The 72,089-nt window shown below is 40.8% G+C and overlaps 2 protein-coding genes and 1 long non-coding RNA gene across 6 annotated transcripts in view; 1 reads left to right on the top strand and 2 right to left on the bottom strand.

The window, feature by feature from the left end:
* Positions 1–16,650: 16,650 nt before the first annotated feature.
* On the bottom strand, positions 16,651–48,802 carry GXYLT1 (glucoside xylosyltransferase 1). 4 transcript variants are annotated; one of them, XM_081022378.1, is made up of 8 exons: positions 48,345–48,802; positions 38,730–38,822; positions 32,455–32,629; positions 30,238–30,363; positions 26,889–27,140; positions 23,558–23,681; positions 20,585–20,757; positions 16,651–17,627 (listed from the first exon to the last, which is right to left on the bottom strand). In XM_081022378.1, the coding sequence occupies exons 1-8, from the start codon at positions 48,569–48,571 to the stop codon at positions 17,466–17,468; spliced, it is 1,332 nt and encodes a 443-aa protein (XP_080878504.1). In that variant the 5' UTR covers positions 48,572–48,802; the 3' UTR covers positions 16,651–17,465. The 4 variants fall into 4 exon arrangements, with proteins under 4 accessions (XP_080878504.1, XP_080878505.1, XP_080878506.1 ...); XM_081022379.1 differs by lacking the exon at positions 48,345–48,802 and adding an exon at positions 42,975–43,291; XM_081022380.1 differs by lacking the exon at positions 48,345–48,802 and adding an exon at positions 41,930–42,084.
* On the top strand, positions 20,765–23,544 carry LOC308486100. The gene is made up of 2 exons (XR_013990952.1): positions 20,765–21,703; positions 23,177–23,544. It is a non-coding gene; the product is annotated as an uncharacterized lncRNA (long non-coding RNA).
* A 6,812-nt stretch (positions 48,803–55,614) lies between the features above and the next one.
* YAF2 (YY1 associated factor 2) overlaps positions 55,615–72,089 on the bottom strand; it is a 24,536-nt gene continuing 8,061 nt past the window's right edge. The window contains exons 3-4 of the mRNA XM_081022424.1: positions 59,002–59,154; positions 55,615–57,384 (exon numbers count right to left, since the gene is read on the bottom strand). Coding sequence (XP_080878550.1) covers positions 57,147–57,384; positions 59,002–59,154 — 391 coding nt within the window. The 3' untranslated portion in view covers positions 55,615–57,146. The remainder of the gene's footprint in view (positions 57,385–59,001; positions 59,155–72,089) is intronic.

The raw sequence follows: 72,089 nt of genomic DNA, 5'->3' as shown, positions 1-72,089 counted from the left end.
CTACAGATCCAAAGTTGTAGGTGGCTCTTGAGTAAGCAATACCTGAAAGTCCTTTACTAGCAGTGGCTGTAATTAGAGTGTGTTCCAAGGGGTGCAGTGTATATAAGGACCTCCCACTTGTACCTTCCAAGTTGCTGGAAACAATACAGGTCTCCTTGTAGCTTCACACCCGAGTCTATGTCCTGCTCCTTGCTGTACCTTGCCTGAACTTCCCATGATATTGGCCTTGGACTGTTGCCAGCCTGGGCCTCTGGATCATGCTTTAGGCCTAGACTTGTTCTCCCTGCTCTCCTTGGTGACTGTTTGCTTAAGAAACTTGGAGGAAAGGCAGGATACAGTGGTACCTCGGGTTAAGAACTTAATTCGTTCTGGGGGTCCGTTCTTAACTTGAAACTGTTCTTAACCTGAGGTACCACTTTAGCTAATGGGGCCTCCCGCTGCCGCCACGCCGCCGCCACACGATTTCTGTTCTCATCCTGAAGCAAAGTTCTTAACCTGAGGTACTATTTCTGGGTGAGCAACCTGAAGCGTCTGTAACCCGAGGTACCACTGTATTGTTAAAATGGGAAAGAAGGCAAAAGTGCTGGTGCCATTTTAGAAACTTTGTGAGCTCCCAAGAATGTGAAGCAGCTGTCATCTCCATTTCATTTTGGCAATTGTTTTGATATGTTAGCCCACAGAGGCTACCCTCTAAATCTTTTAAAGGATCCTTGTTAAACAAAAATGTGTGATCCTGGGTCATTTTCTTTCCTCCCCAAACAGGTTTCTACCCTTAGGAAAATGACATGTTGAAGTTACTGTGTTTAATTTAACGTTGTGTCTATGCATTGCTCAGTAAACCTTGCTCCGTGTGGCTTTTTCCTTACCACTCTTGGGGAAAAACAAATGAATAGAGAGAGGGACTTTCCTTTGACTCAAAAGAGCTTAATTTCTTTGGCGTACTTAGTAAGCATTTCTTACCTGGGCTATGAATTCCTACTCTGAAAGCTTGCTTGTTTGATAGCAACTGTAGTATTTCTAGCTTTAAAAAAGAAAAAGAAAACAGGATGACACAGAAGCTTAAAGACAAAAGGGATTTGCTTGGCAGTTGTTTAGTGCAACTGCCTTCTCTGAAATTGGTAGATATAAATCCATGCTACGTAAGAGCCACACAACTGCATTCAAATCTGCATCATTTGATATGAATATATAAGCCACAATTTATCACATCTACAGTCCAATAATATGCATGTTGACACTGCTTTCTGTACCAGGGCTTACTCCCAATTCCTCACAGCACGACCTGGGACCATGTTTTGAAGCCCTATTACCCAATGTTTTCCAAAGCCCAAGGCCAGCCCAACCAGGAGGTTGACTGAAGCAGTTTTGAGGAAAGGAAGGAATCAGTGGAAAGGGTTGGCTGCTGCTGGGGGAAGAATGGGGAAAGAGCCAGTATAACACTACTAAAGTACCCTTCCTTCCTTACACTACTAATGGAATCATCAGGAGAACAACAGGGTCAATTAAAATTTCAGCTTGAATTGCCAGCAGATGCCTTCTAGATGTACCCAATTTAAATGTATCCCATCCAGAATCACAGAGGTGATCTACACAGAGTCAACCGGTTTTCAGAAACAACACATTTTCAGGAGTGTTCTTCTGAGGAGCAACCTCACATTGGGGCTAGCCATTGAAACTGTTTTTTAAAAAGGTCTCTACCAACATATTGTTACAAAAGTTGGGTGCCACCCACACACTTTGCCATGTGATAGCAAGATATCAGGGGGTTCCAGGTACTCGCCCAAGGTCTGTGTTCCTTTGGAGACTTGAGACACAGCTGAGGCTATTGTAGGTTTAAGAAAATGACTTATTCACCTATTTACACCTTCAGTCTGCAGGGAGGGAGTCCAGAACTCATTTCAAGAGAGGCTTGTCCCCCACAACAGTGCAGCCAGCTTTCAGCCATTCTGCCTAAAATGGATCTATCTTCTTACTTCTTCTTCCCATAATGCCTTGCTAAAAAGCCTCTGTATTGTTTCTTGATGGGCCTAGCTTGACCAAGTCATTTTGCATAGGCTTCATCAGGAATTCCTCTGCAGCTTGTCTTTCTCCCTTCACATCCCAAATAATCAAAATCCTACCATTTATTAAATTTCTGGGGTTTAGGGAGTCCCCTCCAAATCTATAACACCATGTAGATAGGACAGGCTAGGAAACTAAGCACTGTTTGGTTTGGACGCACAAAAAGTAAAAAAAAAAGCACAACCCATATATTTGATTTAACTAGTTCCATCATTAATAAGGAAATATTTCCAGCTCTTCAAAACATTCTACCTTGCAATATCTCTAGCTAATGATATATATCCTTGTGAAAAAGCTCTCATGCCCCAAGCTGTGATGTAATTTTTAAAGTCATTCCCCATGTTAGTATGTTGAGAGCCGATATGCATTCTACAGTACTTTTTCCCAGCTAAATGCATTATTCATCGACGAAGAAACTTTGCTTAATGCATGCTAAGGTTGAAAGTATTCACAGACTCTTTTATCAGACAGCAACAAGAATAAATTATCCAGTTAGAGGCTATCCTAAGCTACCTGTCCAGCAGTCACAGATTTATGTCTGCTTTCACAAACAGCGTAACTATGCAGCATAAATCTTATCATCAAAGCCACAAATACATACATGAGCAAATGCTAGCCTAAAGCCTGGAAGTTGTCAAGCAGATCATGTACCCTACAGATCATGCACCATTTCCTGGAGGGGGGGGGGAATCTCTCAATTTCTATTCTCCAAGTTTCTGATTTCCCTAATCTTAAATGCAGTTTTCCACATTTACGCAACAATTTGCAATTTTGAAAAAAGATCCTCATGAAAATTCATCAGGATATTTGTGCAAATTTATCCCAATTTTTTTTTTTCCCTTTTGACTAATGCACATATTATTGCAAGCAGTTTCTCCTAGTATAATGCATTGTTGTATGTTATTTTCACTAATATGTGCATTTGTTTGTTTGTTATTTTGCAAACTTTACCTCAGTATGCATTTTTGCACATACTGCTTGCTGGAGAACTGAACTACAAAATTCAGAGAAGTGTGAATTTCAAAGGTTGGGTGTTCCTTAGATTGTGAATTGTTTCAGAAAGTGCAGATTTTGTGTGTTCACATTTAAATGCAAACTGAATCACATTTCTTCCCCCCTCCCTATTCCCTCCTGGTGCCTGGTGCCCTTTCCACACTGTCTTTCTTATGACTGGGTGCACATTTTGTTTCCTTAGGATTATAGAAAGTGTACCCAAGACTTTTCTTCAAACTATACATATTTAAAAATAGGTTTCTCTGGCATTTGCAAAGCTGAGTGACTAAAGCAAACTAATGTATTAAATGCATTAAAAAAACACCTTTAGTAATGCTTGTGGGATACCTAGTTCAGTAACTTTTAACTGTATAGTGACACATTGTCTGAAAAAGAATAATGCGGGCACGTGTATCAAGTTGTATCCTTCTATGTTATAGTCAGAGTTTACCCAAAATACTTTTAGATACTTCTAGTAAATCATTTGGCCTGCTAGTAATGGTCTTAAGCTTGTTCAATGATTGTTTCAGCTGAGCGCCCCTGTGTCATAATAGATGTTACGGTTTTCTATAACTCTACCACGTTCAGAAATGTTCACAAACCTAGACAGCATCCTAAAAAGCAGAGAAATCACCTTGCCAACAAAGGTCCGTATAGTTAAAGCTATGGTTTTCCCAGTAGTGATGTATGGAAGTGAGAGCTGGACCATAAAGAAGGCTGATTGCTGAAGAATTGATGCTTTTGAATTATGGTGCTGGAGGAGACTCTTGAGAGTCCCATGGACTGCAAGAAGATCAAACCTATCCATTCTTAAGGAAATCAGCCCTGAGTGCTCACTGGAAGGACAGATCGTGAAGCTGAGGTTCCAATACTTTGGCCACCTCATGAGAAGAGAAGACTCCCTGGAAAAGACCCTGATGTTGGGAAAGATGGAGGGCACAAGGAGAAGGGGACGACAGAGGACAAGATGGTTGGACAGTGTTCTCGAAGCTACCAGCATGAGTTTGACCAAACTGCGGGAGGCAGTGGAAGACAGGAGTGCCTGGCGTGCTCTGGTCTATGGGGTCATGAAGAGTGGACACAACTAAACGACCAAACAACAACACCACATTCAGAAATGTGCTGCATAAGCACAATGCATCTTCAGTGTATTCAGTGCTGCATAAGCACAATGCATCTTCAGTGTATTGTGGGGACAGTATGATGGGCCTCCCACAAATTCTCTATAAAGGGCACCAACAGTTAAGAAAGGAATCTCCTGCCAATGTGCATTTACTGAAAATCGTGCCAGATGAATCAGTAGTACCCAGGTTTGGATTTTATTCCATTTCAGTTTTTCATAATGCACATAAAGATCAGGATAATAAAGAAGAGACACGGCAAAATCATTTTCCCCTACGCGTCCTCTAGCCATTTGCACCATTCCTGTCAGTTGCAATAAAAGAACATGGAACAGAATGTCAATGTTAAGGGGAATACTTAGTCCCACTTTGTTTCTTGTAGTGTTCCTGTTGAGAAACCTCAAGAGAGTGAATCACTGTTGTCCAGTAGATGTTTGCAAAAAAGGAAAAAAAAAGCCAGAAATAAAAGGAAGAGGAGAGCTATTTTCCAACGTACAGTGGTACCTCGGGTTAAGAACTTGATTCGTTCTGGAGGTCTGTTCTTAACCTGAAGCAGTTCTTAACCTGAAGCACCACTTTAGCTAATGGGGCCTCCTGCTGCAGCTGTGCCGCCGCCGCGCGATTTCTGTTCTCATCCTGAAGCAAAGTTCTTAACCTGAGGTACTATTTCTGGGTTAGCGGAGTCTGTAACCTGAAGCGTATGTAACCTGAAGCGTATGTAACCCAAGGTACCACTGTATTAGCAGGGTGGCCTGTCCCATTTTGCCATACAGTGAAACGGGAATTACCACCTCCTGTCTCCCTCCCGCTGCCGTGCTCCAGACCCCACCACTTCCACACCCCAGCTCTTGCCAAGCTCAGTGAGAGCTAGGCATTAACAAAGCCACTCGCCTTCTCTGTCTGAGGTGGGGAAGCTGAGCAGCAACATGGCACACACAAACTCCCTGGTTCTCACTGGTTGGATGGAGGCAATCTGGTGTTGGCAGAAGCGGCAGGGGGTGGAGCACCACCTCTTGCGCTTCTGCTGCCTGAGGTGGGTGCTTCACCCTACCTCATGAGTGGGCTGGCTCAGCTAATATTATCATTTATGTGTAGCTGATTCTTTCATTGAAATATTCATCAGTCATTGATTATCTCATCAAATGATATCTTCAATGTGTGAGTCAACTATAGCAGAATAAGCAGGACTTTTACTGATTAGACAAGACTTCCTCAAACTCAGCCTCCAGATGTTTTTGGCCTACAACTCCCATGATCCCTAGCTAGGACCAGTGGTCAGGGATGATGGGTATTGTAGTCTCAAAACATCTGGAGGGCCGAGTTTGAGGAAACCTGGATTAGACTGTGTCCTTAAATTTAAGAAATAAAAGTAGAAACTGGTTTATTGATTTGTTTATATTGTGTCCTTAGATCAGTGTTTCCCAAACTTGTATCTCCAGCTGTTTTTAGACTACAGTTCCTATAATTCCTGCTAGCTATGGATGATGGGAGTTGTAGTCCAAAAAAAGCTGGAGATACAAGTTTAGTGAACACTGCATTAGACCATCACAAAACAAAAGTTTAGCACTATGAAAGCAACACAAGGTAACACCAACAGATGTTCACTCAGACTACAACATAAACAAACTGAAAAGTCTGAACCATCCTGACAAGAAACAACATTGTCTCTTCAGAATGTTATTCCTTTATCTGCTTTCATTTAGTTCTCTGCTCATCAGTCAATGTTTGTCCATCACGCCCAGTCTGAAAGGCAGCATCTCTCCAGAGACTTGGGTAGATATTTCGCACCAACTGCTACGTGATCCTTCCATCTGGAGGTGTCAGGGGTTGAAACTGTAACTTCTGCATGAAACTGCTTCTGCTGTTACAAAGTTCCGGCCCCTCTTTTTTTCCTAGAAAAATAGCACTGCAAATAATAAATGTGATTCTTCTAAAGCCACAGAAACTGTATTTTCTAATTTCAGAATTATTGCCTTCCTTGGAAATGCCTAATTAAAATTTTGACACATTCCTTACCATACCTAGAAGCTGACTGAACTCTTTATGCAAGAATACCACCAAGTTCTGCTTTCTGCTCTATGCGCAATCTGCTCTCATTCAACATACCGCTAACCTTGGCGGAGGGGGGTGGGGGGACTCAGATGGGAAATATTTTAAATATGCAAAAGAAATGTGAAGACAAGGGACCAGCTCTGCTGTCTTTTACACAGTAGTTCTAAAGTTTTTCAAGATTACAACATTCAAGCAGCATGGGTCTCTAGACACAGCAGCTCAGTGAAGCATAGTAGGATAGCAATATAAAGATAAAACATCCAGCTTAATTAATTTTTAATTTCCTACATTCCCAAATTAGGAGTAAAAACTGATTAAATATCTTCCATTTTCTTGAAAGCTTTTTTTAAAAAGTGCTCTGAAGACCTATGAATTCAACCGCGGTTTTTGTAATTTAGGGGAACTTCTACATCCACGTTCTTTTTTCTCAAAAAAAAAATTAACAGGAGTAAAATAAATGGATTTAACATGAATTGCTCTGTTAAGATGTGTACACGAATGGCTGACTGAACATTAAGATTCATAAGAGATGAACGTAAAAGAAAAATGAATCCTTTGTATCCAAGTCTGTAATTATGTGAATGGGGATGATGTTAATGAAGCAAAGGGAAAAATGAGACACAAATTGACCTTTCCAGAACATAAGGGAGGGAAAATGCAATAGGTCTCCCTCATAAACTGCACATTTCTGCTGGTTTTATAATTTCACTAATATGAATAAAAGTGCTCTCTCTCTCTCTCTCTCTCTATATATATATCTGAACACTATATGGGGGTGGAAGTAGTTGATCTTTTTATTCTCTACTGTAGGGTTGCCATATTTTAAAAAGTAAAAACCAGGACACCCCAAAAATGCCCAAAAACTGTGATTTATTTTTTTTACTGACTTGTCTAAGATCCAGGACAAAATGCCACATTTCAGAAATTCTCCCTGGACATCAAGTCTGCCTTTGAAATCTCATTAATGTCTGGGATTCTCTAGATGTATGGCAGCCCTACACTACTGTAATGGCAGAATGACCTGGTAGTAATCCTTGGCTGGCAAAGGAAAGCTGAACTACAATTATGGAAAAGATAAGACTATTGATCCAAGCTATAACTAAGTTTTAATCATTGTGGACCAGATGTTCCCTATTTCTCACCCAGAAATTAATCTAGTATACATAGCACCTGGACAAACTGTGTATATACACACATGAACGCACACACTGGCTGCCATAATTACAACATCCTTCCCAAACCTGGTCCCCTCCAGTTGTTTTGAACTACACTCCCATTTGTCCCAGACAGCATGGCCAACGGACAGGGATGATGTGAGCTCCAACCCAAAACCTCCAGTGGACATCAGGTTGAGAAAATCTGCATTACAATACTTTCTTCCACATTGGGCCCCAAGTGCCCACCCCCTCTTTAACTGTAATTGGCCATAATGGGCAAGGATCAAGCTCGCTTGTGCTTTGTAACCCCTTTCTAGTCATCCTGTCCACATTTTGCATCTTTCCTTGCCTTAATTAGGGACACAGGTGGCGCTGTGGGTTAAACCAGAGCCTAGGATTTGCTGATCAGAAGGTCCGCAGTTCAAATCCCCGTGACGTTGCTCGGTCCCTGCTCCAGCCAACCTAGCAGTTCAAAAGCACGTCAAAGTGCAAGTAGATAAATAGGTACCGCTCTGGCAGGAAGGTAAACGGCGTTTCCGTGTGCTGCTCTGGTTCGCCAGTCATGCTGGCCACATGACCCGGAAGCTGTCTGCGGACAAACCCTCGGCCAATAAAGCGAGATGAGCGCCGCAACCCCAGAGTCGGCCGCGACTGGACCTAATGGTCAGGGGTCCCTTTACCTTTACCTTGCCTTAATTGCTTATGGGGGTTCCATTTGGAAGGGGGTTTCCATTGCCCAAACAGAAATCCTTGCGCTAATGGAACTATTTTGCGGGATACTGTCTCTGGCCCCCATTTTGGCATCAAAATAAAACTAGAAAGCTATCCCAATTGTCAGGATTCAGCTTTCCTTGCCGGGAAAGTTAAGGTTGGCGTCTCTCATTAGCTTCATACTCAACAGAGAGCATGAGGCAAATGACCTAATGGAAGTAGCAGAAACTGAATGATGGCAACATGTATTACATCTGTGGTTGTCTAACATACAGAACTAGTGGGAATATTTTGGCATGAGGGTGAGGCCTGGTTAGACATTTAAACCCAGAGGAATGCAAGATACCCACCTCATTTGACACCATAATGTTATAGTTTGAGTGTCAAGATTTCCACCCACTGGCAACTTCCTAAAAGAACAAACAAGAAGCAGAGTAATACAAAACACAGTTTATGTAAAAATAATTGTAACAATGCTTCGCATAGGAGCCAACTGGCCTCCAGTTCTGTCCATTTTCTAAGAGAACATGTACACTATTAAAGTAAACTTACAGCATGACTTCATAGAACTTAATTCCTATCTATACCCATGTTTCAATATTAAAATGAGCTTTTTCATCACTTAGAAATCTGAACAATTGAGCAGTATATAAATGTACATAAATAAATTTAGCAAGACATCACGACACTTACTACTCGAGCTATAGTTAAGAACTGTGAGACACGAAAAGAATAAGGTAATTCCTTTCAATGAGCCAAATGACAGTTTCCAAAATATGAAGGTATGTTTTGCTCTTAGTGTAGCCTTCACTGGGACAAGCATGCGAACAGCATTCCAAAAGATGGAAAGATGCGACTTCCGGGGGCGGCGCGAACGGCAATGGCGGTCCTCTTCTGAACGGGAGAGGAGGCTCCGCAGGCAACGGGTCGTCCGCTACGGCGAAGCGGAGACCCACTTCGGAAAACCCCAGGCGGCAAGAGCCTGGGGTCTTGAGGCTCGGTGGGCGCCTAGAGCGACCCTCCAAGTGCAGAAGGAACCCCGTAAGGGGCTCCGGAGCACGGAGGGGGGTTGCGGCGCTGTGAGCTGTTTCACAGCCTGAGGAGCGAAGCCGCGCTGCTACTGTCGGTGAGCGCTGATCCCTTTTCCTGCTAAATTACGGATCCGGACGAAAAAGCAACTAATTTGTGAGTAAAAGACTGAATCACTTGAAATTTGAGATTTTAAAAGGGAAACTTGAATTGGCTTGAACTTGGCTGTGAGCGGAGAGACGTGGAAGCAGGAAGTCCGTCTTCCGCAGCCATTGAACTTGAAAAAAAAGCAATCAGCTGGAGGAGTGGAGGCTGAAAGAAAGAGACTCTAAGTTTTACAGATCTAAGCATCTATTTGAACTTGCATTTTAAAGTGAAGACTTTAAGTTAAAGATTTGGGATTTCTATTTGCACTTGACTTTCCTACTCTTATTGGATTACAAATTAAAAGGTGAAACCCAGAGTCAGGAGCTGCCTGAGTACTAAGGGAGCTGTCAGTACTGCAGATTTGGATACTGTATATTGGAACTTGAAACAATCTGAGGGTATTGAGACCTTTTAAATTTGAAACATTCTTTTTGGAGATAAATAAGCACTGTCTGCAACAAGGTGACCATTTATAAACTCTGCTAAACATTTGTATTTGAAGGTTCTTGGACATTAAATTAGACTCTGAAAGACAGATTAAGCTCCCTCTAGAGGATTGGATTATAACAGTGATTTTACATACACTTTTTACTTTCGATTCCTTTGCTGTTTGCTTGCTCTGGACCTTTCCATTCCCATGGGAACAACTCAGTGTGACCTTGACTGATAGATAACGTTGGAATGAGTGGCACAAGAAAAAGAGGGAGAGCTAAACAAACAACTCTAACAACTCTAACCTCAGCTTCACAGACACGCAGATCATCTGTGCCTACTTTGCCCTCAGAAGTGGAGGGTGAGGGCGAAGCAGAGCAGTTACAACTGGAAGATATGGCCTCAGGAGCATCTGCTTCTGTACTAGACAAAATCTTTGAAAAATTGGAAGCTTTGGACAAGAAAGCAGATGCGCAATCAGCAAAGATTGATAAAAACACAGAATGTCTAAATAAATTAACCACACAAGTGGCACAGAATGCACAAGCAATTGGACAGCTAACGGAGGCCTCAGCAGAAAATCGGAAATTGACTGAGGACACCAGACAAAGATTTGAAAATTTAGAGCAAGAGGTAAGACCACTCACTAAACAAGTTGGGGAACACCAGATTTATCTCTCGATGATAGAACTGCGAAACCGTGAGAACAACTTAAGGATTAGATCACTACAAGAGGCAGAAGAAGGAAATCTAACTGAGTTTTTGACCAAAGAATTCTCCAAGTTCTGGAACTTGGAAGAAAAGGACTTTAAAATTGTGTCAGCTTTCAGACTTGGAAGATTCATAAAGAAGGAGAGGCCCAGAGACTGTTTGATAACATTGAGATCAAAGGAGGAAAGGGATAAGATTTTGGGACTACACTTTGTAAAATCACTGGAGGTGTTGGATAGAAGAATTGAAATTTATAAAGATATCCCAAGATTACTGCTTGACCTTAGAACCGCCTATTCTGAACTTGTTAAACTACTAAGGAGCAACGCAATTCCATTCAGGTGGGAATTTCCTCAAGGATTATCTTTTACCTTTAGAGGGAGAAAGGTCAAAGTGAGAACACTGGAAGAGAGAGACAAATTCCTGTCTACACACGGAGAGGACCTTCAAAAAAGAATTGAACTACCTCCTGGGCCTGAGGCAACGCCAATACCAACATCAGCATCTGTGGAACCTGAAGACCCTGAGAAGATACCACCCCTTGAAAAATAACCAGATAGTTCAGGATGTCTCTGCAACTGTTGAGCTGGAATATTAATGGTTGTAACATTCCGGAAAAAAGGAAGAAAATATTTCATATATTAAAAAAAGAACAATTGGACATTATTTGTTTACAAGAAACACATGTGACGAGGCTCCACAGAAAAGTGTTAATAAATAAAAGATTGGGCCAGGAATTTGTATCTTCGGACAAAGTTAAGAAGAGAGGCGTAGTGATATATGCAAAAGAGAGCCTGTCACCTAAATTCCTATTTAAAGATGATCATGGAAGAATTTTGGCTATTGAGATACAATATCAAGGAGAGAAACTGCTGATATTAGGAATTTATGCACCTAATGAAGGGAAATCGGAATTTTACAAGAAGTTGCAGGAGACAATGCTGGACTATCTAGACTACAACAACATCATAATGATGGGAGATATGAATGGGGTCGTATCAACTAACATGGACAAGTCACAAAGTCAAAATGTTACAAAAGACGGCAGACTACCTAAAACTTTTTTTGAAATGATTGACAATATGGACTTGATTGACATTTGGAGGACAAAGAACCCACTAGGAAGAGAGGGAACATTCTTTTCTGAAGCCCAACTGACCTGGACAAGAATCGACCAAATATGGATTTCTAGAGGCCTGGCACCTAAGGTCAGAAAAGTGGAAATCTGCCCAAAGACCTGCTCCGACCACAATGCAGTAAAGATGGATATGACACTATTACCAACTGGATCCTTTAGATGGAAGATGAATGACAATTTGTTTAGAGATCAGGAAATTACCAAGAAGGCCCAAAAAGTTTTGAAGGACTATTTTGAGATAAACATGAATAATATGGTGGAAAAAAGAATAATCTGGGACGCAAGCAAAGCTGTAATGAGGGGATTCTTGATACAACAGAATGCAGTGAAGAAAAGAACACAAAATGAGAAAAAAGATAAGATCTTGGATAAAATAAAAGAATTAGAGAAGAAACTAAGAGTGAATCCGAAGTCACAGCCAACTCTGAGAGAAATTAAACTCTATCAAACACAATATTCTAAATTGATAAATCAGGAAATTGAATGGAAGGTTAAATTAATGAAACAAAAAACGTTTGAGTCGGCGAATAAATGTGGAAAACTGCTAGCTTGGCAGTTGAAGAGAAGACAAAGATTAAATACTGTTACAAACTTAGAGGTTGATGGAAAAAACATCCAGAATCCAGTGGACATTAGAAAGTGTTTCCAGAGATACTTCAAAAAACTATACACCCAAGGGCCGCAAGATGATGTTGAGATTAAACAATTTTTGGCAAAAAATGGATTATCTAAATTGTCACAAGAAAATAGGACAATCCTGAATTCTAAAATAACACGACAGGAGATCGAACAAGCTATCCAGAACATGCAACTTGGCAAATCTCCAGGACCAGATGGGCTGACCTCCAAGTACTATAAGACATTGAAAGACTACTTGATACAACCTTTGATGGAGGTCAGCAATGAAATTATGGAGGGGAGGAGGGCACCGGAGTCGTGGAAGGAAGCGTTTATCACATTAATACCAAAGTCGGAAGCTGAAAAGACACAACTTAAGAACTACCGTCCCATCTCTCTCTTAAATGTGGATTACAAAATATTTGCAGACATTTTGGCAAATAGATTTAAAAAAGTTTTAAATGAAGTAATTCATAAGGACCAGGCTGGCTTTCTCCCAGGAAGACATCTGTTTGCTAATACAAGGAACATTATTGACATTTTGGAACTTTTGCAAACAGATATAAATACAAAAGCAGTTTTAATTTTTATAGATGCGGAGAAGGCCTTTGACAATATCTCCTGGAAATTTATGATGGGAAATTTAAAAGAGATGGGAGTGGGACGGGGTTTTGAGAATGGGATTGAGGCGATATATTCAGAACAGAAAGCTAAACTGATAGTTAATAATGTGGTTACGGAAGAGTTTAAAATTGAAAAAGGGACACGACAAGGTTGCCCTATTTCCCCTTTGTTATTTATTTCGGTTCTGGAAGTGCTATTGAACATGATTAGAAGGGATCAGTTGGTGGAAGGAATTCAGGTTGGTCAGAAACAATATAAATTAAAAGCTTTTGCAGATGACCTGGTTTTGACCTTGCAGAAGCCAGAGCCCAGTACGAAAAGAGTATTACAACTGATTAATGACTTTGGTCGGGTGGCTGGATTTAAATTAAATAAACAGAAAACTAAGGTTTTGGGGAAAAACTTGACTAATACAGAGTCAGAACGGTTTCAGAATGAGATGGAACTTAATGTGGTGAAAAAAGTAAAATACCTAGGGGTAAACATAACAGCAAAAAATCTAAGTCTATTTAAGGATAATTATGAAAAATGTTGGACAGAAATCAAGAGAGACTTAGATAGTTGGTCAAAATTGAAACTTTCTTTGTTAGGCCGAATTGCTGCTATCAAGATGAATGTATTGCCAAGGATGTTGTTCTTATTTCAAACACTTCAGGTTTTGGACAAAACGGAGCGCTTTCAGAAGTGGCAGAGAGACATTTCCAAGTTTGTCTGGCAGGGCAAAAAGCCCAGAATTAAGTTTAAGATATTAACCGATGTAAAACAAAGAGGGGGCTTTGCCCTGCCAGACTTAAAGTTGTATTACGAAGCCGCAGCGTTCTGCTGGCTAAAAGACTGGCTACTTCTTGAAGACACTGATGTGTTAGATTTGGAAGGGTTTAACAATACCTTTGGATGGCATGCATATTTATGGTATGACAAGGTTAAAGCAAACAAGGCCTTTAAGAACCATATTGTCAGAAAATCATTGTTTAATGTCTGGTCAAAATATAAAGACTTGCTGGAAAATAAAACACCAAGGTGGCTTTCACCTTTGGAAGCCAAGGCCCGAAAAAGACCCAATATGGAGGCTAAATGGCCAAAATATTGGGAAATACTAGAAAAGGATGGAGACAAATGGAAATTGCAGAGTCTAGAGAAAATGAAAGACAAAGTGCGAGATTGGTTACATTACGCTCAGATCAAAGAAGTTTTTAAAAATGATAAGAAATTAGGGTTCCAGGTGGAGAAATCGAAACTAGAAACAGAATTGTTAGAACCAAAGATTAAGGTACTTTCAAGGATGTATAACTTGCTGTTGAAATGGAATACACAAGACGAAACGGTTAAATCGGCTATGATAAGGTGGGCACAGGACATTGGGCATAATATCATGTTTGAGGACTGGGAGAGGTTGTGGAGTAATGGATTGAAATTTACTGCATGTAACGCCCTGAAAGAAAATGTAATGAAAATGATTTATAGATGGTATATGACCCCAGTCAAACTTGCTAAAATTTACCACCTGTCTGATAATAAGTGTTGGAAATGCAAAGAGTGCGAGGGAACGTTCTTCCACCTCTGGTGGACTTGCCCTAAAGTGAAGGCGTTCTGGGAAATGATTTATAATGAACTGAAAAAGGTATTTAAATATACCTTCACTAAGAAACCAGAGGCTTTCCTTTTGGGTATTGTCGGCCAAGGGGTGGCAAAGAAGGACCAGACATTTTTTATGTATGCAACAACAGCAGCAAGGATACTTCTCGCAAAACACTGGAAAACTCAAGATCTACCCACACTGGAAGAATGGCAGATACAACTGATAGACTACATGGAACTGGCTGAAATGACTGGCAGAATCCGTGACCTGGGAGAAGAGAGGATTGAGGAGGACTGGAAGAAATTTAAGAACTATTTACAAAAGCATTGTAATTTGAGTGAATGCTAAATAAGATGCTAGACTAAAACAACTGAGCACCACTAAATTTAGAAGTTTTTTAAGAAAATAAGTAAGACTGTGAAAACTTAGCTCCTTTTGAGAATTATATGATTATGAAATATAGAAGGGATATAAGATTTTAAATAAGATGATAAATTGCTGACAAAATGTTTCAACGATGAAAATGGGAGCGGGAGATGTGAGGAAGTCCAAAGAAAATGTGAAAATATGTCAAGATCGATGTTACATTGTTTATCATGTCTATTTTTATTGTAAAATTTAATAAATTGCTTTAAAAAAAAAAAAGAGAAAGGTGACCCATTGCCAAATTATTTTCTGGAATAATTCTCCCTTGCTTTTTTAACATCTGCAAACTGAAGTAAACTTGGGGCACACCAGCTTTTGTCAGCTAAAATTAACAACTAAAAATGAGACGTAGCATTAATTTTCACCAGTCAATTATCATCCCTCTAACAGTGAACTCCGCTGGTGAGTGCTAACAGGTTTGAAGCTGAAACAGAGCCACTGGGAAACAAAAAGAGGCATCAACATGCTCAGGAAGGTGGGGAAAATCCAAAGATTTGCAGAGGTAAAAAAAATTGTTTTTAAACCTAAGGGTCAAATCCCTACCCCACCACAAAAAGAAGATGAATCAGTAGATAGATGACGTAGCATGCCCAGTAGCCATGGAATATTCTGTGTCAATTTGAAAGGGAAACTGGTAAACAGGAGAGTCAAATAATCATGGCTGGCTGGCACCCAGAACTGTTCGAGCAGATAGACTGCAAGATTTTGCTGCAGGTCCCACCTGTCATTCAATAACAGCAGAGGTTTCACATCTTAGCATGCACTGCATATGCCCTTTTCTAAATGTTCTCTGTGCTATATAGTAGGAGCTGCAGTGAGGAGAGTAAAGGATGCATTACATTTTTAGAGTTCGCTCTTTTAGCAGCTGGGGATGCTAAGTTCTGAGATGTCAGCCTATGCCAAAACAGAAGATGAGGGATGAGGAAACTGGCGCCCTCCAGATGTTACTGAACTCCAGCTCTGATCTGCTCCAGAGATCAGGGTTTTTAGGTACTGTACTCCAGTAAAATCTGGATGATCCCAGGGGTCTCACACCTGCAAGAAAGCTAGATCCAGTTAGACAAGGAGGGATAACTTCCATGTTCCGATATGACCAACTTCATTCTCACTATATGTATAATATTATAATAATTAAGTACTGTAATGAAAATAGCATTTTATGCAGTAAAATATTTTGCAGTCATTAATTACTATTACTATAGCAAACATATTAATTCCAAACCAACATTATAACGAAAGCGCCATATTATGAAATCAGACATTTGTAACAGCACAGATTCTGGCCAATCGTTTTAAAGCTTTGTTGCAAAATATACAATAACTATTTGGTAAGCAAACAACTGTCAAATCAGGATGAGTAACAGCCCATCCACACATCATTATTTTATGACTAAGCCTACTGTACGTGGAGCTGAGTGAATAAAATATTTTCATAATAAACTATAGTATATTTCACAACATGTTTTTTTCCTTCTTCCAGAAGGGCCAGTAAGAATATATAAAAATCTTATTCAAATTTAATAAAAACTATATAAAATCTATATCATATTTTGCCTTAGTAAATCTAGCCATATTATTTTGGCGTTTAGTTCAACCATGTTAATATGTTAGTTGGGACCCAAAGAATCACACTAGTAGGGGACTTGTAAAGGGGCTCTGGAAAAGGACTTCTCAAACCACAGCCTTCATGCCATGTTGCAAACTGCGTCTGATGCTGTTAAGGCTTCCAAAACTGGTTTGGGATATGGAAACGAGGTCCACTGTTCAAGGGGTTGAGGACAAAGAAGTCTAACTAGGCCAAGCTCTTTAGCATGCCTATGTAGATCTTTGGATCCCAGCTTTGTTTATAGCAGGAGTGGGGAACCTGTTGCCTTCCAGATGTTGTTGGATCCCAGTTGTTATCAGCCCCATCCAGCATGGCCAACGCTCATATGGACAGCAGCCAGATTCCCCAATCCTGGTTTACGCCAATATATTATTAACTACATATGACACTAGCTTTGCTTCCACTAGGAATTTATTTCTAGAGTGGAAGTCCTGTAATTAGGTGCAGCTTACATCTAAAAAAAGTAAAACATGATTGTCAAAATATTGTAAAATACAAGAGATGAAGACAAAGGCACATATAGATTGTCATCAGTCATAACACATTCCTCTGAAAACGGAATAACTTCTGAGATTTGTAAACAATTGGTTCTCACGCTTTTAAAGTGAGGTTAGTGCTGACTCCGTTACGGCAATGTTCACAGTTTTATCAGAATTTGAGATTAGGAATGACAAAGTGTACAGTCATTTATACAGTATAAAGACCTTCATTTGTATCTGACGCATTTGAGGTTATAAAGAAACTGAATTATATTATACAGAGGGAAAAACCTGAATACAAAACTCTGCAACACTTGACTCAGTTACAATTCACCGTTGTGAAAATGTGTACTAACTGAACTTCAAACAGTTCTCTGCAGTGTGCTTTTCTTCCTGCAGAGAATTCTTCAAGAAGAACGGCATCTTCATTTTGTCCACACTGGGAGATAGTTCTCAGCATACTTCTCGACATAACAACTGATTAGAGCAATGTGCTGTTTCTTTCATGAATATCCTTCAGGCATCATATATTCTCTCACATCTGTGTTGTTTAATTCAAAAGTTTGGGGAGCCTATGATGATCACCTTCCTTTAGATCTTCTATCGCAAATGTCCCTTATGCTTTTGGTTAGCTGCTTTGTGAATACTTTGTATATTCTTCCACAGTAAGTGTGCTGTGTCTTTTGTAGCTCCAGTTCAAGGGGTAGCAACAAGGCATGTACCAAGTCATCACCAAATGAATACTGGGGGGAGAGGAAATTATAAATGCTGTATTAACAAGTCACAGTTAGCAACCCAACCCAAACAGTACTACTTTGGCCAAAACAATTCTAAAACGGCTTTCCATTGTTGCACTAAATATTCAGTTTTACAAAAGTCTCCCTAAATACGAGTCGTACTTAAGACAAGAACTAGTGAAAAGGTGGCAATATTCTTAACACAGTGTAATACGTAAAGACCTCTGGCAAGTTTGCAATATATTTTGATTACTCAAAACATCCAATTACTGTCAGCTTAAATGAATGCAAAATGGTTTTTGCACAGGAAACAAGCCTCAAAAAAAAATCAACGTAACTGTTCAGGCAAACAAATCTGAAAATGAATGTCAGGCACCTAAATTAATGGGTTAATTTACATGATCACATGCCTGCCACGTTGTAGCTTTGGCCTGAAATGTGTATAATTATCTCAGTATGACATTCTTTAAAATAATATATGGCTCTTATTGAGTTGAAACAGTAGAAAAAGAGTAATCTATAGTACCATTAAAGATGGGGCAGCTTCATTAAACTGAATTATGTACAAGCATACACAGTATTTAATGGAAACCTGAAGTAAAAACAGTCATTAATCCAGAGTTACAGGTTATTTTACTACATTAGAAACCAAGTAATATGCTAACTTAACATTTCAAAATAAAATAATTTTGCTAATCTTGCTGGCATCAGGTCAGTATTGATCTACATCTTTTCTATGTGTTATGCATAAACAAAAACTGATCATAAATAAAGCTGAGAGATTTTCTTTTCTTAATATTTTTCTGGCAATACTCAAAGGAACAAAGAAATTGTATTTTTATGAGACCACATTTTCTTTCGGTGTAGTGCATTCTAAGGCCCCCAATAGTACTTTTCTTCATTTTTATACCTATATGACAACATGCAACAAAGCACCATTAAAATATACTATTGATCTTTGAAGGTTATATACAAGATAGGATGAACATTAAAATAAGCAACATTGCTACGTTTTACAGCTCTTCAGTGAGTATGCTGATATACTGATAAATAGTTTATTAGAAACCTTATTTGCAGAACAAGAAAGCCGAACAGTTATGCCAAGCATGAAAGACTTGCACGTGCATTTATATATTACAAACTGCACAAATTAAAGTAACTAAATTATACAGATATGAGACAGGAATAAGAGTTTGGAGAGAGAATAAAATGGAGCTTTCCAGTATCGAAGCACTGCTTACTAATTTCAACAATAAAATGGGAACAGAAGAATTGTCTAAGGCACTTCTGGTAACGCCTCCATTGTGGTTTGTTAGTGAACTTCTGGAAGCTACCAGCATTTACTAAAGCAATATGTAATGAATATGAGTTACTCGTGCGTAAACTGGTGCCTCTCTAGGCTAATTTGCCTTGTTAAACCTTTCTGACTGCACAGCCCTTTCTCATCGTGGCTGCCTCAGTCGCTGGCAGAATCCGTCAGTGGGCGTTTCTTGAACCTCTTCCAACATAAAAGTTGTTTGACACCCAGTCTCCTCCTCCTCTCACTGTGCGGGAGTCTTCTGCGCAGGGAGGGCGTGGGTAGCGGAGGACCTGTCCCCTCCTCACTGAGGTCCAGTGAAGAGTCCTGGAGCCCTCTCTCCGATTCCCCCATCTGCCCCCCTTTATCCCTGGTGTTGCGCTGATTTGCTTCCCCCTCTACTGAGCTGTTTCTCCCCCTGCTGCTGGGTCCTTCGCCAGCATCATCTAGGAGCCTCCCCTTCGCCTCTCGCTCCGATGTCAGTTCCCTGACACAATATACCAAACTGAACTTCTGTTTATTTTTTAATGCAGTTAACAACATTTATATATCACTTGACTGAGGTAAAACCTCTAAGCAGTTTACAAGAAATATTAAAATTATCAATAAAGAACAGTTGAGAACAAATAGAAATTTTTTTTTTTTTTAAATTAACAGTAAAAGAGATAAAAACACAATGACATCTATATGTCTGGATAGGCTTGCTTTAGCAAAAATGTTTTAACCAGGCACCAAACAGAGTACAGTAGTACCTTGGAAGTCGAACAGAATCCATTCCGGAAGTCCATTAGACTTCCAAAACATTCGGAAACCAAAGTGCAGCTTCTGATTGGCTGCAGGAAAATCCTGCAGCCAATTGGAAGCCGCAGAAGCCCCGTCGGACATTCCAAAAATAGTTCGCAAACCGGAACAGTCACTTCCGGGTTTGCGGCTTTCGGGAGCCAAAACATTCGAGAACTAAACTGTTCGAAAACCAAGGTACGACTGTACAGCAAAGAGGCCTGTGTGTGATGTCAGTAGACAGAGACTTCCAAGTCATAGGTGACACCACACTAAAAGACTGATTTCTTATAACTGCAGAATGAGAATTATGAGCCACCTGAAACAGTTCAAGTTCCTTAGATCAAAGTGGTCAAGCAGGCATATATGGGGAAAGGAGATGCTGCCATGTTTTAGAGCCCAATGTTGTGCTTCATCATGCTGAAGTTTAAATTCAAGCTTAGCACCATTCAGGATTGCAGCCAAAGGTTGCAACCCTTAAGACCAGAGGGGGTCTCTCTCCTCTTTTGCAGATACTGGAAGCCAATACGTTCAAAACCTAAATCGATAGACCCCGAACTTCAAGAAGTCCACAATATCTCTTTCTTTCAAAACTTAGATCTAACTTTATGTACTTATGCTACTCTTAGATATTAAGATCTTTTATAGAAAGCGTTCCTGAAACTTCAGTATAAAGTTCTCAAAATGTGCACTTTGCAGGTTAATTAATAATTATTGGTCAAATGAAGTTTGAGGACCTGGTTGCGTTCATATTAACTGGAAAGTTAAAAAGGGAGATGCATAAAAAAAGGACAGAGTAAGATTTCAAACATTTGTTCTTAATTCTAGAAGTTAACAATAGTAGAGATGTCAATTCATATACCAGATTGGAGATTAAAAAGCTTACATTTCTTATTGCATCGTACACAGCTCGAAAAGCTGGCTGTTTATCATCATGGTAAACCCCTCTGTTTCCGTGGAGGATGAATATTCCTTCTTGATCGACCTGCTGACAGTTGCTTCCATAAATACAGTGGTCAGGCCGATAGTTCCATTGGCAAGGAAAAACGAAAAGGCTTTCTGTGCAAAAACAACAACATTGCAGTGATTACAGGCAAACCATTAATTAGTTTCAAGTTCCTTTTTAACTTTTGGTGGCTTATACAACAGAAGACAATAGTAATCATACAATGATATCTACCTGCTTGCACAAGGGAAATCTGTTTGTGAAATGAAACATCTGGTTTCTTTTCTCCCCTCCCTCCAACCCTCAACTCTCCAGAAATTGGGGTATATGGGGGCCTGTGAGGGTGGAAGAGAGGAGAAGCCCACTCATACTATGATGGATCTCTCCCAATGTTTTAATTAAATATATGGTATAAACCACTAACAAGCCAGCCATGCATACAGTCACTTTACCCTTATTAATCTGACTTCTACTAGCCAATTGTAATTTCACTAAACGTATTCAGTCCTATTCAAAAGATGGAAGATCTTACTTTAGAGATCAAGCTATCCCAACTATTCATTTGTATGCCACCTTTCTGCCAAGACACCAAATTTCAATACACTGGTATAAAATACTCTCGGACCTACTTCAGAAGCTGATGCCAGGGTCCACAGCTCTTACACAACCCCAGGGAAAGTGGGGCTGCCCCAACAGTCACCTCAGGCTGTTGACGTTCCTTTTCAGAAGGTGTTGGTTATGTGTTCCTTTGGCCTGGATTTCTTGGCTTCTGACTTCCCTTGGGGCACATAGGTCTTAAGGAGCCCCAAGGGAAATGTGATTTTAACACAACTCTAGGTAGTGGGCAAGTCAACAAAAAATGGCACAGAATACTACATCCATGTCACTGGAGCCCCAAAATGAACTTGTCTGTACAATGTTTCAAGAACTACCATATTAACCAAAGCCTAACCCATGTTGAAAGCTCTTTGGAGCTCAACAAACGCTCTCTATTTATCAAATAGTTTCCCAGGCCTTGTTTTCACTCAGTCACATGAAAGAAAGTAAATTAGAAATACCGTATTTTTCGCTCTATAACACGCAGTTTTTTCCTCCTGGAAAGTGAGGGGAAATGTCTGTGCGTGTTATGGAGCGAATGCCTACAGATGGCAGGGGAATCCACTGCAGTTGTGAGCAGTCCGTGGCTCTCTTTCAAACTGCAAAGCGGGTGTAAGCGGCTCCTGTCAGCGAGCGGAGCCGGGGAGGAGGGAGAGAAGCAGATCGGGGTTGGTTGCTTTAAAACAGCCCCGTGCTCTATGTCCCTCTCTCTTCTCCAGTGAGCTGCTAAGTAGCAGCAAAGCTTTTCAGCCAGCCTAGCCGGGAGGAGGGAGAGAAGCAGATCGGGGTTGGTTGCTTTAAAACAGCCCCGTGCTCTATGTCCCTCTCTCTTCTCCAGTGAGCTGCTAAGTAGCAGCAAAGCTTTTCAGCCAGCCTAGCCGGGAGGAGGGAGAGAAGCAGATCGGGGTTGGTTGCTTTAAAACAGCCCCGTGCTCTATGTCCCTCTCTCTTCTCCTGTGAGCTGCTAAGTAGCAGCAAAGCTTTTCAGCCAGCCTAGCCGGGAGGAGGGAGGAGGGAGAGAAGCAGATGGGGTTGGTTGCTTTAAAACAGCCCCGTGCTCTATGTCCCTCTCTCTTCTCCTGTGAGCTGCTAAGTAGCAGCAAAGCTTTTCAGCCAGCCTAGCTGGGAGGAGGGAGAGAAGCAGATCGGGGTTGGTTGCTTTAAAACAAACCCGTGCTCTATGTCCCTGCCTGCAGTTTTTTGCTGTCCGATTTTGGATCAGCCACTGTAGGGGCTGTGTGTTTGTGTGTGTGTGTGTGTGTGTGTGCTTGAGCTATCGTTCTCCTCCTCCTCCTTCCTGTTCACTCTCACAGCGCCCCAGCGCTCTCCTGCGACTTTAGGAGTGATACTCTGTGTGTCTCTGTGTGTGTGAGGCATCGTTCTCCTCTTGCTTCCCCTTCACTCTCCCAGCGCCCCTGCTACTTCCAGCGCCCCTGCAACTTTAGGATTGATACTCTGTGTGTGTGTGTGAGGCATCGTTCTCCTCTTGCTTCCCGTTCACTCTCCCAGCGCCCCTGCGCTCTCCTGCGACTTTAGGATTGATACTGTGTGTGTGTGAGAGAGAGGGGGGGGGATCGTTCTCCTTCTCTTGCTTCCCACTCCCAGTGCCCCTGCCTCTCCTGCGACTTTAGGATTGATACTCTGTGTGTCTGTGTGTGAGAGAGGGATTGTTCTCCTCCTGCTGCTTCCTGTTCACTCCCCCAGCGCCCCTGCGACTTTAGGGCGACTTTAGCATGGATCCACATGGATCTTCAGGATTTTTGCATTGGGCTACCCCAAACTCACCGTCAGATCACATGTCTGTGGCCACAGCATGAACCACAAAAATCATACATCCACTGTTTTGTTTAGAATATTTTTTTCTTGTTTTCCTCCTCTAAAAACTACGTGCGTGTTATGGTCTGGTGCGTGTTATAGAGCGAAAAATACGGTAAGTGAAATTCTGTGGGGAAATCCTGGTTTATTATCGTGAACCAGAAACGACCGAGATTCCTATTAGTCCCACTCCAATTCAAATGAGATCTCAACCACACAAGCAAAACCACACCAAATCAGTTTCTTGGGTAGAATTTGATAGCAGCCATTCTACAGCAGCTGTAGTACAAACTGAAACTTGGTTAGTATGGAAGTGCTCTTACAGAAAAAGCTCATAGGAGATTAATTTCAAATAAAGATGTTCTGTGATAGAGATGAGAAGGCATAGGGAAAATAACCAGACACATTTTGAGGTGGGAACCATACCCATCTCTATTGCGTGATAGCAGTAGCATATGGATAGGCAAGATTCGAACGGCATTCTAAAACGAAGCAGCTTACCTGGATTATGAAAAAACATAATGTTCAGAAGATCCTGATCGCCCCATGTTATGTTCAACTTATATTTTTTCAGCAACGGCATCAGAATTTCTTCCCACCGTAACCGTGCTGTGGTCATATCATTCTTCAATATCAAACACAAATGACCAATATTAGAGCCAAGATAGGAATATAATAGGTTTTGACATCTATCTTTTGGAACTCTGTTTTAATTAAGAGCCACTTTACACAATCTCTCCAGTCCCTTTTAGGATTCAGCTTATGGTCTGAAGGCAAAGTAGGCTGCCACCTTGCTAAAGCTAAGCAGATCTGGGTCTGGTCAGTGCCTGGATGAGTGACAGCCTGGGAACCATGTATATAGTGCCTTGGGTTCCGGGATGAAATTAAGTTAAAGGCGTTCACATTTAGGCAGACTTTGAGGCTTGGTTGACCACTCACCTGCCTTTGTGTGTTTCATTTCACTATACATGACGATAACAATGATAATAAAAAGATTCAGCTTTACAACGTGCCCCTGAAAATTTACTTAATGGACTATTGTAATGCACTTTATATGTTCTGTCCCAGAAGAAGCTGTAACCGGTGCAGAATGTGTCAGCCACAGTACTGACAGGTGCCACAGACCAGATGCCCATTACATCAGTCTAAAAGGGTAGATACACTGCTTGCCAATTTGCTTTTGGGTCCAATTCAAGGTGCTCTTATTAATGTATAAAAATCTTAGATGGCTTTGGCCCCAAATATCTGAAGGAATGTCTCCACCAATATTGGCTTGATAGTTTTGGTAGGCTTGGAAAGCCCTGCTTTCAGCACCAGCACCAATTGTGGTTGAAGGGGTAGTGGCCCATGGAAGGGCCTTTTCAGCAGTAGCCCCTAGATAACAGAATGCTCTTGCCTCCAAGGTGCATCCTGCCCTGGCTTATAGCTTTAATCAGTAGGTCAAGATGCACCTTTTGGTCCAGGTTTTTGGAAGTGTGGGACGAGGTGGCATTTTAGTTTCCTCCATGCCTACTATTATGCGCAGCTGCTGATTTTACTGTGATTTTGAGGTTCTGGTTTTTTTAATAATAAGAAGAAAATCACATAAATCGCCCTAGGACCTTTAGTTCAAGGGCAGGTAATAAGAACACTAAATACATGGGTAAATGAATAAATGTAACATATATACCATGACTAGCTAAATTCAGTTTTAAAACTGTGATTATTATTTTTTAAAGTCAACAAGCCTCAGCTACTACAGTACATATCTGTGGCTAATCATACAAAACAAGGAAAAAATTCATTCAGCTGCTGCAAGAAGCCCAAAGATACTAGGACTAATGAACAGAAATACAAGAAGGGTAAGGAATATAAATAGTGAAATAGCAAGAAATAAGAATGCAGTACTCTCTTTTGTGGCATTCAAATTTTTTTTTAGTAAAGACTATTTTTCAAATAATAGCGAATACCATTTGTGGTTGTAAGTCACTGATACTAACACAGCCCTTTGCTTTGGGTATGATGTGTAAACAAAATAGTGCTTAGTTTGTATTCCGATAAAATAAAATAGTTTTAGGTAAAATATTCAGAATTAATGTCTCCTTTCCGTTCTCACAGGTGTTCCCTGTGCTCCTTAATCAGGCAGGTGTAAAGGAGCAGATGACAGGACATGGTTGGAAAGCATATTTTCCTCCCCTCCAGGAAACCTTCTCTGGCAACATATGAAATGTGTCTGAACAGGCTGAGCTGTGTTTTTCATGTTTAAAAATCAAGGAATTCTTGTTTGGGGTTTCCTTTTTCCAACTAGCCAACTCTAAGCCTAGCAGGAAAACACAGCCTCTCCCTGGAAGGAAGAATGAAGCTAAATGGAGTACAGCACCTTTCATGCAATTACATGAGTGGGTTTTTAAGAAGTAAATGCCTAGTGTAGAAGGCCTGATCCAGATCAGACCTTGGCTTGTGGGGTAAGAAGGTCTTAGCTCTTTGTACCCGCAATACAGATTGGGGCCTCACACTTGCTGTTTGCATTGGAAGAAAAGTTTCAAATGGTGTGAATGGGAGTTCTGCCCCGATCTGCATTGGGGTGCGATGGGAGCAAATTAGGCGTCTTCTTACCCCATCCACCAGGGTCATGATCCACAATGGGTCACCTGTGCCTGCTATTTCCTTTTTTAAATGGTTCCACATCCAGTTCAACCCTGATATTTGGTTCTCCTTTAGGGCTACATAAAGAGCACTTCCTATTCAAGACAGTTCTCCTGCAAAGCTTTACTCAGTGTAGGCCCATTAAAATTAACAAACACGACTAAGTTAGGTGCGTTAATTTCAATGGATCTACTCTGAGTGAAACATAGCTGAACACCATCCTTAAAGTTTTAAAGTTTGCACTGTGAACACCAAAGGAACTCTGAGCAGACCACAAAAGCATTTTAAGAGCACTTTTCAAGCACACCAAGCAAGCAAATACAATGGCTATCAATTCTCCATGGTTGAAACAATGGAAAGGCAAAACCCATGACATTTTCAAGGGTGACTATTTCAGTCAGAGTTTCCCAAACTTGGGGGTCTCCAGCTGTTTTTGGACTACAATTCCCACCACCCCTGACTAGCTAGGGATGATGGGAGTTGTAGTTCAAAAAGCAGCTGGAGACACACATTTGGGAAACCCTGAGTGAAGTGATAACAATGAGACTGGAGGGCTATACTAAATTTTCTGCAAATGTGTCTGTCAAACAAGAACAGAGTGCCCCATTTGCCACCAGTGAATTGCTTCCCATAAGCAAAAAATCCCTGCAAAACTGTTAGGTACACCACCGATTTTAATACTTATCCCAGCGTCTCTGAGTATTCTTTTAATAATGTCAAGAGCTGCAGTACAGCAGCAGTTAATATAATTTTTCTAATTTAAACATGGGCTTATGTGCAGGTTATATGATTAAACAAGAGGCTTTAAGAACAACATGCACTAAAGCAAGCAGTGTTTTTACAGAACTGGGAAGGTTGTAGTAAGCAGTGTAGCAGCGCCACCTTCTGGTTAGATCAGCATCTACACTATAATAGGCTGTTCCCATTATTTCTTTAGCAGGATAGTAATTCACAGTAAGAAGACAGATACCATATTCTATTTGAGAGGCATGTGAAGAATTGCCATAAGGAAGAAGCTGCAGGAAAGATCCTATCTTGAAAACCAGGAATAAACCAAAAGGCTTCCATTAGGGAAAATTAAGCAGGATGATCTTCCTTGCAGGATGAGGAAAAACAACGTATGGGGAAATTGAGAGGTCAGTGAAACTGCATTCATTCGGTGGAGAGAGTAAGCTGACCCTGGAAATGAGAGAAGCAAAAGACGTACCTTGAAATGTTTTCTTCTTATGCGGGTCATATTCATTAACATTACTCCAGAATTGACTCCAGTCTTTCCATAATACGGGTGCCTGGCAAAACGGTTATACCACCCGATGCGAGGTTCTTCATGTTCAGGTGCCATTGCAGCAATTTGAGTGGAATTAAATTTTTTCAAGAAGGACCAAATATCATCAACAGGTCTTAGGAACAAGATGTCCGTGTCAACATAGAGCAGAGAGTCCACATCTTTGAGGATTAACTGTGAAGGAAAGGGGTTTTTAGAAACAGGGTTTAAGTCAAACCCTAACCATGCTACTACTCATCTTGACCAATAAGCCACTGAGGAAGATCAGTATCAATAGCAGTATCAATTCCTCACCAATAGACAAACTTCTCTCTATGCTGCAGCTAGACTGTTGGAGGGGACATATTAGCACCAGCACATAACTCCAGTGCTCAAAAGCTTGCGCTGGCTGTTCATACACTACAAGGCCAGGTATTAATTTATAAGGCCCTTGACAATTTGCATCCAGGATACCTGAAGAACCACCCAATCCCTTATATTCCTGCCTCATTGCTGAGGTCTTTGGGGGAGTCAACTGTTTGTGGCGTCACATGACACAGAGGCATGTCTCCTGCACACAAGGAGCTGTGCAATCAGGATTGTAGACCCTGTTTTAAGGAATTCCCTTCTACCTGAGGTCAGACAGGACCCCTTCCCTGCTGAACTACTGAAGTCTATTTTATTCCAGCAGGTATTTTAATTGAATTCTGATTTAATAGTTTCAACTGATTTTTATTTTCATTGTGTTGAATCCCTTGTACGCCACTTGGGAGAGACAACAGTAATTAAGTGACATGTTTGATTTTAATTTATATCCCACCCAGGGCTTTTTTTTTTCAGCTGGAACTCCCTGGAACTCAGATGAGCACCATTGCTATTCTAAGAGAATGGTGAGTTCTGGCAATACTTTTTTCTAGAAAAATAGAACTGATCCCACTCAGAGCAATAATAAAACTTGAAAAGTCATCAACAACTAAAAACAGTATTTAAATAATAATAATAATAATAATTATTATTATTATTATTATTATTATTATTATTATTATTTTATTAAAAGTTTAAAATATTCTAAAACACATTCTAAAAAACTGAGATCCCAGGACTGCCAAGAACAGTATCTTTCAGTCATCAAATGCAACTTCGGCAGCCAAGGCTATTTGTGTGCCAAAAAACAGACTGAAATTAATCTAGATCAGGGAGGTCCAACTTTCCCTACCAATTGGGACGCAAGAGTACTTCAACATGGAGCCCACCAGCCATACAATGCCTTATCATGTGGGGAGGGGGACAAGGCCAAAATCTGACACCCGGCCCTCACACCACCTTCCCAAAGCTGGATAAGCAAGGTGCTGGGCTCTAGGACCCTGTTAGAGCCCTCACACCTCCTTCCCAAAGCCCAGCAACTCGCTTACCTGGATTTGGGAAGGCCGCACAAGTGTGAAGACATCAAATGTTGCCAAGGGACCACCCTGTTCTAATCTAGATAATCTACTTCCTCTAGTTGTGGCTGTAGCTGGCTTGGCCACAACCTTCTCCATCACCTTGCCCAGGAAAGGAATATTAGAGACCGGATGGTAATTTCCAAAACCTCTGGATCCAGGGAGTACTTCTTCAATATGGGTTGCACCAGCAGCTATTTCAAGTCACTGGGGTACCCATGTGAGGTACTGACCACTCCCTGAACCTATTCAGTCCATCCCCTTCTATTAAGATTTTAGGTAAAGGTAAAGGATCCCAGTCCAGTCAAAGGCAACTATGGGGTTGCGGCACTCCTCTTGCTTTCAGATTGAGGGAGCCAGCTTTTGTCTGCAGACAGCTGTCCAGGTCATGTGGGCAGGGGGACATGGGTGGCGTTGTGGTCTAAACCACTGAGCCTCTTGGGCTTGCCAATCGGAAAGTCGGCAGTTCAAATCCCTGCAACGGGGTGAGCTCCCGTTGCTCTGTCCCAGCTCCTGCCAACCTAGCAGTTCAAAGGCATGCCAGTGCAAATAAATGGGTACTGCTGTGGTGGGAAGGTAAACGGCATTTCCATGCGCTCTGGCTTCCAGCATGGTGTTCCGTTGCGCCAGAAACAGTTTAGTGATGCTGGTCACATGACCCAGAAAGCTGACTGTGGACAAACGCTGGCTCCCTCGGCCTGAAAGCGAGATGAGTGCCACATCCCATAGTCGCCTCTGACTGGACTTAACCATCCAGTTGTCCTTTACCCTTACCTCTTTTTTTTAATTAAGATTTTACTAGCTATGATAGCCAGGGATCAAAAGGATGTGTTGTGTAAACAAATATAAACAAACAGCCTATAATTATTTTTTCACATCTGTGAATTGACTGCGCAGCATAGAAAATAAGAGTCTAATAATGTAAGCAGGTTCAGCTGGTGATTCACCACAGGCTAAAATTTAGTGCTACCCATGGGCTAAAAACATGGATATATTTTTTTATGTTGTTAAATTAAATGGCGACGTTTTAGGGTATTTTATACTGCTAGAGATTTTAGAACTTTTTGTGTTTTATTGCTTTTAATTTTGGAAGCTGCTAGGAGCTCCTAGCATAAATAGAGAAGTGCACTTTTCTGAAGTCCTATTCAGGCTTCCTAAAGTGGTATCCGTGGAGGGGCTACGTTAAGTTAGTCCCGAGGGAACTGCAAGCATGTACAGCTGAATGCATTTACAGCAGCCAAAGCAAAACGGAGCAATGGCAATAGGAATGTGATCGCCGAGAGGGATTAGCAATATGTAATTAAAGTCTTTGTCCCCCCAAAGTGGCTTGAAAAGAATAAAATGTTTTTGTAGCTTGGGGTGTCAATGCAGATGTATAAAAGAGTAGAATGATTAGTGGGTATGTACCACACGTGCTACCCACCCCCTTAACGCCTGGACCATATGGTTGGTTACTATTTCAGAGATACAGGGAAGAGGCTTGAGGCAGGGTACCAGCTTATATGGCAATACAAAGCACACCTGGCTTGCCTATGGAGAAAAACACCATGTGTTCTAACCTAGCGAGAGAGCAAGAAGTAGGCGAGATTGGGGGAATACAAAAGATACAGTCGAAAACACTGGGGTTAGAGAAATGAACAGCTGAATTTCCATCACAGCCTAGGACTCCATGGTCACTAGCGGGCTCTGGATTCCTAGCAGCGCCGGCATCGTTGATTTGGGTGTGGATAAAATTTAAGACAAACAGAACCAGATCAATCTGCTTCCTGCTGCAGGCTCCAATCTGGCTCCGCATTCCCTCTGCTCTGATAAAGTTAAAAGTTACATATTTTGCCACAGCCACCATCACTTACTGGCAAGAAAAGCCTCTGAGATGCACAGGGCTTGAACAGTTTCTTCCATTCAGCTGCATTCTCAGCTGGAAACGAGATGGGGTATAAAGTATAATTAAATTTTCCTTGATACGCCAAACCATCAAGCTGGGGAAAAGAAATTACAAAATTTTATTAAAGTCATACAACAAGAATAATTTTTTTAAAAAAAAATCACAAGCAACTCTCCAGCTTGAGAGGCACCCTAAGTTTCATAGTGGTCTCAGCACATACTACTGTACTTCCCAATCTGGATATAAAACAGCAAAAAAAAATTTAACAGAGTAAAGTACCGTATTTTTCGCCCTATAGGACGCACTTTTTCCCCTCCAAAAATGAAGGGGAAATGTGTGTGCGTCCTATGGGGCGAATGCAGGCTTTCGCTGAAGCTTGGAGAGCGAGAGGGGTCGGTGCGCACCGACCCCTCTCGCTCTCCAGGCTTCAGGAACACATCCGCAGCCTAGGCAGCCCTGCGGGAGTTCCCTGCAGGGCTCCCCACGCTGTGGATAGCAGCCTGCCGCCCGGCGCGAAGGACGCCCTGAAGCAGAGCGCCCCGCCCGCCGGGCAGACATCCGCAGCGTGTTGAAGCCCTGCGGGAGTTCCCTGCAGGGCTCCCCACGCTGCGGATAGCAGCCTGCCGCCCGGCGCGCCCCACACACCGGACAGACATCGGCCAGCCCCACAAGCTCGGGGGACAGCAAGGAGGCGCAGCGCCGCCATCCCGCTGTTCTTCGACCTGGTTCGGTTTCCCCGACCTGGTTTTGCGGGGGAAATAAGGGGGGGGAATTTCCTTTATTCCCCCCCCCAAAAAAACCTAGGTGCATCCTATGGGACGGAGGGTCCTATGGGACGAAAAATACGGTAAATCAAATTGGATAAAGCAGGGATGGGCCTTCCTTATATTATTAGATTCCCAGGAGACATAGCAGCCTCTCCCTGTATGCAGGTGGACAAGAGAGGTCCTCCCTCGCAATCCACCCCACGTAGGACCACCACCATTGCCCAACCTCTATCTGTGCTCAGATGGCAGAGGGCAAAAAGGCAGTCTCTACAACCGACAGAGCCAAAACCTTTCTCTTCTCCCAACATGAGGAGCAGGGATATGCCTGTCAGTTTGCATTTCTTAGTACAGAAAGTATTGATCATTCTGATGTGTAGAGATCTTTCCTATTCTAATTAATTTAAGAGGGTTCTGGAAGCTTCTCTGCGTGAAAGAAACAAGCAGAAGGTTCATGATGTTTGAGTTATTCCTTCAGAGAAGCTGAGTACGGCTGGCTTAAACTGGTTCTCTTATCTCTTCTAATTAAGTTCATGTTGACTATAAATATAGGCCAGAAGGAGCCTGGTTTCACTTTCTCTTTCTATCTCTTTTCCTTCTAGTGTTGTGTTCTGTGCATACTGTATTTTCTGTGTATAACACGCCCCCATGTATAAGACACCCCCTAGTTTAGGGGACTCAAATTTTAAAAAATGGGGCGGGGGGAGATGGCACAAACTTGTTGAGCTTTTTAGGGGGAAGATTGCCCAGAGTGGTTGAGGTTCTGCCTCTCGTCTGTCCCATCACCGGCAGAAGCTGCCAATCCCTCCAAATGCCTCAGTGTTGGCCAACCAACACCACCCATTGACACAATAACCAATGACACGGACAATAGCAGCTGACAGCCACGGCAACAACCAATCAAATGTCCACCCTATGCACTACCCATGTATAAGACGACCCCCACTTTTTGGCATGAATTTTTTAAAAAGCAAACAAACCTGTCTTATACACGGAAAAGTACGGTAGTATGCTTAGTGTTAAGGTTTAGACTTTGTAAGTTTAAGTTAAGTCTGCTGCAACTGGATTTCTTATGGACAGGGCCAATCCTGAATGGATTGGATTTGTGACCATTATGCTCATTTGCCTTCAGTAGCAGTAAAGCTCTGCTAGATGAAGTACAATTGCCTCTGGTCTATTTTTTGGGAATCCTACAACGTGTTTAAGTTTTTGCTCTGCTAACTATACGTTGGGAGTTCTGCACTGGATCAATATTGAGTAGAATTTCATGACAATGCCTGCCCCTGAAATGGCATACACTTCTTTCTTCTCCAGCTGCCCCAGATTCTCACACTCCTGCCCTCACTTGAACTGTTGCAAAGTATAGCAACAGTAACGATGCCCAATCAAAACCCCGGAAATAGGTGGTAAGGAATACTTACTATTTCTCTGAACTCGGTGTGTAATGGGTCCTCTGCAAAAATATGAAAGTGCAGGGGTGTGATGCTAAAAATAATGGCTGATTTCAACATGGTAACCGTCTCTTCCAACCTTTCGCCACAGGCTACTACGGCCAGGTGCATCTTCTCCAAAGGTTGCTTTTTCACAAAATCATATCTAAGGAAAAACAAGAAGAAGAAATAGTTGCAGGTGAAACCAACACAAACATGTTTACACTGCAGCATTTTAATGGGAAGATTTATGCGTGCAGGTGGCACATGTTTTATGTTGAACATGCTTAAAAATCTAATATATTGTTTATTATTTGAGTGGAGTATACCTCCGGGTATAGGGTAGTATATAAATTCAATAAAGAAGTAATAAAACTAAAATTTGGGGAATTGGCATTATGACCATGGTACAGACAAATGAGATGTTTCCAACTTTCAAACCAGTTCTTATAAGATATTTTCTTTAAAAATTATAATATATTTTAATTCCTGGATTACATGCTTTTATACTATTTATAGAAGGGTATTTTTCATTTTCCTTAAAGGACCTGAACTCTTGCATAATTGTTTTGTTTAGAATATAGCCCATTTTTACACTGCCATGTTACAACAACTCCTATCCTCTGCCCCCCAAATTATACTTGAGCAGACCTTATCGGTAATCAGCTAGGCACTCTTTTGTTGTAAGGGTAATATCACTGGCCACTGACTCTGGTTCAATAAAATGGTGCTGCAACAGTAATCTGGACAGATGGCCTATATAAAATGAGCATTAACACTAGGTCAGGTTACTGGTTGCAAACAGAATCCAGGTGAGGCAGCTTCTTTGCAATTTCAGAGACAGAGTCAATTGCTAGACCCATACGATGTAAATGAAATGAAGTTATATTATATTAACAGTGGGTAAAATGCATTTATCTGTCCCAAGGTTCGTCAGACTCCAGACCTATCAACTCACTAATATTTGAGCACCAGAAGTTAGTACAGAACTCAGTGCAAGAGGTTTGGTAGCAAATATCACTCAATCACTTTAAATGAAGAAAGGCATCCTTCAGACTTTCATTATTGTTTTGCCACATGTTTTATTTTGTGACGTTTCGACTTTTCCTTCCAGTAATCAGTTCCCCTTCCAAACATTGCATCCTCTACCAATGCCAGATGGAAGATCATTTGGACCCATTACAGTTGTGTTGGAGCCCATCCAAACACAAATGGTGATCTCGCATAGCAAAAAAAAAAAGTTGTGCTAGTTTTTGCTCTATTATTCAAACTCTTGTTATCTTCCCTGTTTAGATAACAGAAGTCTTAGGAATGGCTCAACAATGGAAATCCTGCAGGCACAGGATGTACCGTATTTTTCGCTCTATAGGACGTACTTTTTCCCCTCCAAAAATTAAGGGGAAATGTGTGTGCATCCTATGGAGCGAATGCAGGCTCCTTGGCTTCAGTGATAGCAACGCGAAGCCTCCGAAGCGCAGAGGGAGTGCTCCCTCCGCGCTCCGGAGGCTTCGCGTTGCTTTCGTTGAAGCCTGGAGAGGGAGAGGGGTTGGTGCGCACTGACCCCTCTCGCTCTCCAGGCTTCAGGGATAGCCGCCTGAAGCCTTTGGAGTGCAGCGGGAACTCGCGCTGAGCTCCGAAGGCTTCGGGTGCCTTTTGCTGAAGCCGGGAGAGCAAGACTCTCCCGGCTTCAGCAGAGAGGGAGAGCTGCGCAGCGCCCCTTCAGCGAAGCGGGAGGAGAAATGAAAGGGGCTCCGTTTCTCCTCCCGCTTTGCTGAAGGGGCGCTGAGCAGAGAGGGGGAGAAATTTTTTTTCTTGTTCTCCCCCTCTAAAACAAGGTGCGTCCTATGGTCGGGTGTGTCCTATAGAGCAAAAAATACGGTAACACATTGGCAACAAGAAGAGCACACGTGAACAGGAGCAAGTGCAGTTTGCTCTCATTTTACACATAAAAGAGCAGTTAAGCTAAGTAGTGCCTTGATCCTGTTCATTTCCTTGCTACTCACATCCCAACCCTGCCTGCGTTGCATGCCAGACTCCTTCCTGTTAAAGATGCTACTGCCCCAAATAAAGGGCAATCTGGAAAGTTCACTGGAGTGGTAAGGATAGGGCTAGCAGGATAACTTAGGCTGGATCTAGTCACGTCAAAGAAGCAATTCAGCTAAATGCGTTGCAAACTCATACAGGGAAATCCGGCAGGGAAAGACTAGACTCCACAGCGCCATCTGGTGTCACAGTGTTATATTGCATAAACAACGCATATAAAAAGCACTTTTTCTTTACCAATCTAGCTGAGTCCCAAGATGCAGCATAGAATAAATATTATATGGTTATGTCCTCTGATCCACTCATTTTGCTGTATCTGCTACACTCCATATAGGTCAAATATAGGACATACAATAAAGGCTTGGTCAAAGGATAATATTTCATCTTGCAGTATCACCTGCACTTTGAAGGAAATAGTATCCATAGGAAGCCATAACTCTCATAGCTGCCTTTCGAAAAGCTATTCTACTCATTCCCCACCCCTGCATACTGCTACTTCCAGGGAGAAGCATATTTTAACCTTTAAAACAGAGTAAACAACTGAAATCAATGAAACAGTTCATAATATAACACAATGAGACAGCAGGACCAAACAACAGTGTTTTATAGATTAGAGTTGTATGCATGGGTTGTTCCCCTTACACCCCCCATGTTCATCTGCAAATAAGCAGGTGTAACACGCCCCCCCCCATGGTGATATCCAACCCAGTCGTACTAAGAATAGACCCACTAAAACTTAATGGGCTTAAGTTACTTAAGCCTATGATATCAGTGATTTTGCTCTAAGTATGACTGATGTTGGATAGTATCCCTAAGTCTGAAGTGTGCACTTCTCACAAGGAAATGGACACTGTAGTGGGCTGCCTTTGAAATTTCCAACCATTTAGGTAAGTCACGAGACTCCTCTCAGCTATTTATTTATTTATTTATTTGTGTGTGTATGTGTGTACATACACATACAAACTTACGTATTATTTATGTACACCTCAATTAAGAGTCCCTGTGCACATCAGGTTTCCCTTCTGCCATAAGAGAAAACACTCATAAAACACACAACTCTTCATTGAATGGGCCATGTATTTCTTCTAAAAGAGACAGAATTCTATCTCAAAAGTGACTAGCACATTCTTCAGTATATTGAAGACAGAATTATTGTTTTATACATTTAAAAATCAGTTTTTTATATTAAAAAAAACACAATTGAAAAAGAAAGACTACCTGAGCTGTAAACTATAGATCTTAACTATGATTTACTGAAACAGCAGAAGACAGGTGGGAACAAATAAGCAAGCACAAAGCTCAGGTACACAGAATAACAGTTTAGTGTTGTGTGTCCAAACCAGGCCCATTAGTCAAGAATTGTATTTATTGCTGCAATGCATTATACGTAGGGCTGCCTCTGAAGACGGTTGGGAAACTTCAGCTGGTGCAGAATTCAGCAGCCAGGTTCCTCACTGGAGCAAGACGGTTTGAGCGCGATACACTGATCCTGGTCCAACTGCGCTGGCTACCAATTAGTTTCCCAGCCTAATTCAAAGTGCTGGCTTTGACCTATAAATCCTTAAACGGCTCAGGATCACAATACCTCAAGGACCGCCTCTTTCCATATGAACCTACCCTGACCCTGAGATCATCGTCTTAGGCCCTCCTTCGTGTGCCCCCTCCTCGAGAGGTCTGGAGGGTGGCAATACAAGAACGGGCCTTCTCTGCAGTGGCTCCCCATCTGTGGAATGCTCTCCCCAAAGAAGTCCGCCTGGCGCCTTCATTATACACCTTTAGGTGCCAGGCAAAAACATGCCTCTTTAACCAGGCATTTGGTTGATCTGATTTACATCCTATGCCCTTTAAAAAAAAATTTGGGAGGGGTGGTATTGGGCTGCTGTTTTTATTTTTATAGGTATTTTGTGGTTTTATATCTTGATTTTATTCTGTGAACCACCCTGAGACCCCCAGGTATAGGGCAGTATATAAATTCAATTAATTATTATTATTATTATTATTATTATTAGTGGAAAAATGGACTATTTAGTCATCAAAGACCCTATGATTCAGGTGATGCTTTCCTGCATCTCTCCACAATAATCCACAAAGCCCATGTGGGTAATCTTGTACATATTTTTTTTATGTCACAATTACTTGTGGTCTGCCGTGCTCTCAAAATTATTAGTTTTTATTATTCTACTAATCAAACAGTAAGGACAAACACCATTTTGTACTGTAACTATCAGTCTTGCTTATGTAAAGTTCTGGACATTTATATTCCAATCTTGTGTGTGTTCCCTTGCAAGTAAATCCCACTTTGTTCAATGAAGCATGCACAGGATTACAACCTTTAAACCAGACTGCACAGTAAACATGGTTTTGTGATTCTCCCCTCACCTGCCCCACAATTCTGTTTTGACAAGGTTACAAGACTGCACGAATGTAGGATTCACAAACAGCAGCTTAGCTTACTTGCCAAGACTTTTTATGTCCTCCCTACCAATTCTTCAGGCCCACTAGCAAGCACAGAGGGCTTCAGATATAGGACATTGCCTTGTGTGGAAATACCAGGAGAACAGATGTTTGCTTGCTCAAAGTCACTCCTCTCCCACTGGGAACGGGGGAGAGTTCTTGTACCCTTTTCTCCCAAACAGACTCTTCTCCACACAAGATTTCCCACAGCAAGTCACCTACAGCACCTTTGCATTAAAAAAAAAGTTAGGGAAAGCAACCACCAAAGCCCTACGTTTGACTCTTCACTCTCAAGTCACGTTGCTTAGTATCCATGGGCATAGCTAGGATTTATGTTATGTTAAAAAGGTAAAGGGACCCCTGACCATTAGGTCCAGTCATGACCGACTCTGGGGTTGCGGCGCTCATGTCGCTTTATTGGCCGAGGGAGCCGGCGTACAGCTTCCGGGTCATGTGGCCAGCATGACTAAGCCACTTCTGGCGAACCAGAGCAGCGCACGAAAACGCCATTTACCTTTCCACCAGAGCAGTACCTATTTATCTACTTGCACTTTGACGTGCTTTCGAACTGCTAGGTTGGCAAGAGCTGGGACCGAGCAATGGGAGCTCACCCCATCACGGGGATTTGAACCGCTGACCTTCTGATCGGCAAGTCCTAGGCTCTGTGGTTTAACCCACAGTGCCACCCGCGTTATGTTAGGCAGGCACAAAACCTACATGTCATCATTCTATCTCTGGGTCTGTCTATCACTGAGTTGGGTTGCCAACTGCATCACTAGAATGCGCCACAACATTACCCAAGTGACCTCAGTGAGCATTGCAATTTCAAATACAGTGGTACCTTGGTTGTCAAACTTAATCAGTTCCGGGAGTCCATTCAACTCCCGGAACGGTTCCAAAACCAAGGTGTGGCTTCTGATTGGCTGCAGGAGCTTCCTGCACTCAATCAGAAGCTGCATATGCCGTGTTGGACGTTCAGCTTCCAAAAAACGTTCACAAACCGGAACACTCACTTCCGGGTTTGCGGCTTTTGGGAGCCAAAACGTCCGAGTGCCAAGGCATTCGACAACCAAGGTACGACTGTATTCTGATTATTTCTACTTTTGTTATGTATTTTTATTTATTTACTTGATTTGATGGGGGAGGTAGCTGCCTCCTTCTGCGACACCCTGGTTAGTATCTCTGTACAGTTGTACCTTGGTTGTCAAAAGCCTTGGGACTTGGACATTTTGGCTCCTGAATGCCGCAAACCTAGAAGTGAGTGTTCCGGTTTGTGAATGTTTTTCGGAAGCCAAACGTCCGACGTGGCTTCTGCGGCTTCCGACTGAGTGCGGGAAGCTCCTGCAGCCAATTGGAAACCGTGCCTTAGTTTTTGAACCGTTTTGTGAGTCGAATGGATTACGTTTGACAACCAAGGTATGACTGTATATGTAAAGAGAAGACCAGCAGAAATCTACCTCTACGACTCTGGTGCAAGACCCAAAGTTTGGGATCATAATCCTAGGTTGCATAAAGGTTCGATTTAGGTGCAAACCAGCATGTTTTAACATGCCTGCTTGTTCAAGAAGTGTATATGAATTTCAAAACGAGAAACATATTTTATTTAATGAGTTAGATCATGACTGAAATCTAGTAAGACTGTGAGTGCTAGAAAGTGAGGGGGGAACCAAACTTTTTATAACTGCTTCAACACTTTTTAATATACTCAAGTATGTATGATTATACCTAAAATTAGCTAATTGAGTAATCAAATCTCTGTCAAAGCCTACCTACGAGCAGCTTCCCAAAAGCAGTTCCTTCCACAAACATCAGAGGGCAGCATCCAATAGGAATTCCAATAGGATACAGACACATTCTTACACCTAACAGGATAAGACAGAAACAATCCTGTATGAATGTTACTTGTTTTATTTAGCGGTTGCAATGGAGCATTCCTGCTTGCGCATTTAAACAAAACTAAAAAAAAACACCGCCAGCTACTAATTACAGATAAACGGCTGAATGTAGAGCTTCATGTGTTGTGAGTGATATTAGTTTATATTATATAAGGATGTATTGTAACCAGGATCCTGAGCATAAAGCCCAAGAGCAATTCTACTGATAAGTGAAATGCAGAGTAATCCTTTGTAGGAAGTAAATACCACCCTGTTCAATGGGCTGTACCGACACTGTGACATTTCTGAAACACATCTAGTGACATTTCTGAAACGCATCTGATGATTTCATGGTAGCAAGGCATATTTTAAAACAATTTTATGTTTATTTGCACAAGGCAGGCACTTCTGGGCTACAAGTAAACATGTGAAAGCATGGGGGGGGAGAGTGGGCCTGCTTCCTTCCTCCCCCCCCCCCAATTTTTTGCTGAAACAAAAATAGTAAAAAGTAAAAAATAAATAAAAATCCCAGTTTCGACCAGAGCTTCAAATTTCTAGCTAGAAATTTATGCTAACCATTATTTTCTGCTTGCTCTACTGCATGTTTCCATGTTATAAATCATTATATCTATTCACAAAGCTGAGTATGGTTCCCTGTTTAGCAAAGGTGGGGCAATCTACACACAAGGCGGAGGTTTCCACAGGCTTATGTGAAGCCCAGGTTTGAAGAAATAGCACAATTATTTGCAGGGTGAACCTTAAGTGGTTGCATAATTGCTGACTGAGCATTGGTGGAAAAGAGGGGAAACATTGAGAAGAGCTATGGAATGGAATATCATGAGCTTAGCCATCAAGTAAATAAATAAAATTACAGTCATACCTTGGAAGTCGAACGAAATCCATTCCAGAAGTCCATTTGACTTGCAAAAACTTGCCAAAGTGTGGCTTCTGATTGGCTGCAGGAAGCTCTTGCGGCCAATCAGAAGCCGTGCAAGCCCCGTCGAATGTTCGGCTTCCAAAAGAACGTTCAAAAACCAGAACACTCATTTCCGGGTTTCGATCGTTCGGGAGCCAATTTGTTCGGGAGCCAAGGCATTTGAGATCCAAGGTACAACTGTACTTAACTAACTGACCAATTGTGTCACGGATAACTGGGTTCTGCCTCCCAACATAAAGCCTGCCCACCGGAGGGGGGGGGGAATCCTGGCTACACCCATGAAAGGTATAGCTAACTGTCTGGAACACTGAAGAACAGCAGAGCACAGTGTTATAGGCCTGCATACAATATATTTTAAATGAAGCAGAAACTTGTATGCACAACTTACTAAAAAATACAATGATATATATTCTAATACGTAATTTGAAAAAGGAAAATATGCAATGAGGAATGTGAAGATGCTCAGCAAAAACTAACTAATAATCTGCTTTAGCCCCAATGACACTGGCCCGTGGGAACGCAATCCATCAGGCATGGTAAGTTCCTATGCTCCCTGGCAGCTGGTTACCATATTGGCTTGCTGAAGTCCACTTTAGTTGTTTAGCATTTTCAAGTGAAAATGCTGTCACAATGGTTCAGAACATCAAGTCTCATTGTGAACCCAGGCAACCAAAGAGAAAGATAAAACTAAGATCCATATTGTGACGGTATTGTTAACCAGCTTTTAAGATTCAGCCCTATGAATCGAAAGCTGCAGCAATATAGTTGATCTGATACAGCAGCGTCACTAATGCTGAACTGGGTGCTTTCACAAGCTAATTTCAAAGCCTGTGATCTCCACACAAAATACTGCTGAGAGGTCAAAAAAGGATCTAATCCCTTCTCCTCCCTTCTGCAGTTTAACTACACTAATATAAAGAGACCAGACAGCATTTGCACATATCATCCAATTAAGGTGTGTGCCTCATAAGACAATTAATGTATATTAAACTGAAACTCCCTTTAATAATAAAAATAGCTGCTGCTGCAACACTTGCACTAGAGCCAAGGAAGTTGAGACTTCACATATCCAGTCTTAGGAGCTGCCATGCCCAAGGAGCATCTCCTGAAATCAAGCTGTTGGTTTAAAAGCAACAACAGCTTTCCTATTTAGAGCAAACTCTCCATCCCTTTTTAATTACACAGCTCCAACAAGTCAATACGAGGCTGGTTTAAAATAGACAACTGTGGAGGCGGTGCAATGGCAGAAGTGTGTTTTATATCTTTTGCACAGCACACCGTGTAGCGTCACAACCACCTCGGGCAAGAATCCTACTCTCATTTGAATGTTTCTGGTTTACTCCTTTCCGCTAAAAGAACTGGAACAGCAATTACCGGTAGGTAGTTCATTGCATCATAGCTTTCATCTAGTAAGAAGCAACCAGAAAGATATGTACAGGCATGAACAGTGATCTTAGCAAGTAAATCGAATTATCAATCCTTGCTTTACATACGGATATTTAAATGATCAATTATCTTAAGATACAGATTCATTTTGATGTAGTGTGTGATTCACTCTTTAAAGTGCATCAACAGGAAAGCGCAACCTGATCAGGACCAGCAGTACTGGAAAGATGTGGTTTCTCCTTTACATAATTAACCATCACCCGCTCCCACATGTTCAGCTTTGATGTAGCAGTTAAGTACAAAAGTAATATGTATATATGCAAGGGAGTACCCAGGGGTTGGCTAGGCTGGCCCTCGCCAAAGGTGCAGGTGCAGGTAGGAGAGAGAAGTGTAAAAACCACACCTTTCTATTCTGGCTTGGAGTGGCTAGGAGCCAGCTCCTCTGGGTGCATTGGCAGAAGAGTCCAATTGGTAATGTGGGCCATGGCAGCAACCCTCGCAGGTTCAGAGGGAAGAAAGACAGAGAGACCTGGGGAGGGTTGCAGGAGGAGGAAAAAGGAAGGGATGGAGAAAGGAGGCAGAAGGGAAAGTGGCGAGTAGAGGGGAGAGTGAAAGGCAGGAAAGCAGGTAGATGGACCAACTGACAAGGAGGAGGAGAGGAAGTAGTGTGGAGTGGAGCAGACCCAACCTCGATGGCCCCAGAGGAAGTCACTGGCAGAGTGTAAAAGCCAACAAAAAGCAAACTTTTTGAGTTTTTGGTCTATAGTCTTACCGACTTTGGAGGCACTGATACAGCTCCTTGCAATGGAGGTACAGAGGAGGTACACCTCTGTATATATGTCTTTGATTTTGACCTTCTTTATAACAAGGAACCAATAAGGATCCCTCCAGACTGGTGTGTATCATTGACATAATGATATTCCATTAACGGCAGGTTTATACTGGACTGTCACCACATCATTCCACTTCTGTGATATGAAAAGTTACCGAATTTCAGCAGGAAGCTGCAGGACACACATGGCAATTGGAAATGAAGCAGTACAGCCACTCTAAAATGTCTGCAGGCATAAACAATGCTGAAACCAGCATCACGTATAACCACCCCAATACCATCACAAGCACATTAATATCCTTTAAGAGAAAACTTTCCTCTTTACCCAGGCATTTTGATGGTGGAAAGATACGGTTCCTGGTAGCACTGATAGTATTAGTTGTGGGAGTACATATGTGATTGTTTCACATATTTTTAGAAGCTTTAATCGTTTTTACATATGTTCTTTTGTTTTTATTTGTTTTGTTACAGTTCTGCTTGCCACCCTCGGCTACTTTGGGAAGAAGGGCAGGATATAAATGTGATGAAGAAGTAAAATCATCATGACTGCACAATTGGAGGAGTCCTAAGCATCTGAAATCATAGTGCTTAGTTAGTACAACACAGTGCTAAGTCTAGCATGAACTGGAAAAGCACTGCATTCAAATTGGTATTTACAAATGCATTGGCTTTTACCCACTAGCACAACTTTTTAGAAATTTGTGAAGTTTAACAGCCTGCCACTGAACTAATCTCAATAGGAATTCTCAAAGTCTCAATGAAATAAAAGGGTGAGAAGCCAGACAGGCACAAACTATAAGTAGTGTCTTCCAAGAACCACTAAAAGTCCAAGACTACCAACCATTCCACATTCTCACTCCCAGAATGGAAGAGCAGATGGAGGGGAAACGGGTATCCCAGAGTTATTTGTTTAACAAGCACAGGAAAGCTGCCTGGCATACCACCGGGTGAAGTATTGACAATACTAGCAGGCAATGGTGCTTACTTCTGCTGGTGGTCTTTACCGGCTAAGATGGAGAGGGATGCAAACAGCAGCTCATCACCTTTATTCCTGGTCAATATCAATTGCAACCTGCGTGTGAAAACCCGACAAGGTAAGCCTCCCATACCCTGAAGCTGAGAGAGCTGTTTGTCTATAAGAAAAGGTGCCTGAAGAATACAAACCATGAAGTTTCCCAAATCATTTCAGGAACAAATAACTTCTCCATTCTGCTTTCCTGTACTCCTGCTACAGGAAATGGGAAGAGAATGTAACAATACCATGGAGACCTAGACTCTTTTCCGGGAGTCAATGCCTTCCATTCTAATCACTGTCCTCCCTGCAAGCCCTAGACACAGAGGTAGGGAGAGGAAAAGTGAATAATGAAGAGAAATGGGGGCAAATGATCACTGCCCTGATAACGCTGCTATCTCCTACTCTCCAAGCCACAAATTCCTACTTGGGAGGGGCTCAAAATAACCTTGTTTCTCAAGAGCAGCAAAGTGACATTTATCAGAGGTAAGGAGAATGCATACAATGTTAGATTGATACATATTTTAAGTCAGGAATAATATGGACTGCATATTTTATTTTATTTTAAAAAAAGGTCCCAGATTCAATTTTTATGACAGAATTCATCCAGGCAAAAAACAGAATCATTTCTGGGCAGAGACAGTGTGTGAGCTGTGAGGAAAAAAATATCAAGGGACAGTTTACAAAACAACTAATAACACAATTTTACATGTGCATGCATTTGTCTGTAGTGGTTCCCAAAAATATAACCCTAACCAATCATCTGAGAGAGTCTGGAATGCCTGCAGAGGCTTTTCTGCTCATTGTCAAAGCCATCAATGACTCATAAAACCTGCAGAGTTTCTGCCAGATCATTAGTTTCATTAGAAACCAACTAAGTTTGTTACTGGTATGAGCTTTTGGGTGCATGCACTTCTTCAGATATCAGGTATCAGATATCAGGTATCTGAAGAAGTGTGCACGCACACAAAAGCTCATACCAATAACAAACTTAGTTGGTCTCTAAGGTGCTATTGGAATGAATTTTTTTTATTTTGTTTCGACTACGGCAGACCAACACGGCTACCTACCTGTAATTAGTTTCATTGTTAGGATACAAAGGGATGTGAAAATTGCATATGATTAAATTCTCTCCCCCCCCCCCCCACTTTTCCAAATAAATAGTTTTTAGATAAAGCCTATTATATAATTCTGGGATTACCCATAGCTGCAAAGGCACCTTTCAGTACTTCCCTTGGAATCACTACCGCATTCATTGTGAAGTGATAAGGGTGGTTCTCTTATCTCCCCTTGAGAAAAGCAAAAGGAGAAAAGATGAAAGAGCAATATTCTTTCCCACTTCCTCTTTCAGATCTATGTTCTTTTCAAGTCTCATACTGGCACCCTGAGTCTTGATGCCAAACCACAGTCACAACCACTCCTGACTAACGTGGGGCTCAAGCTCTGTGCTGAACTTAAAATTCCTTGCCAACTGCAAGTCCTGCTTCTGGCAATGACATGTTCCACTGGGGAACTCCCAAATGGAACCAACACACATGGGGCTTGCAAGTGATGCCAACCTAAGAGGCCCAAATCTAAGTCCTGCTTGCCAAGGAACTATTAAGAGTGTTCCAAATTGCTCCTTTACAGCCATGGCTTTCCCTACCCCATGTCACATGGTATCAGTTGGGTGTGGCTTGAGAAAAATGATCTCACAAGCCAAATTGAGACCTAAGGGCATGGGAGCAAATCTGGCCTGCTGACTAGAGCTTCCCAAAGCCTGATTTAGGGCATCAGAAGACTTTCTAATTTTCCAGTACTGTATACCCATATCTCTGACAAAAAAGTGTATATTATCACAGGTTCACACCAGTATCAGTATTAAATTGCATAATAGAATCATGGAAGGGATCCCGACAATCATCTAGTCCAATCCCCTACAATGCAGGAATGTGCAGCTGTCCCATACAGGCACCAAACTTGCAACCTTGGCATTATCAGCACCAGGCTCTAACCAACTGAGCTATCCTGGCTGACAAGATTTAAATGCCAGACTAAATACTTCTCTTGTAACACATGGTCCTCTATTCACTTCTTCTTCTTATTTGGAGATCACTCGTAGCTGAATAAGATTGTCTTCCATGAACACAGTCTTAACAGTGAGTCCGTAAGTGACTGTGGAGGCCAATTCCGGATACACACATCCTTCCACAGTGAGGACATACGTTTCCAGACAGGAGTTGATCATGATGAAGGTTTGCCAAAAGTGCCTTTCTCTTAGCATGTTTCTCCCTTTCGTTCTGACTTTAAGCATCTTCAAAGTCCATGACACCTTTGGTAAAGGCTGTTCTCCAATTGGAGCGCTCACAGTCCAGTGTTTCCCAGTTGCTGGTGTTTATACTATTTTTTTTTAGATTTGCCTTGAGAGAGCCTTTAAACCTCTTTTGTTGACCACCAGCATTGCACTTTCCGTTTTTAAGTTCAGAATAGAGCAGTTGCTTTGGAAGATGATAATCAGGCATCTGAACATGACCAGTCCTACGAAGTTGATGTTGAAGAATCATTGCTTCAACACTGGTGATCTTTGCTTATTCCAGCATTAGTTCGCCTGTCTTCCCAAGTGATATGTCTATTCACTATGGTATGCCAAAGAAGTGTCTTAGCTGCACATGCGTACCCAAACAATTCAGATGAAGATTTTTTGTTTAGAAACAATGTTATCAATAGTACGTGTGATCAGTTATTTTTTTAAATGTTCAATAAAAGAATCACTGGAGAGTACACCAATTTCTCAGCAGTTTATGGAGAAATTTGTCAACTCTCATTTGCACTGCCAAAATTACATTCAGGCAAATTCATGCATAACCTAGGTGATCTAGAAACCAACAGAAATCCTCTTGCATGTAGTCAGGTTCTGCATTACTGTAACAGCATGTACAAGAACTCGTTTATGGCAGTGCCTCAGTCCAACTATGTTATTAAAATGAGGTTCTCAATCTGGGACTGCTCCTACATCTCACAAGAGGCCAAAGTAGCCTCTGTGGCATAAGGTGATTTCAGTTGTGGCTGCTGCTCCAGCTGCAGCATCTGGACAGATATAGCCTAGCCACTGCAATCTATCCTCTGACAGCATTCACAACCGATATGCGCAATGGCCAAAAGCTCTTTCCTGAATCCCCCCTGCCCTCTAACCTCATGGAAAGCAAGGTCTGAGTAATTGTACCCCATTTGTGTCATTCCTTTGCTTGGCCTTGATATCCTTCTGCTGTGGAGCAAAAAAAAATTTGTTCTCCCAGGCTTTTAAAAATTTTACTATAATCTGCTGTTTTAATCACTGGTCTTACCGCTTTTTGTGTATGTTTCATACTGATTTTATTATGGCAGGCACCCCCAAATTCAGCCCTCCAGCTGTTTTGGGACTACAATTCCCATCATCCCTGACCACTGGTCCTGTTAGCTAGGGATAATGGGAGTTGTAGTCCCAAAGCAGCTGGAGGGCTGAGTTGGGCGGTGCCTGTATTATGGTATTTTCTTTTCTTATAAAGCCATTGTGGAAAAGTTTGGCTGAAAGTCAACAAACAAATAACAACAACAATAATAAGCAACATAAGCAATAAAATAAAAAGCCCAATTATGGTCACACTTTTACCAAATACGTATGAATTTGCTTCCAGACCAGTCCTATGCTTCTCCTGTGTTTGCTCTATTGCTTGCACGGCACTTCTGCTTGTAGGCTACGCTTCAATCTGATCAGTTGCTATCCTGTTCTACACTCAGTGTGCGTTCCTTTTACACCATTATGGTGACAGGGGCAATTCTGGGAACAGGAAAAAGTAGTGGCATTCTAGGACCCAAACTCACTAGCATCATGTTACGATAGCCCAGCAAATTGCCCGTTGCCCTGCCCTGTTAATCTCTGCCAGGCAGCAGCCCAAGTTTGGATTAAGTCATAAATTTCTTACACAGATAAAGGAAGGAGGAACTTCTGTCTGCACAAGTGGAAATCTGCCTTGCACTAGGGAATAAGGTCAAAACTACTGTATCGGTTAATCCTTTTAATAAATTAAACAAACTGGATATTGAGTGTACAGATGTGCAGGATGCAGCCAGGAAGAAACAGGATTTGCTTCTACTTAATAAGAGTAATTCCCCCTTCCAGAAAGCTTCACCCAAGCCATGGAGATATGATGGCTGTGCTGTCAACTATCACCTACTGCCAGGAAACCTTGACAGTATATAAAGCAATATGCAGGCACAAGCATTCAAGTGTCGCTACTGACTGACTAGCCTGAATTTTTTTTATCGTCTGAAAGCAGGGGATGGGGGAAGGATGGGAAGAGATTTTTAGAGGAAATGTCTCAAGCCCAGTCTCCCCAACTTGGTTCCTTTAAGCTAAGAAGACAACTGCCAGTCATGGCTTATGAGCAGGTAGGAAAAGGGGCAACTGCCCCATTTGTGTTGTCAAAATCCCATTTCTCCACTTTAAGCTTCTGTAATATAGATACATATATATGTATATATGTATATGAACACTGATTTTCAACAGTAACACCACAAGTGTAACATAAAAAGAAAAACAACACAGGAAGTACATATTATTGGGCAGCCAGTTACAAAAAGTAACAGTAAGGGACGTACATAATAGGTTCTCGGATTAATTACCAGTAGTCCTTTCCATAGAGATACATGGGTTATAAGGGGTTTCCATAGAGATACATGGATTATACGGGGTTGCAATAACTGCACGGGCTTATTGATGTGATCAATAAACTAAGACGCACGTGCCTAAAATTCTCCACCTCTCTCCACCTGTCCATTCATAACTCCCCTGTGTTGGGCCAAGCGTTCAGAAAGTGCTATTTCCCCCCATATACACGCATACCAGGATGAGCGCAAAGTTCAGACGGGTCTCCTGTTTCCCACCTGGCAGCACCTGGGAGAAAAGCGACTTGCTAGAGGCTCCTTTGAAGCTGCACGGTGGCAGCCCTTAAGCGACAGGGGAAGCGGGGTGACCGGCGGCGGCACAAAAAACGCAGCCGAGGGAGGATTACGCACGCTTGGTAGCCACGGAATGCTTGACCGACAAGATGGGGAGGGAGGGAATCTGGGGGGAAGCAACCAGACTGGAGTAAACTCCGTCTGAACACCCGGCCCTCCGCCCTGGAAGTGCCTCCTTGCAAATTCAACTTTGTCCCAATATATCTCTTGAGATTGTGAGCCTGGAACTACCTGAGGCGCGGGCGCTCCTGGCTTCCCTCCCCCTCCCGCCTGGAGCAAAGGCACAGGCACCCCCACCCCGCGCTACTAATACTCAGGCGCTCCTTCCTCGCAGGAAGCGCAGGCCCCGGCGTCCCCAGACGGTACCTTTCCGGCGGCTCTCGCTGGCTGCAGCCTGCGCTTCTCGCCGCGGCCCTCCAGGCGCCGCCGCTGCCGCCGCCGCTGAGCTGCCTGCGCACGGGCAAGGCAGAGTCCCCCTGGCGCCGGGCCGCCTCCTGCTCCAGCGACAGAGCCAGTTGGCTGAAGGCGTAGAGCAAGGAGCACAAGCCGCAGCCCAGGCACAGCAAGACCACCTGCACCAGCCGGCGGCTCATCCTCCGGCGGCCCCGGCTGCACCGCGCAGCAGCCGGGGCCTAACCGGGAGCGGGAGCGCCAGCGGCGGCGGCGGCAGCAACAAAAGCAACGCGGCGACCGCAGCGAGCAAGTCAGCCAAGGCGGCGGCAGCGGCGAGTGCAGCAAAGGCGGCGGCGACGCCGCTGAGGTAGTAGCAGGATTGCTGCCCCGAGAGCAGGAGGAGGAGGAGGAAGAAGGCGGAGGCGAAGAGGCCCGGGCTCTCGGGGCGGAGCCAGGCGGCGGGGAGGCGGCGAGGGGTGGGGTGAGAGGCGTGTTGTGGGCGCCTGGCGATGGTGGAGGCACGAGAGCGGCGGGAGGCATGTCCTGGCGGCGGCTGGGAGCGCTGCAGCGTCGAGCGAGGGAGGCGAAGGGCAGAAGTCGGTGGCCGCCCCCCCCCGTTCCACCTTTGCTAGGACAGAGCTCTCGAATGGTGTGTCTCCACACGTTAGTGTGTCGGCTGCAGTGCGACAGGCGAACTAATATCAGTGTACTGGAAGAAGCAAAGATCACCAGTGTCGAAGCGATGATTCTTCAACATCAACTTCGTTGGACTGGTCATGTTGTGCGGATGCCTGATGATCGTCTTCCAAAGCAACTACAGTGGTACCTCGGGTTAAGAACTTAATTCCTTCCGGAGGTCCGTTCTTAACCTGAAATTGTTCTTAACCTGAAGCACCACTTTAGCTAATGGGGCCTCCTGCTGCCGCCACACCGCTAGAGCACGATTTCTGTTCTCATCCTGAAGCAAAGTTCTTAACCTGAAGCACTATTTCTGGGTTAGCGGAGTCTGTAACCTGAAGCGTATGTAACCCGAGGTACCACTGTACTCTATTCCAAGCTTAAAAATGGAAAGCACAATGCTGGTGGTCAACAAAAGAGGTTTAAAGACCGTCTCAAGGCAAATCTTAAAAATTGTAATATAAACACTGACAACTGGGAAACACTGGCTTGCAAGCGCTCCAGTTGGAGAACAACCTTTACCAAAGGTGTCATGGGCTTTGAAGACACTTGAACTCAGGGCACAAGGGAGAAATGTGCTAACAAGAAGGCACGCTTGGCAAATCCACACCGTGATCAACTCCAGCCTGGAAACCAATGTCCCCACTGTGGAAGGACGTGTGGATCCAGAAATGGCCTCCATAGTCACTTATGGACTCACTGTTAAAACCATGTTTATGGAAGACAATCTTACTCGGCTACGAGTGATCACCAAAGAAGAAGTAGGTGTTTTGTGTGAACGCTTCCCCACGGGTTGGAAATAATAATAATAATTTGTTATTTATAACCCGCCCGCCCGCCTGGCTGTATGTATGTATGTTTAAATAAATGAATAAAATCATCATCATCAGAATACTTGTGCAGACCCAAATCATGTTGTGGAGTGGCCAACCCCCAATTACCGTATTTTTTGCTCTATAAGACTCACTTTTTCCCTCCTAAAAAGTAAGGGGAAATGTGTGTGCGTCTTATGGAGCGAATGCAGGCTGCGCAGCTATCCCAGAAGCCAGAACAGCAAGAGGGATTGCTGCTTTCACTGCGCAGCGATCCCTCTTGCTGTTCTGGCTTCTGAGATTCAGAATATTTTTTTTCTTGTTTTCCTCCTCCATAAACTAGGTGCGTCTTATGGTCTGGTGCGTCTTATAGAGCGAAAAATACGGTACTTACCTTCTATGGTCTTTACAGTGTCAGCAAGTATGATAATTTTGGTTAAAACTATTCTAGAGCTCAAGAGTGGGACTCTCCTGATCATAGCAGTAGATGATATGGGGTATGCCAAAGCTTATTTGGGAGTTCAGGATATATAAACTTTATTTGGGGACATTAAATCTTTCCTTTTAGAACTTAAAAGCAAATAAGGCACAGGGAACTAATAACAAACTTCTGCACTGGGGTGAATATGTACTGGTGGTATGTAGCAGCCACAATTCTTGGGACCCTTAACAGACTACAGTTCCCAGAATTCTTGGTTGTGGAAGAAGGTGGACTTTTTATATGCAAGCTGTGTAAGATTATAGCCATGATATCCAGTAACATGAAAGTTCTTTGCTCTAAACACAAAGTGGCAAGTTTTTTGTGTGAAGCAGTTATTCTATTGACATGAAAAGTATCTGAAAAATAGAGCTTGTTTTAACATTTCATGAAATTGCATATACTGTATCCAGTCTTTTGTTATGGCACCCAGGTCACTTACCGTGGCTAGTCTGCTGTTCCAGAGATGGCTATATTGTGTCATCACAAGCTACCCTCCCTAGGATTAGTAACATTGATCACAAATAATAAGATAAACAACCTTTTTTAGCATTATGTACGGTATTTAAGAAACTTTCAAGGGGAGGAATGCAAATGCTTTATCTTTTTTGGGGGATGTCTTACCTGGTGGGGGTAATCTGAAAAGCAGTGGTTCCCAACCATTTTTTTTACGGTGATCGACAAGTCCAAATTTACTTCGCAGGGTGACACAATTTATTATCACATGAGTTTTTAACTTTAGGTCTTCGACAGCTGTCAGTTTTGTGCATTTTAACTGCACATTTGCCTATTTTATAACCATTACTTAAAAGCATCCCAGCAAAAATTTACTTAATGCATCACTTGTTGAAATATTTATAGTACTTACAAGGCTATTCAGAGTTTTGCTTATGGGAATGTCAGAACACCAACCATCAAGTTGCAGGATTTAAGCTATAAAATATATATTCTAAAAACATAGCATTTACACAACCAGTGTTAGATATAATGAAATTTAAAATATTCACATTTTAACGATAAAGCCCACTTTGGAAAGACTCGGGAGGATGGTTGAACTTGTAGTTTGCCAACGGGTTAGTCAATGCGTGGTTTGAAGATTATAGTCTCAGACAATTGTTGATACATAACCTGCTTCTGTATTTCATCTTCATAGCAATCATTGCTGAAAAACCCAACTACCCTTACTGGCAGATGGTCATACAGGGAGTTGCTTTGAGTGACTATTACAGATTGCTTCTGAAGTGCAGGCACTGTCTTTGGTATCTATGATTAAGAGTCAGGCTGCTTATAAAGCCCATAGCTCACTTGTCAGTTGCAAGCCACAGGCTAGAAAAAGTGTCCTCTAAGTAGATAAATAGGTACCGCTCCGGCAGGAAGGTAAACGGCGTTTCCGTGTGCTGCTCTGGTTCGCCAGAAGCAGCTTAGTCATGCTGGCCACATGACCTGGAAGCTGTACGCCGACTCCCTCGGCCAATAAAGCGAGATGAGCGCCACAACCCCAGAGTCATCTGCGACTGGATCTAATGGTCAGGGGTACCTTTACCTTTACCTTAAGGTACCTCCAGCCCAAGTTCCTAAGGGGGAAATGATGGTACAAATGGAGCAGGCATACTATTACCAAACACTGATAGTTGTTTAAATAAACATATTTGCTGGAATATAAGAATCACCTAGTAATTACCTCTTGGAATGTGCCACGAAATAGTTTTGTTCCGGAAACATTTCTAAATCTGACCAGAGTTTTGCTTATTAAAAGGAAACACAGTTCAGTGGGTGAAATTGTTCCCTTTCCAGTAAATCCAGAATTGCATCATCACATCAGACTTTCATGGTGCAGCAATTAGTCAGAGGTATAATTATTGGGGAATTGCAAAACCGCTCTTTCCCCATGTCCTTACTCCACAGAAAATTAAATTGCTCACAAACACATTCAATAATTTTTTAATAAAATATTCTCTTTATATACTATACCGTATGCTAGGTGAACAGTGTTTCTTGTATCATCCATCAGAGCAGATATATTCTACAGTTTTCCTTCCATTTTCCCAACACTGCAATTGTTTCTTCAAAAATAAGGGATTCAGCATGGATGCGCAATCTGCTGCTGTCAGAGGTAGCAAGGATACGTTTGTGGGCTGTAATGGACTGCTGCTGAAGGATTTCCTGCCTGGTTAACTTGTATAAGGGTCATCTCAAACAAGTACGCCTTTTTCTCTGATCTATTCAGAATTAATGTTCCAAGCTTCCCAGGGAAAGACAACCCCCACTCACCAAAATGAATACACATATTCCCTGCGTCTTGTATAAGCAGAATTTTTCAGATATATTGTCCAGTGGCCAACTATCATTCTCTTGGTTACCAAACTTTCAACAGCGAAAAACACAAGAAGCTAAAATGAGTCTGTATATATACTTCACTAAACAACTATCCAATTAATGAACCTTACATGTTTCCAATTGATGGGTGGAGTATTTGGCTTATATTGGTGTTGTTGGCATCCTTCTGTCTCAGGAGACAATGCAGTGTGCCTCCAGGGGTGAAGTCAAACAGATGGAGAATCACAGCACCTGGTGCGGCTGCAGATTCCCATAACCCGTAACTGCTGCTTCCTGCATTGTTTTTGCTGCATTAGCAGCACTTAAGTGACCTCTTTTCCTCTTCAAGCACTAGCCACTGGATGCAGGATTCCCCCCCGTTTTGTACTACTTGCTTGCAAACTGCTTAAAAGTGACACCTTAACCATGCAATTAATGGAGGTTTATTTAGAATGTATTCTGTAACATTTCAACTTGGTTGGTAACAGTATTTCGTATGCATCAGTATATCCAAGCAGCATGTTACTGAACCACACTCCTCCAAATTTCTCAGAGTAATAGTGGGTTCCACCTGATTTTTTATTATTTTAACTCTTGTGCTTCTTTAAAACATCCATGCCAACATTAGCTCCACAGTCTGTAAAAAGGATAAAACAATACAGCAAAGGTCTCTGAAATGTACTTATTTTTAAGAATTATGGCATTACACACATTTTATTACTCTTCCGAAACGTTGGCTATGAAATGCCTTTAAAAAAAAAAGAGTATTTTTCTCTTCTTGCTTAAAACACGAATTATAATCTCATTACTGCTTCCATTTCATCATAATTTGTCTTTTAAGGTTGACAACTGGATGATATCCCACAGCATGAGTTAAGCAAATGTGTTATACAAATACTAACTGGCTCTAATAGAAGGGGCCCTGAGGAAATAATGTGTTTACGGTCACTTTCAAATGTCGTAACACCCATGAAGTTGCTCAGGGGTGGGGTGGAAAATGATTAAGGAGTGGGGTGGAAAAGGAAATTTCTGAAATTATGGAATACCTACGATAGAGGGTATGATTATATCAAAAGGCCGTAGGCTCAATCCCCAGCAACTCCAGGTAGGGCTGATATACCAGAAACCCTGGAGAGCCACTGCTAGCCATTGTTGACAACTGTTGAGCTAGCAGGACTAAGGCAGCTTCCTACATCTGTGTGCCTATAGAAAATGGAATCTTAATAACTGAATATGCCAATTACTGTTTCACCAGCAAAGCATGTATATTTTGTTTTAACTAGAATTTTTTTCAAACACTTAAGTAGCTATCATACTACTTATTTTACCTTTTACCATGAACATTATCTAACACAATTTATATATACAGTCGTTCCTTGGATGGATTCTGTTCGACTTCCAAAATATTCGAAAACCAAATCGCAGCTTCTGATTGATTGCAGGAAGCTCCTGCAGCCAATCAGAAGCTGCGGAAGCCCCATTGGACATTAGGGTTCCAGAAGAACGTTCGCTAGCTGGAACAATTACTTCCGGGTTTGCAGCGTTTGGGAGCCAAAATGTTTGAATTCCATGGCGTTTGAAAACCAAGGTACAACTGTATAAAAAAAACACCTTTGCCAATATTTAGGAGGAAATGAATTGTTTACATTGCTCCCATTATTAGTTAAAAAAACACCAATATTTTTTACCTGTACTTTAAAGCCATTAAAACCCAAGCAGAGAATGCCTATTTCATAGCACAATATTTTAACCAACAGTCCATGTCAGCAGTAGTCCATTTGAAAACAACAACACCCTGTTATTAAAATTAGATTTTAAGACAGCAACACCAAGAAATGAGTTATGCAAGTTTTAGATATCACATCAGACTTTCATTTTATGCAACTAACTATATTTCACAACTAACATTGTACAAAATAGATAGTACCATTGTGCCTGTAGAAGTACTGCAGTTAAAAACAGAAATAAAATACAATACTACAAGAAACCAGCAAACATCACAATTGTCAGGGGCTACAAAATTCCATTGTTCCAGCTGAAATGATATTAAGCATACGTATTTAATATTTTGGAGTTAGATTTACTACCAAATATCCCATCTAATTTTTCACATTGGTTCACAAAATAAATATTTTCAATTAATGATGGTTTCCCCTGTAACAATACTCCAATGGATTTTGTACCAAATCTGATCCAACAACAATAAAAACGCTAACAACCTAATCCTATGTATATCTTCTCAGAAGTAACTTCCACTGAGCTGAAATGGGCTTACTCCCAGCTAAGTGCGCACAGGATTACATCTTAAAATATGCCAGACATCCTCTTGTAACTTTGTTCTTCCAGGACACTTACTGCTGTAAGCCCCAAAGTAAAGCAATATATGGGGTGGGAGTTTTTGCTGTTGAATCAGTCTATTAAGCTTTTGCAGATGCAGAGCCCTGAGCACAACATGTTTGGAGAGGTACAAGCTAGGATGTTTTCACAACTGATGCCAAAACACCTTCACCTTTGTAAAGTGCAATTCTAAGTATGTTTACTCCAAAGTAAATTCCACTCAATATAATGGTCCTTACTCCTTAATAAGTGTGTTTAGGACTACAGTCTCAGGTAAGTATAAATGCTCAAGATTGTGCTCATGGGTTTTAATCCTATAAATACTTACCTGGGAGTAAGTCCCATTGAATTCAGTGGGACATGTCTAAGTTGACATGCACAGGATCCCACTGTCAATTTATAATGCATCACTTCCAAATAGTTAGTACGCCATACAAGTGGGAAAGAATCAGAATGTACATTGTCATCAGTGGATGTCCATTTGATGGGCAAAGTCATGAATAAAAACACCCTTAGAATTACAAACCATGTCCCCTCCCATTCTACAGTTCTAATGCAAGAATTATTAATTAATTTGTGCACCAAAACACTTAACTGATTGTAAACAAAATGGCAAAACCTATACTCATAAAAATATTTTATTGGAAAGTTTACATAATACCGACTGGGACTGTAAATCTTGTTCTGTATCTATATATTGCTAAATGCATAAATGTTCACAACTATGTCAAAAACAAAGAACTGCATTTTTCCTATGATTTGCTCTATAATATTTAATAAAGGATTTTTGTTTTTCAAAGCAAAAGGCTGATATAGGAACAAATGTTATATATACACACTACTTGCTTATTTATTCACTCTGGTGCAACATTTAATATCACTGGCTTGGATCCAAAAGGCTGCACAGGGAGTATCCACACACATACACAGAATGGCTTCCAAGGCTTACCACCTTTCATCTACAGTCCCCTGCACCATCCACTCCCAAGGCTCCAAAGAACTTTGGGAAAGGGATCCATTGCAGTGCAATGAGCTATGGCTGGAGAAGAAAATGGAAACTGAAAGCCTGCATTAAAACTCTTCTATAAACTTAAGGCTGCAATCTTATATGCACTATCTGGAAGTAAGTCTCATTGAACTCATTGGGATTTACTTCTGAGTAGACATGTACAGGATTGCAATGTAAAAGCCTCTTTGGATCCCAGCCTCTAGCTGAACTGATATATCACTATAACACTGAGCAAGTCTGGGAGAAGGAAAGAATAAGCCAAATGAGAACATTATCACGTTTTGGATGTATCAACAGCAGTTAGATATTAAAATCTAGATTTAAAAAGAAAACAAAACAGAAAATGCCTAATAATTTGAGAACAAATTTCTGTTCAATAACATAGAATACCAGTGTATAAGGACAAGGTAGTACTATACTTGAGTTATAAAGCTAAACAATTAATGCTTGTAACAGATTTACTTATTTTTTCCCTTGTAAACATTACAATAAATGTTCTAAATGTGTGAGGAAAATATTGGAGAAGCCAGCAACATAATTCAGTAACAGTAATCTAGTAAAATGTGTCAGACATTGGCAAAAATTCATACAAATGTTTTTTTTTTTATTTAATAACATTTTTCCTATTCAACCACACCAAGTACCAGCAGGTGTTTTAAAGATAATCATTACGAAAAGTCTTTTGCAGCAATAGTTGATTAAGTTGATCTTTGACTTGCATACATATAACTATGTTTCACAATTCTCAAATAATACATATTTAGGCAGCTTGAACTATGTTATAAAAAAATTCAATTCAGTACATGCCAATAGTATAGAATCCAAGAGTTGTGTTAGAATTCACTAAACTAAAGGTGAAAATGGACTTACCAGTAACACTGCATCAAGAACATTCAAACCACATTTTCATGGCACCTTTGTATATGAAGATTAAAAAGTCATCTGAAAAGGTTTTGTAGATTGCAATGAAATTTAATTTCACTGCTGCACTTGTTTTGTATAAAACTGCATAAATCATATTTGAGTAAACATACAAATCGTGCACTGTGGATAACAAGTCATGAAAATGTGGTAACTGTTGGCAGAAGTTGTGTACATTTGCAAGTTTGGAGAGGAAAGACTAAAGAAACTGGAGTAAATAAACTTTAATGAGATTCTCCATTCAGTGATGAGGCTTCTCCTCTCGGTGAAGACGACCTGGACATTCCTCTCTCTGTATTGTCAGAACTAGAACCGCTCTGGCTGTGCTGATCTGCAGAAGCTGCACTGGAAGCAGGTGGTGACTTTGTTTTTTCCTTAAAGTCTGTAATAATGACTGTCAGATCACCAACAGTAACTTCCAAGTGTTGGGCGCTACTTCGATCCACATTTTTCAACCTGGGCCTAGAGTAATATAAATAATCAAGGAGGTCATTCAGAAATCATCTGAATCTTTTATGTTAAGGTTATATTTGAAGCCCAAACATATGTAAGAAGCTGCCATATTCTGAATTGTATCATTGGTCTACTCTAGGATGGCATTTTTTAAACTTAATCTGACAGCAGTTCTCCAAGATAATAGATGGTTTTTCCCAACACAGTTCCCAGAGACCTTGGATTGTATCCAACACTGAACAAGTGGCATTCCACTTGCTCAGTGGGACTTCCCTTTCCTTTCCGCGTATTCCCCCAAAGTCTGTTCCAGAGGGTCCCCCAAAATCCTCTATGGATTTAAAAGACCAACACCCACACTTCATATAGGTGCTGTATGCTCCCTTTGGCAAGCTCCAGAGAAGAGTCTGGCCACTGCATTCTGGACCAGCTGAGGTTCCATGGAACTCATCAAAGTCAGCTTACATAGAGTGTATTACTGTGCTTCAAATGAGTTATGGCAACACCATAGTGGCAAAATCCTCATTGTGTAGGAAATTTTGAAGCCAGTACATTATGTCTAGCTGGAAAAGAATGCTCCTCTCTACTATCACAACCTGCAATTCAAGCTACAGCAATTGGGGGAGTGCAATCCTGTTCCCAACAAGCTGCACACCTATTCTCAGATCAATGTCTCATCTGGATGGAGTTTCATTCCCTTCATATGACCTCTCTTGGTGGCCTCAGATAGACAGAGAAGGGGTGATAAGATGGGCTAATTTCAAATTCTAATTAAATAGTAATGGTGTCTATCATAATGGTTACTTTTATTGAAGATAATGTGGGCAGCAGAAATTTACACCCCAACACATGGGGATGGGGTGGTTTCATAGTTGGGAGTAATTGTTCAACCATGTTTAATCAACTGGCAAAGCTGCCCTATATTATAAGACAATTGACCCTGGTTATATTACATATATAACAACCATCTGACTGTATTAGCATATACTAATAAATATAGTTTAGATTCTGTAAAAATATACAGGTTTCTGCTGCCAGTAGAAATTCATTCCACCATCTGAACCTTTCTAAAGTGCACAAGTGCAGCGTGCATATAGTTTGTCCAATTTTCAGACACTTTATTGACTGACTGCAAATTTCCTTTTCTCAATCTGAGGCCAATTAAAATGTGTAAAAGGTGAAATCTCTGAATTTTGTTCCCTTTCTATCTTACTTTCCACTTTGCTGAAATGCTTCTCACTATTAAAAGACAGACTTTCATGACCAGAATTTTGAGAGGAGGTAAAAATGCTGGTACCAGATTTTTCTAGAAATCAGGGTATATAATTATTATTATTATTTATTAAATTTATATACTGGTCTTCATCTGAAGATCTCAGGTGCCATTTTAAAAAATATAGATACATGAACGATGTGCTCAGCAACATATGAACATAGATACAGGTATATATTAGGCCCTTTCTGAAGATACACACTTTCCTGTGGTTTGATTCAATCTAACAGCGGAATACGTAAACATTGCAACTATGTGGGTAGGGATCATTGTGTGACTCTTTACCCTTTTCTAAGAATTTTGCAGAGATTATCTCATTTTGTTCTCTAAGTAACAGAAAAAGTACCAAAGTTTACCTTGTTTTCTTGTGACTGTTCTTTTTGCTAGTCGTTTCCTTTTCACTTTTTTCTTTTTCTACTTTGTCTTTTTTCTCTTTCTTTGATTGTGTAGGGGGCACAAATTGCTGCGTAACCTGTTGTGCAACCAGTTGAGAGACAGGTCGAGGTTTCCTGTGTGTAAATGGATGAGAGAAATTAAACTCCCTGGCATCAGTAAATGCAGTAAATTTCTGCACGAAAATATTTTTTTTGTAAATTGATCACAGTTAACAATACACCCATTCCACACAGAACCCTATTTAGATTTGTGAATGTAGGCTTCATTTTCTAAAGAACAACTAAATACACTTTGAAGTTCTTGAAACAGTGAAGCCTCTCCTCCCCAACAACTTCAACTGGCACAAAAGTGTGTAGCACAAAAGTATTTTTAGTCTAACTAGACTAAACTATAATGCACATAGGAAGAAAGGAAGGTGTGTTGTATCAGTCAGACCATGATTTAGCTCTGCATTTTCAAGACAGGATACAGCTCCAGCCCTATCCAAACAAAAAACAAAAAAACCCAGGGATTGAATCGGGGACCCTTTGCATTTGAAGCATGTATTCTATCCACTGAGCTATGGCCCTTCCCCAAGTCCCAGGAAAATTCCTAAAAATAAAATATTATCCCATCAGTGACCTTAAGATTTCTATTGAAGGGTATCCAGTTGCGAAACTCTAAGGCTTTTTTGATAAAACCTCTCTGCGCTAAAGTGGATATGGCAACTTCACAATCTCATGCACACACACGGGATACATGCACACACAGCCCCCTTCTACAGCTGATCCATGCAGATAAGATAAGGATGGGTTTTCCATCAAATGGCTGATTGATGACTAGATAGGGGATAGTCTGCATGCCTGCTGGGCAGAAAGATCTTAGACTTCTCCACCCACTACTATGGCGGTGTGTACTACTGTGTCTACTACTATTAGATTTACCTGGAAATTATTTTTATTACAATATGTAAAAATATTTGCAGAAATGACAACTCAGTAACATTCAGGTACAGCAAGCTGTTAACACACTAATTTTAAAATTCCTAAGGAACCATGTATGACATACATACATACATCCTAGGAACAATCACCTGAAAATTGTTAATGACAACTTTTAAACTGCTCAAATTGACTGGTATTTTATCCATATCAGTTGTACTTATTTATTAACTGCAATTATATAGCTACCATATAACAGGTGTTCTTTGGGCGGCTCACAAACAAATAAGTAATATAAAACTATAGGGTTGTATAAACTGAGTGCTACTCAAAATAGCTGAACTGAAACCAGTAGTCTGCATCCAATGGTGTTGCTCAACTGACAGTAAAGTTTTCATGGAGGGATGAGGATGGAAAGCATTTTCAGCAACACCGCTTCCCACTGCACTCCCCTCCTGCCCTAGCCTTCTCTAAATCTGTTCCAGAAAGTTAGGAGACCATTCAGAGCAGAGTAAGAGAAGACAGAAGGCTGCAGAGAATTTCTGAAAATTGCATGCATTGGTAAGAGCTTAAATGCCAGCTGACAACACCTTTCATACAACACTAAGGATTTTAGTTTGTCATTTCCACTGATTTCAATACAACCTATCACAGGTTAATTTTAAAAGACGAATGATATGTCTTACATATTTTTTGGAAATTCAATTTTTTACATAAAATTTCACTGAATTAAAAAAGCAAACTACAAAAAGTTGCCGAAGTATTTCTTAGAAACTAGTCATTTAAGCTTACTTAACGCGGGTGGCACTGTGGTCTAAACCACTGAGCCTCTTGGGCTTGCCGATCGGAAGGTCGGCGGTTCGAATCCCCGCAACGGAGTGAGCTCCCGTTGCTCTGTCTCAGCTCCTGCCAACCTAGTAGTTCGAAAGCAAGATAAATAGGTACTGCTGTGGCAGGAAGGTAAATGGTGTTTCCATACACTCTGGTTTCTGTCATAGTGTTCCGTTGTGCCAGAAGTGGTTTAGTCATGCTGGCCACATGACACGGAAAGCTGTCTGTGGACAAACGCCGGCTCCCTCGTCCTGAAAGCGAGATGAGCGCCGCAACCCCATAGTCGCCTTTGACTGAACTTAACCGTCCAGGGATCCTTTACCTTTTACTTAACACAGATTCTCTAACCAACAAAACTGAAGTAAAGAGTATTCTAATTTGTAGGTTCACACTTTTAGGCATACAGTGATAAATTAATTCATGCCCTGGACAAGATAAAGTAATTGGCAAATTTAAAAAATAAAATAAAATCATCATTGAGGCAGTGAAGACTGCCCCAATCCTAAACAAGCAAACTCGCATGTTTGCTTGGAAAACCAGAGGAACATTGTTGCAATCCCAGCAAAATATAATTTTTCTCAACAATAGTGTAAAATTTAGGTTCATCCTATCTAAATAATGTATGTATTGCCACAGCATGTTTTAAGATTGGGCTATGGCTTTCCTGTAAAGGAGAAAGAAAAGAATAAAACATTATCTAGCAAATTAAAAGACTTCAATCAATATGCATATATAAAAGGAATACTTATCACAAATGTACAGTAGTAATGTATTCTAAATAGCATCATAAAAAACTGTATGTGCTCAAATGTTTTATTAAATATCTAAAAGGATGATGGAATAAATTATTAATAACTGAATGATAGCAAAATAGACCTTGTGAACAATATTTGTATTACACCTCTTTTAACCAATCTTATTCAAAACAAAAGAAGCAAAATTTTGGCAAAATTGCTGTTTTACTCCAGATGTGTTAATGTGGGGCATGGAAAGCAGTTCTTAGGGTTAAGATCCATTTTTATATATATTTTTTATTATTTTTCAAAATTAAACATTATCATCGCATAAATATAAAAAGAGAAAATAAACCAAAAAAGGAAGATAATAAAAGACAGAAAAAAGGGAAATAAAACATTTTCACACCATAATAAATTCAATTTTTGGGATTACTTAGATCCCTCAACTTCCCCCCACTCCCTCCCCTGGTTCTTTTGTATTATCTTAATTTAAACATGTCAAAAATTTCTTTATATTTAATAATTTCTGAATTTAAACATTCTCCTTAATATTACAAGTATTTTTTTAAAAAAAAACCTGCTACTGTATTAACTTCCTTACAATGCTTTTGTAAATATGCAATAAACATTTTCCATTCTTTTTTATATTTGTTGTTGTCTTGATTTCTAAGTCTTCCAGTTAATTTAGCCATTTTGGCATATTCCATTAATTTAAGTTGCCAATCTTCTTTAGCAGTGACTTGTTCTTCTTTCCAGTGTTGGGCTAACAATATCCGTGGGGCCGTTGTTGCATACATGAACAAATTATTGTATTCTTTCGGTATATTCATTCCTGTAATACCTATTAAAAATGCTTCTGGTTTTTTAACAAAAGTTATTTAAAAAAAAAAATTTCAATTCATTGTAAATCATCAATATAAAAGGTTTTGGGGAAATGATTTACAGGGTTAAGATCAATTGAAAGCGAAAATTGAACACAAGTTTAATTTTCTAAACAATGGAATACAAACTGAATCTATTAATAGAGCATAAGCTGTTACTGCTAAGTGACCCTTGCAAAAAAAATTTAAAAGCCCTTTCACCCTCAAATTAATTCACATGAAGAACCACAATCACCCACTATTCTTCTGCAAGCTCCAATAATTAATAACTATTTGGAAAAAAATCTGAGGCTAGAAAATATGCGATCAAAAGAGATTGTCAATTCATTAAATACACCAGGCATAAACGAATACAGTAATGGTAATATTATGGAGGTAACAGGTCACATGTCATCCCTGTGCAAGATCCACTGAAGTGAATAGCATAGGGCTTGTAAGTATTCCTTGCTAGACTACACCTTGTATCTACTGACATTTAATTAAAGTTGATTATGTATATGACTGTAATTAATAAACATCAGACTTCCTCACCCATGAGACTGGACCGTTATTACTGATTTTTTTCCAAATTTAGTTTTAATGATACTGATTTTTATGTTGTATCTGTTTTTATTATACTGCTTTATTGCTTTATGTTCTATTTTTGTAATCCACTTACGACTTTAGAGATGGTTTTACATAAGGCTATATAACTGTCTATTGGATCCCAGCCTAAAATTACTCAAGTACTGTATGGATTGTATCCCTTGGTGATGGTAAGGATTCCATCAGCAGAATGGAGAAGGGTGCAATTCTCAGCAATCCCCCTTACCACTTTCTGCTCTGTCCTGGAAGGTCCCCCACCCTCTGCAGAAGACTTAGGGGTCTACAAGCTACAAGTGAAATAGCTGAAAATTGCTTCTCTATTAAACTGATTGAAACCTTGCCACCAGCTGACTGACAGCATAAGATAAAACATTTTATTTCAATTTCTATGGAAAAGCCAGTTCTAATTTCTGAAAGCCGCTTTGCCATTTATCTATTTATTTGTTTTTGGCACTATGCAGACTACTTTCTGAAATTTTTATTGGCATGCTAAAAATTGCTATGCGTCAGTTCTTAGCCAAACATGTGGGACTAAGTTCATTTCATTAGTCTTAAGGAAACTTAATCATATTTAAAGATTATAAGAATCATTATTATTGAAATTAGCTACCTTGCACAAGCTGCTGTGAAGATGTGTGGAAATATGTATGGACTGTATTATGCGATTTCCACCACTGAAAACCAACCAGAGGAGAAATGGTCTGGGTTACTAGCAGATATTTGCAGGCACCTATGGTGGGAAAAAGAGAAGGCTGAACAGAGCTGGCGTTTCCACACTGCATCTGCTGAAAAGCTTCTGACAACCAGTGCAAACTGATTACAGTTCACATTCATTGCCAATGCCTACTGCACTAAACGACTATAGCAGGATGTATACGGCTTTCTGTACTACTGCTCAGCAGTGCTTGCCAGTACAGATTCTAGAATACTGCTAATTGGAAGGACAGGCTTTGCATGCACAACCACTGGATTTTAGTTTCTTTTTTAAATCATTTTATTAATCAGATTTATATATACAGACATTTTTCTTGTAATTGTAAAAGTGAGCTTAAGCACCTGAATAACCAGATTTGAAGTTGGCTGAAAAGCAAATGACATACATGTCACCTTTGATCCCTGGCCCAGAGTGTCCCTTGTTTAAAGCTCCACTTTAAAACAGCTTGAAAAACAAGCTATGTCCTTGATTTACTCTATTTCCCAGAAAAGCAGTTAAGGATACATTCTCATTATTACATGTTTATTGTAGTTATCACTAGCAAGAGCTGCAGCTTGCAAAGTTTTAATAATGTGTTTTATTTCTCACTCTAATGTTCAGTAAGTTTGTCTAAATGAACCCACATTATAAAATGAGGCACTATCTTGTACTCCATTACCTTGTAAAAGTACAGCAGCATGACCTTGGTCAAAAACAAGAGTGGTGATATGTATAGGAAGCACACCAGTGGAAATGAGATTCAGTTACTTCCTCTGCCTCACTCAGGGAACATTGCCCTAGGACAGACTAACAGACACACACATACACACAGAATATGCCTGGTCAGTTTAATTGCTAACAGTCATTTCGGCTGTTCTTAGCATAAATTAAAAGAATGAGAAAAATGACTAAGCTGCTAGGAAAACACAGAATAGCAAAAGACAGTTAAGGAAAAGAAAACATAGTAAGAGCTAGCAAGAGGTTTGTATTTGTGATCTGAATTACTTGGAGTAAGTGTTAGGTAACAACTGAATACAGCTGTAGGGTGTTAAAATAAAATAACCAATTTGGAAGCTAGTGCACAGGATTATTTCTTGGCAACTTGCACAGAAAACTCAAGTTCTATTTAGAACTTTGTTCTGATATCTTCTAAGTCCTAAAACATAATCCACTTTTTATTGCTGAACACTTTGAAAATGTAGAGCAATTTCCTTTCTATATTCCTCAAGTCTTAAATTTTGAGTATCTTCCTGGAAGCCTCATTGCAGAATAACACAAATAATGTAGACTTTAACTGCAATATTCTGGAAATCTGTAACTAACTCTTTATTTTTCAAAACAATGAATACTAGCTGGCTACAATGGTATCTCGGGTTAAGTACCTAATTCATTCCGGAGGCCCGTTCTTAACCTGAATCTGTTCTTAACCTGAAGCACCACTTTAGCTAATGGGTCTTCTGCTGCCGCCGCGCCACTGAAGCACGATTTCTGTTCTCATCCTGAAGCAAAGTTCTTAACCCGAGGTACTATTTCTGGGTTAGCGGAGTCTGTAACCTAAAGCATATGTAACCCGAGGTACCTCTGTATATGCATTCAGCAGCTGAGTTGTTTAGTAGCCTGTAATGCCTATGGGGCATAAAAACACAGCAACACCTACTTAATGCCATGCTATTACACAATCTAAGAGACTATCAGCAGAGATCCTGTAGAGGAGACTAATTCAGCACAGGGCCACTAGAAGGATACTAAAGAATAGCACATCTGAAAGAGGGCTATAAAGTGCAGCACTGTCCTATTTTCTTGCCTTCTGAGGAAAAAGCCCAGGAACCTCCCAATTTACATGATATAAGTGGGTTAGAAACTCAAGAAGCACACCCTTCAACTAGAACCGTGCCTATGACCCCTTCATATTATTATATAATGCCTATCCCTATTTCCAGGGATGAAGGCATGCCATTTTTTTACCTTGTTACCCTAGCCTTTAGTTTCCTAAAGTGGGAATTTCAGATGTGGTGGCTTACAATATCTTACAAAGTATATTGTGTGTGTGGATGTTTCTGCTTTTAGGCCAGTCTTTCCTTGTATTTGTAGTTAATTTCTCTCCCCCTGCTCCCTTTCTTTGCATTCATTTATTTGCAAGATAGCTGATACTTCCTGCATGTGGTAAGGTCTGATTGCACCCTAAAATGAGAGTTCAATTTTCATTCCTGGGAAAATCTAGGGCACAGTTCACCAACCCGGCCCCCAAAGGCTTTCATTGTTGTCCCTAAGCAGGTGCCCCGACTCCCTGATTTTTTTTTAAAGGTAGATCTCTAGCCTGCTTAGGAAGAAAGTTATGGGGCAAGACGGTCAGGACACTTTCTGTGAAGTGAGTGTGAGCATGGTGTGGTCACCTCTGTATTTTCTCTGATTCTGAGGAACACTCGCTGTTGCTATTAGGCAGCATCACCATCAGAGTGTGAGTGTGTGTGTGTGTGTTATTTTATAACAATATTGTGTTATCTCTACAATCAGAAACAGTAACACATAGCTCACTTCCCATGGTACGCATAAGATGGTTTGGGCCATCTTTCTCTCTAAGTTTGTATTATGCCACACTCCCCTTATCAACCATTTTGTGTTATCACAAACACCCAGCAGCTTTTTTCGTGACTGTCACCCCACAGCACTCTACCAAACTTCAAGATGCGCCCACTGATCCAAAAAGGTTGGCTACGCCCAGGTTTAGGGCTTGTGTGGTCTGCCTATGAAACTGGTGTGATTAAGAATGTGGTTCATCAGTTTAGCTAGTGCTGTTTTAACTCCTATCCGGAAGGAAGGCAGCAGGTAGACTCAGGTTATCAGTCATCCAGATTGTGATATAACTAGTTTCATCACATGGTGACTCACCATATGGTCCTGAAAGAAAACTGATACATGATTATGACTTCTTTAACAAGCCAGCTAAAACCACCTGGCCAACATGAGAATCAATAGAGCAATGCCAGAACACAGAACCAACTCAGGATCCTGCATCTACTGACTGGTGTTACAGTTCCTTTCATTCTAGTTTTGTGTATACAGATTCTGAACTAGAATGATTATATTGAGGACATAAAACAATTGACCAAATGGTATCTTAACTCTAAACAGTATACACAAGATAGCAGAAACAGTTAAACCTATACCCTAAACTTAAATTGCCAGTTTAGGTTTAAAACCTACTTGTTACTTTGGCTGTCTCTTGCTGCAGCAAAAACAGCAAACAAGGCTCTGGTAAGACACACAGCTCTTTCCTTTCTTTGGATTGCAGCCAAAAGCAAGTTACATGAGCAGTAACTCCTGTTAGTGTTAAAAGCAAGCAGTGTGAAAATACAGCATCAAACATCCTTTTATTGTCTTCTAAATGGTACCCAGAAACTAGTTTTTAGCTCCTTATTCACAGCTCCCTAGCTCCATTTTACTTTTCTTTCAAATAAAAGAAATGACTTTCTGAAGTGTGAGACAAAAAAGACTTTCATTTATATTTCCAAAATTTAGCCGCATTAAAGATCTAACATCAAAACTGTAAGATAAAAACATCTGTAGCATATGTAATATACCATGTATATTTGTTATTTCAATATTTCAGAAAATAATTTCACCAATGATTAACTAAAAGAAAAAGATTGACATTTAACAGTGCGTTAGAATCCTAAAGTTGAGTAATTCTGTAGTGACCAATGTAACATTGGTAAGCTTCTTTACCTATTTTGTATTTTAGCTAATATTACTGAGCTCCAACTAACATTAAACTTTTTGTTAACTGCCTTGATCATCCCTACAAAAATAAGCAAAAAGTATGCCACAAATTAAATGCTTTATTTTTATTGTGTTTCAAAAGCTGTGACCAATGTAACAATTTTACAACCTGAAGAATTTATAACTTAGGTGTTTTCTCTAAAAGTGGGAATCAGGATTTTTCCATTTGCATCAATATACATAAAGAGCAATTATTTTATGGGCAAGTGTCAAATTTATGGTTGTGCTTATTGGAAACTGTCAAAAAAATGTTTTCTGGGAAATGAACTGTGTTCAATTTTAAGATGACCAATGTAAGATGTGAAAATTCATTGATAGCCAAGCCATCTACAAATAAATGCCTCCAAAGCAAGATTCTGTGCATCTCACACTTTACTAGGCATTCATAAGTTGCATGTCAGCATCAAGTCCATGTGGAAAGTCAAAATGCTCACAGCGACTTAGGCTTGTTTTTTGTTTCTGTTCAACCTAACCTCTGTCATTTGCAGGGAAGACAAATGCCACAGAAGCCCTCCTATTTAAAAAGATGATTTCATACTAATGAATATCATATTCCATCACTTGGCTAACTAATTGCCTTTTCAATTTACCAGGCTCAAACTCAACAACTTTGCCAGATGACTCCAGCGCATCAGTGACTGCTTCTGCGCTTTATTTCAGCATAATCACATTTCCCATAGGGACATTATTCCCTGATTATTAAATAGTGTTGTGAGTTGGGGGGGAGGGGTAGGCTGCATGCTGAAACCCTTCTAATTCCTGGGCCCAGCAAGTGTTAAAATCTAACCTAGGATTCAAATTCCTTGGATAGCGCGGCTAACTTCCTGGTGAAATAATGGGCCATTAAAGTAACAAAGGAAGTGGCTTCGTGCCAGACAATAAATGGGTTGGCCCTTCTCCCCCAACTTGCTGATAGAAAGACAAAGGGTAGAATGGAAAGTTGAATTATGTGAGCTAGAAGCTAGAAGCAATAGTCTGGGAAACGAGAGAGAGAGAGAAAGAGGGAGAGAGAGAAATGATGATGATGATGATAATTTATTTATACCCCACCCATCTGGCTGGGCTTCCCCAGCCACTCTGGGCGGCTTCCAACAAAATATTAAAATACAGTAATGCATCAAACATTAAAAGCTTCCCTAAACAAGGCTGCCTTCAGATGTCTTCTAAAAGTCTGGTAGTTGTTTTTCTCTTTGACATCTGGTGGGAGGGCGTTCCACAGGGCGGGTACCACTACCGAGAAGGCCCTCTGCCTGGTTCCCTGTAGTTTGGCTTCTCGCAATGCTTGATTTCTGCTTGAATCTCAGGCTGCAGCTTTGAAAGTAGCAAGACTCCCTTGGGGTCTTAATGCTGTGAACTCCTCCATTGTAGGCTCAGGTTGTATATATGTGTAAATTAACCATATATCATAAAGACACCGCAGTCTCCACTGTACCTCATTCTGAAGGAAACACAACCCCTGGGTAAGTGCCTGGAACCCCCCGGAACTTGCACCGCTCAGAGATTGGGATGACATGCAACAATATATTGACACATAATTATATTATCTTTCTTCTAAAAGCAGTAACATATGTTCACTCCACCCTTGCCAGATCTGTCTTTCAGACTGTAAGCTTTTTGAGGGCAGGCACCTTTTTTATGTAAAACTCTGTAAGATGCTCTACATTGCTTTGGGGGCAATCCTACGTCAAGAACCACTGTAATGAGCAACTTTGGATGCATCAGATCTCCAATGGCATTAAGCTGCCAACATTAGTTCATCCAAACATACACTTGCTTAACTTGCTCATTCTGACTCAGCTGAGGCTCAAGCCCGCTCAGCTCAACCACATGCCCTGGCTACTGGTGTACAACACTATTTTAAAGGCTTGTTTTCCCTGTGACAGACCTAGGGAGAGCAACAACAGCAGCCCCGCTGCTGAACAAAGTCTGGATCTGGTGTAACTGTACTTCAGCTTAATTTACACCAGCTTGCTTTGGGCCAGTTTCTTCTGCACAGGAATGCTCTCCTAATAATTACTACCATTTCAGAGAATAAAAGATGACAGTCCTAAAAAGAGGTTTAAATGACACCCATGTCAACACATTTATGCTAGGTAAGTTGCACCATTGTGGTGTTACATCACAAAAAAAAAATGTTATACATAAAACACATTTCAGTTAATATCACGTTTTCTTAATACCAAGAACATCAAAGTGGAGAAAAAAGTTAAAACATAGTTTTTCCTTTTCAATTGTTGGTGGAGAATGTATGTGCTGTGTGACTAATCCAACACACTCAACCAATTTAAGTTTTATTGGCCTTAGCTAGTATGATTTTGTTTGAAACATAAAATTTATAGTCATTACACCAATGAGAAAGCAAAACTATCAATACAATCAAGTATCATTAACCTTTTCTCTGTTGTCTTGGGAGAGGTCTTTCACTGAACTTTAGGGAAGGGGGAAAGAAATATTTTGAGTCGTACATGGCACTGCTGTTGTTTTACTCACATGTAAAATGTCATTTTGAAAAACTGTTGCCAGATAATGAAACTTTCTGAAATGATATTTAAAATGATATAGAACACATTAACTATACATGAAAATGAAAAATGAGTCTGCAGGTTGCAATTATCATGGAACTTCGCAGTTGTATTCTGATTTGCATTATTGTAAAATGGAGATGTAATGCAGTCACGTTTAAGGAGTTATTTCTTGATCACTATGTTTTTTAATGGATATAAAAGTCATGGCTAGTAGCCCTCATCTTTGACCATGTATTACAACCAAGCCATAACAGCTACTGTTATTTCAACTGATCCCTAGAAGAGAATATGCTAAAACTAAGTAACAGCATAAAAATAATCCACCAGTTTCTGTCAATACGTCTGTGGTTTATATGCATAACAGACTGGACATGGGAAGTTATGCTGACATAAGCCACATTCATAGGATTGCTTGGCCCATTAAAGATATCTGAAAGACCCTGGTCAGAAAAAAATAATTATCTTGATAAAGAAAGTATAAAGAATTTCATCAAACATTCTTTACCAAATTATGGAGCCTTGTCAAAGTGTGGTGACACCTTATTTCTCCAATGCATCAGTATGTTGTTGGCTAGTAAAGCTATTTTGAATGATTAGAGGCTAATTAATGTATATCTTGAGGCAAAGACTGTAGAATAATAATAATAATAATAATAATAATAATTTATTATTTGTATCCCGCCCATCAGGCTGGGTTTCCCCAGCCACTCTGGGTGGCTTCCAACAAAGATTAAAAATACATTAAAATGTCCTAAATGTTATTTGACTGCAGCTCCCATCAACTATGTCAGTTGGTCACATTGGCTGGGGCTGTAGGCAGTTGGGAGTCCAGCATCTGGAGTGCCACAGATTAGCCATTCTTCTAAAACCCATCCTTTTCCCCCCCTCCTGCCCACCACAAATATCTAAAGTGTGACTTTCACTCACATACATGTGTGCATGTGGAGCTTTGCGGGTGGGGGGAGAATTCATTCTGCCAATGGTGTCTGTTCCACTGGTGGATGGGCACCATTCAATTTCACCCAATTTAAAACTGTAAGCTTAGTAGCAGAATAAATTAAACTGCCTTGACTCTTCTGCCAGTAATGTATATCTTTGGAAGCACAGAAAACTTAAAGCAACTGTCAAAATATACACCAATATTTTCAATGTTATTTTTTAAAATTGGGTATAAATAATGCTAAACCATAATATTCCTGGTTTCGTTGCAGGCATTGCTTCGATGTTAAAACAAAGGGAAAGTACCACCAGCTGAAATAATTTCTTGCAAAAATGAGTATTTTATTGTAGATGTATCACATCTCACAGTCTACCAAACAAAATAGAATTGCCTGAAATATAGTGTTAACGAAATATATTCCAGTGTTCCAATCTACAGGAGATGTGCAAGCCCAAATGGTTTCTGGCTGCAGATCTTCTTCAATGATTCTCAACTATGGACATAAATTAGATGAGCATCGAATACTAGATGCACTGCATTGCTTTCAATAGAATGCACATCCAGATATACATCCTGTCAACATTCTGGAGCAAGTACAGCTGATGAAGGCATAAATGTTATATGAAAATTAAAAATCACTTGATTAGATTTTTCGTAACTCCCATGTTTTCATAGAACATGAGGAGAACTCTGCTGGCTTGTATCAATAGTCTTATCAAGTCCAGTGCTCTGTTCTCAGCAGATGGCTTTATACAGACAACAAGCAGTGAAATCTAAAAAGGCCCCAACATGATTATCACTGTTATTGCTGCACCTTAGATTTATTTTGTGAAAACATGAAATTACTTTATTTCTCTTCATTGATAATTATTATTGAATTTTCATGCACAAATGTTTTTACTTTTGAAAGCATACAGGGACTTTCACAATTAATCTTTATTTTACAATATTATGCAGTAAATTTCATAGTATTCATATCTGTCATATAATCTAGAACAGAGTAAATGAACACTCATAATCAGTAAGCACATATATATTAATAAATACATAATAAACTGAAACTGCAAATTTCTGAGGACTTAATTACTAACATTTCTCACCACTGAACATTTAACAGATTGCTGTGTAGCCTACTGCAATATTTGGCAGTGGTTT

The sequence above is a fragment of the Podarcis pityusensis genome (assembly GCF_964106645.2).
Source record: "Podarcis pityusensis genome assembly, chromosome: 10".
Taxonomy (NCBI): domain Eukaryota; kingdom Metazoa; phylum Chordata; class Lepidosauria; order Squamata; family Lacertidae; genus Podarcis; species Podarcis pityusensis.
The sequence above is the reverse complement of the archived record's forward strand: the minus strand, read 5'-3'. Positions and strand labels throughout refer to the sequence as shown.

Coding starts and splice junctions, on each gene's coding strand:
- GXYLT1 (XM_081022378.1), bottom strand. CDS start 48,571: ATGAGCCGCCGGCTGGTGCAGGTGGTCTTGCTGTGCCTGGGCTGCGGC. Junction 38,823..48,344: donor CAGCGAGAGCCGCCGGAAAG/GTACCGTCTGGG, acceptor TTATCCTGTTAG/GTGTAAGAATGTGTCTGTAT. Junction 27,141..30,237: donor CTCAGAGGCTTTTCTTGCCA/GTAAGTGATGGT, acceptor TTTCCTTCACAG/TTAATCCTCAAAGATGTGGA.